The 69151-nt window shown below is 55.3% G+C and overlaps 1 protein-coding gene across 1 annotated transcript; it reads right to left on the bottom strand.

The window, feature by feature from the left end:
* Positions 1-28824: 28824 nt before the first annotated feature.
* Positions 28825-59798, bottom strand: APOB (apolipoprotein B). Its single transcript, XM_051974079.1, has 29 exons — positions 59663-59798; positions 58922-58957; positions 57988-58103; positions 55959-56104; positions 55579-55732; positions 54849-55004; positions 53014-53138; positions 52494-52579; positions 52022-52247; positions 51071-51298; positions 50760-50877; positions 50517-50663; positions 49606-49817; positions 48872-49109; positions 48481-48657; positions 47612-47803; positions 47169-47336; positions 46737-46948; positions 46374-46559; positions 45894-46012; positions 45298-45508; positions 44864-45039; positions 44111-44286; positions 43644-43774; positions 42719-43101; positions 32860-40359; positions 31920-32034; positions 31341-31524; positions 28825-30755 (listed from the first exon to the last, which is right to left on the bottom strand). The coding sequence occupies exons 1-29, from the start codon at positions 59718-59720 to the stop codon at positions 29196-29198; spliced, it is 13536 nt and encodes a 4511-aa protein (XP_051830039.1). The 5' UTR covers positions 59721-59798; the 3' UTR covers positions 28825-29195.
* Between the last annotated feature and the right edge of the window lie 9353 nt (positions 59799-69151).

The following is a 69151-nucleotide window of genomic DNA, read 5'->3' as shown; positions in this document are numbered from 1 at the left end:
AAAAAGAAGTGTTAAGTAACACATTGGAACATGTTTTTAGTGCTTATAAGAGGACAGAAATTCAGAAGGAGACATAAATGAACAGAATAGCTTTCAAAGTAACATGTTGAATTAATTATACACCTTTTTTTGGAAAAAGTAAACTGTAATAGAATTTTGTGGTTTTGCATACAATCCCCCTTTCTGTGCTATTTTGTATGTGCAAATATTCTTTTTCACATTTGTTAAATTCTGAATTAAAAAAAAATTAAACAAAAATATAAAACCAAGCCTTGTGAAATCCAAATTCCAAATTTTGCTTAGTGAATCAGTCAGTCAGCCAATAAACATTTAGTAAGTACTTACTTTGTGCTAGGCAATGTATTAAGTGTTAGAAATACAAAGAAAGATTCTCAAGGAGTTCATATTCCAATGGGAAGGATTATAGTAGAAGGATACAGAGGCAGGAAAAAGAGAATATATTCTGTGGCAGTGAAGACCATCTATGTTCAAAGGAAAAGCAAGTGTTGGAGATGGAGGGAGGAGAAGAGTAGAAAAGTTGAAAGAAATGATTTCAGTGAAACTTATAAGAACCGATACAGAATGAAGTAAGTAGAATCAGAAGAATAATTTATATAATAACAAGTAGAACCACATGGGACCAGCTTGGTAAGGATCTTGATTTGGTTTTGCATCAAAAGCCAATTCTAAGTGTAGTGAAATTTCATAGCACTCAAGGTTTAGCTTCTAAAAGAAGGAAAAAAGGGAACCTAAATCCCTGCTGTGTGCCAGGCACAGTGCTAAGCACTTTACATATAGTATCCCATTGAATCCGTGAAACAACCCTGGAAGGAAGGTGATGTTATTATCCCCATTTTAGAGTTGAGGAAACTGAGCTAAATAAGTTAAGTGGGTTGCTCAGGAGCATTCAGCTAAGTGTCTGAAGCTATATTTGAACTTAGATCATCCTAATGGCAGGCTCAACACTATATATCGCATCCCCTCATTATTAAAAGCAGGCTTGCAAACCATTGGGTTAAGGGTTGGGTGATCCAGCAGATCTAGAAGCTTCTTTCAAACTCACCTTTTTTTTCTCTTTTCTTTCTGACTGCCTGAAAGGTAGCTCACCCTGGGGTGTATGGGATGTTTAGGGAGCACTAGCACTTCTGGTGGGAGGGCCGTCCATCTGCCTTCCACGTTCACCCGTGCCCAACTCCCGGCTGTGGCTCCAAGAAGCTGCGGCACCCACAGCAGCCATGGCACCCACAGCAGCCACATGCCGGCAAACTGTCTTGGCAGATGGGCTAACTGAGGCTGAGGGTAACTGAAGGACCTCAGACCCTTCGGTGAGTTAGGGGGATGGCAGCCCTAAGCAAGTGAAGACTTCCTCCACTCAAGAGAATGGGCAGGAGCTAGGGAGTGCTCGGACATCAAAGATATTGAGGTCATCCAGCGCCTCCTGGGCTATCGCCAGTCATCCTAACCTGTCCTGCCACTGCACTTCGATGCCTCTGGAAGAGAGAGGGAGGCTGACGACTTTGAACCGGTGAAGGAATCGTTGGGTCCAGCTGGTTTGACAGAGTTCTGCTTCACTTAAATCCAATTCACCAGCAAATCAAGACCACCTCATAATGTCTTTGAGTCTAATAAAAAGGACAAACAACAGCCTGTCCTGCCTTTTAGACACTACATAAAGCCATGTGTACATGAGCTTGTTACATAGGAGGTGCTGAAAAGTGTTTTGTTGATTGGTAGTTGATAGCTTCTTATTGTGTGGGGATAATGTCTGAGCCCTCCCCCACAACTGTGGCTGGGGTCATGGAGGTGATGCTGGATCCCCGGTCTAGCCACCCACAATCGTCCTCTTATCGGGCAAGGGAGAGCACTCTTGAGAAGGGGCTCTTTGTGGTCCACACACACCACTGTGTGCACGTACCACTCGGCGTGTCACTCAGGGTACCACTGAGCAAGGGAGAGCACCAGGGACCTCCCTGCCGTTCAGTGGCATCCTAGCCCTAACTTTGTCTGCATCTCTGGCTGCCAAGTTATGGAGATACGGCGGGAGCCCCTAAGTCCCAGCTTCTGCCCAAGATGCCGCTGACCCCTTGGCAGCAGGAGGCTCTGAACTGGCAAAGGAATCCCTTGGACTCAGCTGGTTGGGCAACAGCCTGTCGCCATTTTGTCTCTTCGGTCTCATGTCCAGCTGAATCATGGGATGTCTCGGATGGGATATATGTGGACACCTCAAACTCAACCCGTACAAATCAGAGCTTACAAAATCTATTCCCCCCCACACACACACACCTTGCACAACCTGGCCTTGCCTAGGAGAGAATGCTTCATTTACTTTTGTCTTTGCATCTGTGACGTCCGGCACAGGGCCGGGCATAAAGGGAGAGGAATCAAAGCTGTGATTTCATCGATACGGGGCTCTCCCAGATGAGGAGATTCCCTTCGGTGGATTGGCACGCTCTCTGAGGTTCATCTTCTTAGAGCACTGCCTGGGGTGCTGAAAAACTGAGCTACCAGAGCCACAGAGTCAGTGTTTATTAGAGCCCTGAGCTCAGTGCCAGGAACATGGTAGGTGCTTAATAAATGCTTGTCGATTGAATGGTCTTCCCTGCTTTTGCCTCAGTGTCCTCTGTAAGTGGAGGGCAGGGCTACTGGACCACTGCTACTGGCAGCCCCCTCCCAGCTGTATTCTGTGGGTCTAATCCTGACGGAACGCTGTTCGTGTAGACAGTGTGAATTTTTAAAATGTGCAGCCTCAGTGTTCTTCCCAGTGGCTGTTTGCAGATTTATGGTCCCACTTCAAAAGCTCACGCTTTCCTAATTGGGCCCATGTGAGATGGGACGGAGCCATCTCCACGCTCGCGGAGATGCGTCTGCTAGCCCAGCTCCAATCCGGGTTAGCCAGAGGACAGAGCAGGGAAATCCGGTTCTTTAATGCTCCTCTTCAGAGCAGGACATTCGAAGGAAAGCTTGGGCATTTCTTTGCATCTAAACTTTACCTTCAACTTTCTCTCAGGAAACACTTCTGGAAGAGGGCTTTTAAATCGACCCTGACTTCAAACCTGGAAGTGCCTAAGAAGCTGAGATAACCAGGCCGGGCCTCAGTTTCCTCTTTTGTAAAAGCAAGCGTGTTAGACTAAATGGCCTCTGAGGTCTCGGCCCATCTGATCCTATGAAGTCCCAGTGCAGTCACAAAGTGGCAAATGCTGCCAAATGTCTTGTTTATTCTGCTTAGGGCCGGGGGCACAGTCCCAGGTACTGGGGACACAAAGTCAAAAATCAATCGATCTTTGACCCCAAAGAGCTTCCATTGTATCATAGGAGATATCACAGCAGCATCGAGGTATCCACAGTCTACATGTCCATCCTTATCGATTTCTATCTATATACAGTTCACACATGATGCTCTTGGAGTGGGGGCACCAAGCCACCGTGAAGATCATGCAGAAGGTGATGTGCAGTCTGAGTTTGAAAAGAAACAAAGATTTCCAAGGGGGAAGTGAAGGGAGATGTGCATTCCAATATGGCCCATGGAAGGTCACAGAGTTGGGACGGGAAGTATCCTGTGTGAGGAACGGCACGAGCGCCATTTTGTTTGGAATATAAATAAGGGGAGTGATTTATATTAAAGCTGGAAAAGAGGGCAGGGTCTGGGTTGTGAGGGGTACTGAATGTCATATAAAGGTGTTTATATTTGGCCCTAAAAATGATGGGATTCATTCAAATTTATTGGCTAGGACTGGGACCTATCCCTTGGGTAGGTATGTGGAGAATAGATACAGAAGAGAGGGAAGAGTTTTGAGACAGGAAGATCAGCTCGTGGACCATTGCAATAGACCAAGAAAGAGATGAGAAGGCTCCACACTAGGGGTGATGGTAGTCATGTGAGTGGAGGAAATGGGTCTGGGATTGTCAGTGTTAGAAACAAGCTGACTCCCAAAGTCAGGTAACAAAGTAATGTTATTGAGAAAGAAAGTTTAGAGAACTAAGACATTTCTAGCCAGAAGCAGGCTCCGCCTTCTAATGGGAAAAAGAAGCCCTTGGTACAGAAGCTTTATGCTGTTAGTCTATAGAAGTTCCTGACCCTCAAAGAATGGATTGGTTTGTTCCCCTTAGGGTTAATGATGCTCCTAAACATCTTCCTTTTCCCTCATCATTCCATGTTCTCTTAATGAGGTTCTAATTCTATGCAGAGTGTGTCAGCTTATATACATGAGGCTTATAAAGGAGATGCAACAAAAAGAAGCCTTTTCCTGGTCTTTGAACCTGATCAGTTTAAACCAGTTTCTAGCCTAAATATCTTTATCAAAAGTTTGGAACCCAGTGAATCTCCTCGTCTGAAAGCTCATTGGTCAGAGAGATTTACATCTTACATTACCTTGAGGCTTACAACATTCTGTGGAAACCTATCTGCTCAAGGTTTTAGAGGAATCACAAATCACAGAATAAACTGTGGAAACTTAACTTTGGATTCTCTCACATCAAGAAGCCAGGGTTTGACAACAGATTGAGAAAGTGGGTTGAGAGAGACTGAGGAGCTGAGAATGATAGTAAGACTTTGAACTAGGGAGACTGGGAGGATGGGGTCACCCTCAACAAGAATAAGGAAGGTCAGACATCAAGAAGATTTGGGGGAAGATTGTGACATTTTTGAGCGTGACTCTGGGACATCCAGTTTGCAATGTACACTGAGCAGTTAGGGATAAAGGCTGAAGTTTAGGGAAAAGAGAAAGCCCGGTAGCGAGAGGCTGAGAAGCAACTGAGAGGAGAGGAAGTTGACCCAGTGATGATGGGCGGGCCTGGTGTGCTATCCATGGTGCCACTTAGCTACCCAAAGATATGAATGGGCAGCTTTAAAAAACAAATTCACATCAATATTGGCATAAAAATATTCCAAATAACTAACAGCTATTATAAATCAATAATCATCAAGACAATCTGGCAAGAAATAAAAAGGTTGAGCAATAAAACAGATTATCTATACAACTTTTACAAACAAATGAACACAATAGTCTCAGGTTTGACAAACCCAAAGACATTCCCTTTCCTTAGCTATTGGGACAAGAATTAAATTAAACTTCTGGGAAAACTAGAAATTAGTTTAGAATAAAATAGGTAAACCAACAGTTCACATACAAAGTACGTTCCTGAGCACCCGATTTAGACCTAAAAGTTGACATCATGAAACAAATCACCCATTATATCCACAAAGAGGGCACAAGTCCATGATCAAGCAAAGTGTGGGGAAATCACAAGAGACAAAATGGTATGTTCATTTGTTTGTATAGGTTGTGTACCAGTCCGTTCCATTGATCAATCTCTCTTGCTTACCAGATTGTTGATAGTTAATTGATTTATAATAGTTTGAGATCGTTTACTTCTTGTTTTCCTTCTCTTTAAAAACTTTTCCTCATTTAAGGAGATTCTTGGTCTTTAATTCTTCCATGTAAATTTTATTTCTTTTTTCTAGCTCTAGGAATCCTTTGCAAGTTTGAATGGTATGACACTCAATAAGTAAATTAGTTTAGGGAGTATTGTCATTTGTATTATATTGGCTTAGCCTACTCATGAACAATGAATATTTCTTCAATTATTTAAATCTATCTTTATTTTCATAAAGTGTTTTGTAGTTGTATATGTACAGTTCTTATGATTCTGGCTAGATAGATTTTATATATTCTGTAATTAATTTGAAAAGAATTTCTTTTTCTGACTCTTCCTGCCGGGTTATGGTGGTAATAAACAGATATTCTGATGATTTATGTGTATTTCATTTTAAAAATGCTGTAACTTTGACAGAGTTGTTATTCATTTCAGTTAATTTTTAATGAACTCTAGAGGATTCTCTAAGTGAGCCACCATGTCATTTGCAGTTGTTTTCCCTTTATTGATGTTTATTCCTGAATTTCTTTGTTGTCTTATTGCTCTAGCTAGCTTTTCTAGTTCTGTATTAAATGATACTGGTAATAATAGCTATTTTTGCTTTGCCTCTGATTTCATTGGAACGGACTCTAGTTTATAGCTATCCTGTGCAATTCTGCTCCTTGGTCCTTGGATAAGCAGACACTACTTATTATATTAAAGTCCTTGTCCCCTCTGTGTTTTCCAGTTTTTGTTACTGTTTTTTTAAGCAACAGTAAGTGGCTCCTTGTGGCCTCTAGGATCAAATAGAAAATACTCTGTTGGGAATTCCAAGTCCTTCCTAACCCAGCCGCACACCTCCCTCCCCCCAACCTTTTCAGTTTTCTTATACCTCACTGTCCAACAGGGTCTCTTTAATAGACTGACACCAACTTTCCAGTTGTTTCACAAATAAAACCCTCCATTTCCCAGCTTCAAGCTTTTCCTGTAGATATTATCCCTGCCTGAATGCCCTCCCTCCACAATTCGATTTACTTATGTCCCTGCTATTCTTTAAGTCTCACCTAAAATGCCATCCTTTACTGGAATCTCGCTTTCTTGATTCTAGTACCTTCCCTTGGTTAATTCTTTCCTATTAGTGTTATACATAGTTTGCTTTGTATATACTTATGTGTTGTTTACCCAACTGTATTATAAGCTTCTTGAGGGTAGGGACTGTATTTTGACTCTTTTTGTATTTCTAATATTTATCAGTGTCTGTCACATAGAAATTATTTAATATTTTTTGACATTAAACTGAAATAACTATTGTATTTTGATAAAAGTTTTTCTCCATTTAATCCTATAATTATACAATTTTATTGTTCTTGTTATAAATATGGTCTATCATACTGAGAGTTTTCCGATCATTGAACTTGACCTAGTAGGATTCCATCCAGCCTGATCATTATTATCTTACTGTAGAATCTTTGTCATAGGTGGCTGTAGTTCCTTTCCTAATATTTTATTAGCAATATTTGCATCAAATTAAGACAATTTGCAGATATCACTACACTCCTCTCAGATTGACTAAAATGATGGGAAAAGATAATGATGAATGGTGGAGGGGATGTGGGAAAACTGAGACACTAATACATGTTAGTGGAATTGTGAACTGATTCAACCATTCTGGAGAGCACTATGGAGCTATGCCCAAAGGGCTATCAAACTGTGTAGACAAGCGTTGTATCAATTAGTTCTACTTAGTTCTTTGTTTCAGGTTCTGGCCCAAAACATCTCAACTCTAATGACTTAACAGTTTGTAAAGATTTCAACAACTATGTACAATGTTCTCCTGGTTCTGTTCCTTAAACTCTGCATCAGTTCGTGTAAGTCTTTCCAGGTTGTTCTTCAATCATGTTGCTTCTCATTTCTTATAATCATATACCACATAACACACTTACAATGATATACCGCAGCTTGTTTAGCCATTCCCCAGCTGAAGGACATCCCTTCAGTTTCCAATTATTACCATCACAGAAAGAGTTGCTATAAATATTTTTGTACACTATGTCCTTTTCTCTTTTTTGAATGTCTTGGGATATAGACCTAGCAGTGGTGTTGCTGAATCAAAAGGTACGTAGTTTTATAGCTTTGGACATAGTTCCAAATTGCTCTCTAGAACGATTGGCTCAGTTCATGATTCACTACCAATGCGTCAGGGTTCCAATTATCCCACATTCCCTCCAACAGCCAGCATTTTCCTTTTTTTTTTTTTTTTTTTTTTTTTTTTTTTTTTTTTTTTTTTTGCCACATTAGCCAATACAATAGGTCTGATATGGTAGAGCAAAATATTTTCTAAAGATATTCTTTATTTCTTCTTTACTTGTCAGAAATTTCCCTTTTTAATTTTTGATTCTGATAAATTGGCTTTCTTCTTTCTTTTAAACATTTAATTAGCTCGTGGTTTATCCATTTTATTGTGTGTTTTAAAAGTAAATGCCTAGATTTTATTTATTTGTGCTTTTAATTTTGCTAATCTCTTATTTTTGAATTTTTATAATTTGTTGATTTATTAGTTTTTTAAAATTTGCATTCTCAAATAATTGATACTTCTTTCTTTTGTTGATGAAAGTATTGGAACATAATGTCTCCCAAAGATGGTTTTGGCTGTATCCCACACTGACTTTTTCTATTTCCATCATTGGGAGTCACTTCTATTTTCTTGTCCTTGTTCATATAAACCTCTCCGTGTCCTTCATGGTCTTCATCTGTTATGGTTCAGTAATATAATAATAATAATAAAAGTTGGCATTTGCAAAGGGATTTTAGGTATACAAAGACCTTTACATGTTAACTCGTGATTTCCATAAGAATACTGGGAACTAGATGCTATTATTACCCTCATTTTGCAGATGAGGAAATTGAGGCAAACAGCGGTTGCCCAGGATCAGATAGCTAATAATGAGCTGAGGAGGACTTGAACTCAGCTCTGAATGCAGTGCTGTATTCAAAGAAGATTTCACTCTTCATCGAGTCAGTGAATGTCGCCTTGTCAAGCCGGCCTTCGATCAATGAAAATGTGCCGTGAAAAATGCTGCGAATCTGCTGCAGGTAGTTTAGACGCCTCTCTTTGCTTTGTGCATTTTTTCTCTTGGAGACTGGATTTTCCTTTTTGATCAGGTTAGCTCAAGTTGTGAGACTTTTCAAGCAACCAGTGAATTTGTTATTTCTCCGGCCCTTTTGTTTCCTGTTTTATTTCAGCTCTGTTTTAAAGTTTTGTCTCTCACTTGGGTGCAGACGGGACCAAGGGACCTTGAGGTCTGGGCCCCTCTGAGCTCTGGGGGGCCCCAGGAGCAGATTTAGCCCAGGGGCTGTTGGGAGACGTGCTGGCAGATGGTGGAAGGAAGGGATGGTGGACCTGTGATGTGTGTGTGTGTATGTGTGTGAGTGTGTGAGTGGGTGTATGTGTATGTGTGTCTGTGAGTGTGTGTGAGTGAATGTGAGTGTGTGTGTGAGAGTGTCTATGTGAGTGTGTGTGAGAGTGTCTACGTGAGTGTGTGTGAGAGTGTCTGTGTGAGTGTGTGTGAGCGAGTGTGAGTGTGTGTGTGTGAGTGTGTGAGTGTGTGTGTGTGAGTGTGTGTGAGTGAGTGTGAGTGTGTGAGTGTGTGTGTGTGAGAGTGTCTGTGTGAGTGTGTGTGAGCGAGTGTGAGTGTGTGTGTGTGAGTGTGTGTGTAGTCCCAGGAATAGATGAGACACCCCAGGGAGGAGGTCACACTTTTCCCTAGGAGTGCAAACCTTGGGGATTTCCTGCAATAATGATCAGAGAGCACTCTGCCGCCCCTGACTTTGCCCAGGACAACTCGCAGCCACTATGCTAGGACTGACCCAGAAGGGAGTGGAGTGGGTTGGTGCAAGAAGCTTTTATTAAGCACCTACTATGTACTTCACACTGTGCGAAGTCATTTTATTATTAAGCGGTAATTATCGTCATTTTACAGTTGAGGAAGCTGAGACTGACAGGTTCAGTGACTCCAGGGTCATCCGGATCGTGAGTGTTTGGGGCTGGCTGGGGAGATGATGGTGCCCCCAAGGGCAGTGCTCCAGGGAGGTTCCCAGGAGCCCCAGGGAGCCCACTCTGTCCCCTCCAATATGGCGCGACTTGACCGAAGTTCCCTTGGCAGGAAGGGTCACAGAGCCAGGACAGGAAGGCAGGGGCCCTGACCCCTGACGCTCTAGGGAGGACAGCAGGCCTTGCTCCCCTCGGCTCCCTCTGGGCCCTTGAGCTGCCCTGACCTTCCTGGTGTGGAGACCAGACAGGGGTCTCTGCCCCAGTTCAGGAAGCGGGCTCAGCCCTGGAGGCCGGTCTGCTCCCTCCCTCCCCACCGGGTCATGGCCTCCTGCCCTCCTGCTCCCCCTGCCATCCGAGGGCAGCCCGGGCACCTGTCCCTGGCTCTTGGCTGCCCTCAAGCGGTCACTGGCCACATTGGCCCAAGCCCGATGCCAGCCCCGCCCTCTCTGGCACAGACAGACCCGGTTTGCCCCGAGTCCTTCCCATTGCTCCAGAGCCTCTGTCTGAAGGTTCTCCTGGAGCTGAAGTCCAGACTGAGGCCGGCCTGAGCTGGTGCTGTCCTTCCTCTCCCACCCTTCAGAGCCGAACTTGCAGGGCCTCCTCCAGGAAGCCTGCCCTGATCCACTCTTCAGGACACTTTCCCCTAAGACTCCTGTCCCCTGACTGACCCTCTGGGCTGTTCTGGCTCCAAGAGAAGATGGCGGAATGGGAAACAAGGCTGAGGGGTGAGGGGGCTGATGGGAGTTTGGGCCATCTTGGGGCTCCCTGTGACAGTGGCGTCAGGGCTCCAGGCCGGGCTCCCCTCGGCCTCAGTATTCTGGGACTTACGGCCCTGCCAGACGGGACCGGGGAGCGCAGGACGGGCAGGGGCTTCGGGGACTGTCGGGGCCCAGTTGGCCACTGCAAGGGGGGGCTGGGACTTGGGAAGCAGCTAGTAAGTAGTAAATCTGGGACTGGCCTTGGGCCACCAGCCCTCCTCTCCTCCCCCCCTCCCCAGCTTAAACCTTCCCCTATAGGGGAGGGAGGGAGGGCAGGCAGGGAAGCTGCAAGGATGGGGCAGAGTGTGTGTGTGGGGTGTGACTGGTCTGGAACACCAGAGAAATGTCCGAAGTCCGGGGGAAAAGGCTCAGAAAGGGAGGGAACCTCAGAGCACATCCTGCTCCAGATACTCGGGCTTCCAGGAGCCTGCCTTGTACCACCGTGCTGGCCACCACCACTGTGCTGGGCATCCCCACCATGCTGGCCATCCCCACTGCTTCCTGGACACCCCCACCATCCCAGGCACCCCCATTACACTGGGCAGCGCCAGTGCTTCCCAGACACCCCCACCATGCTGGCCATGCCCACTGCTTCCTGGACACCCCCACCATCCCAGGCACCCCCATTACACTGGGTAGCGCCACTGTGCTGGCCATCCCCACCGCTTCCCGGGCACCCCCACTGTGCCAGTCACCCTCATTACACTGGGCAGCGCCACTGCTTCCAGGGCTTGGGAGCCCCTCTAGCCCCTCCTCTTCACTGGTGGAGGGGTCCTGGGCCTGGCTAGGGGTGGGGCTTGGCTGGCCCCTCCTTTGGGAGAACGGGGTCCAGCCTCTCTTTGGATCAAGGCTCGAAGTTCTGGTCTTTGCTCTGGCTTCACGAGCTTGGTGAACTTGGTCTATCAGTCAGTCAGTCAGTCAGCAGTAACTGGGCCTCGGTCCTTCCTCCTTGCAGTGGGTCTGCCTGGGTGATCAGCTGAGAGAGCACCCTGTGATGGGACGACCATGGCGGGGAGCCCGAGGCAGAACTCTGTGCCAGCCCATGCCAGGCCGTGCCCACAGCTGGGCCCTCTTCTGCTGCTCACCCCCCGCCCAAGAAGGGAAAGGGCGTGGGGGGGGCCCAGGGGCTCTGGCTTGGCCCACCCTGGCCACATTCCAGTCGGGGAGACAGCAGTTGCTTGGAGGCACGCTGGTGAGTCCTGGGAAGGGGGTCATTAATCACGGGCTCCTTGGTCCCCCCTGGCCCTGGCCCTCCCTCCCGGGTCCCATGCTTGCCGGCCGTGGTGGCCGGGTGGGTGTGCTGCTGGGGGAGGTGTCTATTGCTATGGGCAGTGTACGAGGAAAACAAGAGGGAATTCTAGGAGGGAAGGCTCCCTCCTGTCTTGCCTCATCCCCTCCCCAGGGCTGGGGCCAGCCCCCTCCCTCTCACAGGCTAGGAGACACTTGTGTCTCATGAGCAAGCATCGGCCATAGCAGGTGACGCCGCTGTCCCAGATGTGGTCCTTCGAGGGCCCCATCTAGAGGCCCTTGGGACCCTGCAAACCTGCTATAGCTCTGGTCTCTGGAGGCCCAGACACAAGCTGGGGGGGTTATTATCGGGGCAGGTGTGCAGCCGCGGCACTGGAAGCCGGGAAGCAGGTGGGGACAGTACCAAGGTCCCAGCCCAGCAAGTCCAAGGCCCCGGGGAAGGCCAGCCTTTTGGGCCCCCAGAGCATCCCTAGAAGGTCTGTCAGACACAGAGCCCGGGGACTGTCAGCAGGCCGCGCCTCCGCTCGGCTCCTCAGTCTCCCCGTCTATAAAACAAGAGTTCAGTGGAATGAAGGGGACAGTGTTCGACCTTGGCCCAGATACAAAAGGGGGCACTGGGGACATGCCTGCTGTGCGGAGGATTGATCCTACAGGTGGAGGAGGGGAGTCTAGAGAAGGAGGGAGACAGCGCTCCTGATTGGGGGCTCCGGGAGGACCTCTTTCCTAGGAAAGAAAGTCTCCTGCCCCTGCTGCTCCAGGGATGACCCCCAGGACCAGGCACCAAGAGCCAAAAGGATTCTCCAGCCCTCCCCCCACTTTATAGAAGAAAAAATTAGGAAGGAAGGGAGGGAGAGAAGGAAGAAAGGAGAGAAAGAAGAATGAGGGTGGGAAGAGAGGAAGGAATAAGGAAAGGAAGGAAGGAGAAAGGGAAGGAAGGGAGGAAAGAAAGAAGAATCATTTGGGAAGAAAAGAAGGAAGGAAAGGAAGAATAATGAGGGTGGGAAGAGAGGAAGGAATAAGGGAAGGAAAGAGGGAAGGAAGGAAGGGAGGAAAGAAAGAAGAATAAGGGTGGGAAAAGAAGAAGGAGGGAAAGAAAAAAGAATGAGAGTGGAAAGAGAGGAAGGAAGAAGTCCTGGATTAAGCAAAGAGAGGAAGGGAAGGAAGGGAGGAAAGAAAGAAGAATGAGGTGGGAAGAAAGGAAGGAAGGAAAGAAAGAAGAATGAGAGTGGGAAGAAAGAAGGAAGGAAGAAAGGAGGGAAAAAAAGGAGAGAAGAATGAAGGAAGGAGGAAGGAGAGAGTGAAGAGAGGAGGGAAGGAGAAAAGAGGGAATGAAGGAGGATGTCTAAGAAGCAGGAGAAACAAGGTGGGAGGGCAGGTCTTAGGGAGGAACATGTCAGGTTGAGTGGCCCAGGTAGAATGTCCCAGATACCAAGGAAGGTTCTAGGATGGGCTGCAGGCCCAAGGTCACACTGGCAGTTGGTGGCAGAAGAGCTCCAGTCTCCATGTTCTTTCTTATGTGTTGCCTTGAGCCTCTTTCCTCATCTATAAAATGGGGGGATAAGATGTGGGCCACCCACCCGAGTCCAGACACTTGGCACCTACACCTGGGAACTTCTTTCCTTGGATTTGTGACCTCGCTGACATTGGCGCTGCCCACCCCCATGACCGTCTCATGGATGGGCTCATCCTGGCCTTCTCACCCATTTCCTCAACCCCAGCATCCCCATACTTGGGCTCCTGGAGGAATAGGGAATCTGGGGCCCACCCCGCCCCCGAGGCTTTGGCCCCCTCTCTGTGCAGTGGGAAGGCCACAGACTGGGCAAGAACTACGCTTCTCATGACCTTCCCTGGGTCCTCCCTCCAGCTGCAAAGTTTGCCGACATCCTTGGGGAGGTCAGATTTCTTTCCCTTCTAGTTCTGAGCTGGGGATGGTGCCCCTGGAGGTGACCAGCTGGGCATTGAAGGGCTGGTTTGTGGCCTCTCCCAGCCGGTTGGTCCCCCTCACCTCCCCCCTTGCCCTCAGTATTTAGACAGTAATGTTGTTTCTCCCACGTTTATTGTGTGAGTTTTCTTAATTTAGTGCCCGCTGGGTGGCAGCAGGGGGCCACTCAAACATGTTGTCCGTGAGGTGCAGAGGGAGGCCCGGAGCAGCTGTGTGTGCCCCACTTTATTAACTCAAGGCCTCACCGGCTGAAAATTTCATTAGCTTGAGTCAAAGGCCCCGGCTCCATCAGCAGCCCCGGAGCGGGTGAGTCCTTTGTGTCGGTCTGACCCATGGCCAAATGGATTACTGTTGTAAGTGAGACCAGGGGCCTAATGTTCAGCCTGTCAGGCACACACGGTCTGTCTGTGACCTCTGCGAAGACGAGTGTGGGAAAGCCCTCCCTCTGCTGCACATTCTCGGGAGCTGGCAGTCCCTCTCCTAGCAACGCGGAGTGGGGCCGACCCAGGAAATGCCCATGCCCTCCCAGGTGCCAGGAAATCCAGGCTGAATGGAGGCAGCCAAGATGGCCTCGGAGCTCCAGCTCCAAAAGGATGGACTTCTCAGGCGGTTTGGGCCTCCCTGGAGGCCAGGACCAAAAATCAGGGTGTCAACCCCACCATACTTTGTGTGCCCCCGGGGTAGAGGCCTGGCCAGGGAACTTTCCTGGATTAAGCAAAGTGGTGAGCACAGAAGCCCAAGGCAGCTGGACCATAGCCTGCTATGGTCTGTTCCTCTTCACCTCCGATCTATGAACCCTCATCTTCCTTTAAGTCTCAGCCTAAGCTTCCTCTCCTCTGGAAAGTCTTCCCTGACCATCCCATTTCTTTCCCTAAACTCAGAACCAAAGGCCTGGGACCTGGAGGGGAGCTCAGAGACCTGGAGGAGAGCTCAGAGACCTGGAGGCTAACCCATACCGGGACAAGAATCCATTCCCACAGAACATGGGGTGGGTTCAGTTCTGTTCAGCAAGCACTGATTGATGTAGCAAGCAGGCAATAGCATAGGCCTTGAGACATGGATAAACAGGAAGCAGTCCCTGTCCTCAAGAAGCTTACATTTTATGGGAGCAAAGTAGCCTATTACAGACAAGTAAACAGAAAGTACACACAAGGTAACTTAGCACACTGGAGACAAGTAAATACAAAGTAACCTAGGATATTATAGACAAGTAAACACAGAGTATACACAAAGTAATTTAGCACATTGTGGACTATAAAGTATATACAAAGTAACCTAGCACACTGAGCTGAGTAAATACAAAGTAACCTAGGACATTATAGGAAAGTAAACACAAAGTATACACAAAGCAATTTAACACATTATAGACAAATATAAAGTATATACAAGGTAACCTAGCACACTGAGCTGAGTAAATACAAAGTAACCTAGGACATTATAGGAAAGTAAACACAAAGTATACACAAAGTAATTTAGCACATTATAGACAAATATAAAGTATATACAAAGTAACCTAGCACACTGAGCTGAGTAAATATAAAGTAACCTAGGACATTATAGGAAAGTAAACACAAAGTATACACAAAGTAATTTAGCACATTATAGACAAATATAAAGTATATACAAGGTAACCTAGCACACTGAGCTGAGTAAATACAAAGTAACCTAGGACATTATAGGAAAGTAAACACAAAGTATACACAAAGTAATTTAGCACATTATAGACAAATATAAAGTATATACAAGGTAACCTAGCACACTGAGCTGAGTAAATACAAAGTAACCTAGGACATTATAGGAAAGTAAACACAAAGTATACACAAAGTAATTTAGCACATTATATTCAAATATAAAGTATATACAAAGTAACCTAGCACACTGAGACAAATAAATACAAAGTAACCTAGGACATTATAGACAAGTAAACACAAAGTATACACAAAGTAATCTAGGGTAGGGGAAGGGGGAAGGGAAGCTCATTGACTACTGAGGGTCTAGACCAAGGAAGATCTGCTCTAAGATATAGAACCTGAGCTGAGTGTTGATGGGAACTGAGATGAGGCAGAACAGTGCACAGGGATAAGGACCAGCCTGGACAAAACCATGGAGGGAGGAAACGGGATGTGTGTGAGGAAGGACAAAGAAGCCATTTTGGCCAGATAGAAGACTGCATGAGAGGGATTGATGTTCAGTGACTTGGGAAAGGAGCCAGGAGCTTGGCTGTAAAGAGTCCTTTAAAGGCCAAACACAGGAAATATTGGGATACCTTGGAGTTTCTTGATTAAGGTAGTGACATGGTAAGATCTCTTTGTGCCTGAAGAAATTCAATTTAGTAGCCGAATAGAGCTCAGCTCCCCATGGAAAAGGGGAGAGATTAGGAGGCTATTACAACAGGCAGGAATGAAGTAAGGCGACCTTGTACCTCTCTGGCTGGCGCTATGTGGATGAAAAATTTTCTTTTCTTTTTATTTTCCTTAATTAAAGTTTTTTTTATTTTCAAAATACATACACAGATAATTTTCGACATTCACCCTCCCAGCTCTATCCTTGTTCTGTGTTCTAAGGCTCCTCCCAGTTCTGACTGTTCATGTTCTAAATTCTAAGGTTCTTCCCACAAGGCTAAGCTCCTTTGGACTTTTCCTTTAAGCCCTAGCAGCCTCTTCATGCTGGTAGATCACTTTTGGCCCTGGGACAAAGTCCCCTCTGCCCTGGGACTCCTTCCTCTGAAGGCAACAACCCATCATTGGGCCCCGGCCTATTTGAGCACAGTCACCTCTCCTGATCACTTAGTCGATGGGGGGTTTGCAAAGCAAGCAGCAAGCATTCATTAAGCCCTTACTGTATGCCAGGCACTGGGCTAAATGCTGGAGAAACAAAGACTGGGAAAAAGCACTGGTCCCTGCTCTCCAGAGAGGGCGTCAAACAGTCATAGGAGCTACAGATGGGGACCACTTGGCAGTTATTGCATGCAGGTGACTGGGCTTGGAGATGGGGCCTTAGGAAGCACAGGCCCGGTAATGGGAGGTAAGCTGTCCCTGAATTCTCCTTCATCCACCTCCGACCTTTCCGTTGGAATCCATAGTCCATGTGAATCCTAAACTTTTCTCTTTCTATGAAATGAATCCCCCGGGGAGGCAGGAGAGGGCAAGGTGGTGCATATAACGTTCTCCAACAATTATAGGTTGAATGGGAGGATCAGAGCAGAGACCAGCTGCTATCAGACACCTGGGGGAGGGGGTTCCATGCCCTTTACCTAGGAAAGCTCATTTCCCTTAACTGGTGAATGGGGGCCAAAGCCAAGGGCAAGATGCTCACTGAAGATAACATCCACATGTGTCACCCTGAAAGGCTCACTGTCCCCACAAGAGTCTATGGCTCCCCCTGCCTCCCTGAGCATGGAGACCTTTTGGTCTCGGTGGCTATTTTGGTGGAACTTAACTCCCACTCATCTTAACTAGATTCCCCCAAAAGTGCCCTGAAGTGGCCCGAAGATCCATTCTTCTCCCTGTGGAGAGATTTGTTGTCAAGATGGCGTAGGGGTGACGAGTAGAGCTTGCATCAGTGGGAAGGTCCCTCAGGTTAGCTCACTGACAATAAGGAAACCGAGGCTAAGGCACCAAGCTGTCCAGGAAATAGTGGGTGAGGTTATCCCACTTTCCTTTGGAAACAGTCATTGGTTGTCTGCTGTCTGGAAAGGCCAGAACTCTCGTGCCCCCATAGTGGGGCAAGGAAGGAGACGGTAGGAAAGTCCCGAGCAAACCCAAATGAAGCAAGCCCTTCCTTGGGTCCTTAAAGAATGGGCAGGTGAGATTGCTGAGCCACTGCTAGGGGTCTTTGAAGGCTGGTGGAGAATGGAGAGGGACCAGAGCCTCAGAGGAAGCCAAAGATCACTGAGAAAGGCTAATTCGAACTTCACACCAAAGGCCAGGGAACTTGACTCAATTCCTGGCAGAAATTCTAGAGTGGGTCATTAAAAAGCTGCTCGGCCGATTTTGAGAAGAGGAAGCAGCGATTACTAAGAGCCAGCCTTGATGATGGCCAAGGGTAATTCAGGCAGACTACAGTTTTTAATGGGACTACTATACTGGCAGCTCCAGAAAATGTGGTGGGGGATAACTGGAGAAAGTGTGTGTGTGTATGTGTGTGTGTGTGTGTGTGTGTGTGTGTGTGTGTGTGTGTGTGTCTGAGGGTGGGGCACGGGAGTTCTGGCCTTTCCAGACAGATATGGATGGATGTAAGTGGGGGGGCATGTATATATATATAAATGGGTATGTGTATGTGGAGTGTGGCTATATGTGAATATATGTGGGCATTGAATGCATATTTTCTCCCAAACACTGGAAAACATAAAGCAAGGTGGACTAGGTTCTAGTAATGGTGAATTCAGGATGAACAAATTGATTATTGATTCACTCAGCAATTATTAGGTACTTATTGCATACCAGGTATTGTCCTGGGTATTGGAGCCACAAAGACAAACCAAAAAAACAGTTCTTTTTCTCAAGGCGCTTTCGTTCCATTTCCAAGAAATAACTTGTGAACAGGAAAGTGGAGCCATTAAGAATGTGGCGTCCCCCTGGAGAGAGGGCAGCAAGTCTCGATGAGCCTGGACAGAAATGACTCAGAGGAACCTCCCAAAGGGCACGATATGGGGGGAATGATTATCTGTAAGCTGTGATATATGACGAGGAATGGGGGAGAAGTGACCTAAGAAAAATGTATTACCCAACAAAAAGGTGTAGGAAAGGAGAGCGTGGAAGGCCCGCATGTTCCACTGGGATCCATAAGGAGGGAGCCCAGCTCCTAGCACAGGCCCTGCTAGGACACGGAGCAGGGGCTCGAGGGGAAGACTGGCATGTTTGTTTGGGGATGGCATTAGCAGGGGGGAGGGAGCAGAGAGGGCAGGAGCCTTCAGCCTTTGTGGGATGTTTTACGGGACTACTTTTTTAGGAAGCTGGGGACTCCTTGGGACTTTCTGGGGCCGCCAGGGGCCCAGGCAGGAACAAGACCCCGAGCTGCATCCCCACAGCTTGTGCTGCGCCCTCTCTACGGAGAGGGAAGACTTGTTTTTCTCCAGGCTGGGTTCACAATTCCAAGCATTCCTGGGGCCGAGGAGAGGAGCGAGGGTGGGGGCACAAGCGGGTGGGCGTGTGGGAGCGGCCGCTCCCCTCTCACCCCGGGCTTGGGGCCCCAGGAAGCCTCCGCTCTCCCCCCAGTGCGGATGGGCCAGCGGGCTCCTCTCTCACAAAAGCGTTCTGGGAGCAGAACACACGCTTCCCGTCAGTTTTTATGTCGATGATGGCTCGCTGGTGAGCGGGGCATTCTGTTCTCTGCAACTCTTGTTAAAATATTTCATCTAATTAAGTTTTTACAACCAGCTCTGCTTCATGTCAGATCCTCAGAGTTTGTGCAGCCCAGCCTCGCCGCTTTGTGGGAGGCCTCCAGCACAAAGACTCAGAAATGGGGGAGAGCTCATGGTGCCCCCCACAGCGGATCTGCCAAGTGGTCAGCGGCTCCCCTTGAATATCTTTAGTGGTGGACGGCTCTCTGCCTCTCCGGGCAGTTCGTTCCACTTTGGGAGAGTCCTAAGAGCTAGCAAGGATTTCCTTACATCCTGCCTGAATCCTTCTCTGGGGAGATCTCCTCCATTGCTCCAAATTCTGCCCTCTGGAGCTGAGCCGAATGAGTCAGATTTCTCCTCAGGGGAGAGCCCTCAAATAGGAAAGACAGATCCCGTGTCCCCGAGTCGTCTCTAGATAAAGCTGATCTCCTCTGGCTATTCACCATTATGGCTGCCTTGATCTGGACATGTATCATTTCCCCTTTCTTCATGCACCCTTCCTGCTTCCAGGAATCAGAGGAGGCAATTCTGCTGGGGTGTGGGGGGCCGCAGGCAATCCTGCTAGGATTTTAGGGGGTCAGCAGGCAATCCTTCTAGGTTGTAGGGGGCCTGCAGCAATCCTGCTAGGATTTAGAGGGCCAGCAGGCAATCCTTCTGGGTTGAAGGGGGCCAGCAGCAATCCTGCTAGGATTTAGAGGGCCAGCAGGCAATCCTTCTAGGGTGTAGGGGGCCAGAGGCCCTCATGCTGGATCTTCTCCAGCATTATCAAGAGCCCGGCTGGTGGGACAGCACAGGGTGGGATGGGCCCTGATGGAGGAAAGAGCACCGTTCACCCCAACTGAGACTAAAGCCTGACTCAATGGCTCTGTCAAGGGCTCCAAGGTCTTTAAAAAGAACTTTCCTCACAACTAATTGAAGAGGGAGAAAAAACAAGGAAAGAAAGAAGGAAGAAAGCAAAGAAAGGAGGAAAAGAAGGAAGAAAGGTAGATAGAAAGGAAATAAAGGAGGAAAAGAAGGAAGAAAGGAAGATAGGAAGGAAATAAAGGAGGAAAAGAAGGAAGGAAGAGGATAGGAAGGAAGGAAAGAGAGGAGGAGGGAAAGAAGAAAGAAAGGAAGGAAGGAGTTATGGATGGAAAGAAGGGTGACAGGGAAAGAGGAAAGAAGGAAGAAAACAATCATCAAGTACCTATAATGTGCCAAGTGTTTTATAACTATGATTTCATTTGATCGGTCCAGCAATCCTGGGAGGTAGGTGCTCTGATTATCCCCTTTTACAGTTGAGGAAACTGAAGCCAACTGAGATTAAGTGAGTTGTTCAGGGTCATTCAAGCTACTAAGTTTAAGAGAGATTTGAACTCTGGCCTTCCTGACTTGAGCCTCAGAACTCTATCTGCTGATATCGGGGCCTCGAGGAATAAAATTGCTCCTGTTGTCACCCTATAGATCAGCAAATTGAGGATGGGGGGTGAGGGTGGGATAAATGGGTTAGCCCAAGGCTGGGCTGTCAGAGGTAAAGGGTGCATGTGAGCTTTCTCCCCAATCCTCCCTTCCTCCCTTTTACTGCAGAGGGCAGCCTCCTCCTCCTCCTGAGTCCTCCAGGCTCCCACCCTGGGAGCCATCCTGGACTCCATCCAGTACCTCACCAAGGCCATCGATTCCACCTTTACACCAAGCCCTCCCCCTTCTAATGTTGCTTCTCCCCCCCCCCCCCTCGGGCAGAACCCTATTAGTTCACACTTGGACTATTGCAAGAGACAGCAAAGTGGTTCAGGAGATAGACGACTTTGGAGACCTTGGGAGAATAGAATAGAAATGGAGGGAGGGCCCCAGAGGAGCCCCTAGAGCTGCAGCAGAGCAACTGCCCCCCAAAGCAGGGACCAAATGCTGCCAGAGGTGCCACAGTGGCTAGAGGCCGGTAAAAAGGAAGCAGTCCCTGCCTGCAAGGGGCGAGGCAGCTTGGGGGCTGAGATGAGTGACCAGAAGGTCGCTTGAAGAAAGAGAGAGGGGGAAGAGAGGAGGAGGAAGGAGAGGGAGAGGAGGAGGGGGAAGAGGGGAGTGGAGACAGAGACAGAGAGAGACACAGTGAAAGAGAGACACAGAGAGAGAAAGAGGGAGACATGGAAGAGAGAGACACAGAGAGACAGGAGGAGAGAAAGACAATGAGAGACAGGGAGAGAGTGAGACAGAGGAAGAGAAAGAGAGAGACAGAGAGAGAGAAAAGGAGAGGGAGAGAAACAGAGACAGAGACATACACACAGATACAGACACAGAGGCAGAGATAAAGACAGAGAGGAAAAGAGAGACAGAGACAGACAAAAAGAGAAAGACAGAGATAGACATACACATAGTGAGAGAGACAGATAGGCAGACAGGAAGAGAGAGAGGGAGACAGAGAGAGAGAAAGAAAAGGAGAAAGGGAGAGACAGAGCTACAGAGAGATTCAGAGAAATAGAGAGACAGAGAGAGAGAGAGAGAGAGAGAGAGAGAGAGAGAGAGAGAGAGAGAGAGAGAACGAACAGAGACAGAGAAAAAGAGAGATGGAGAGAGACAGGGAGACAAGGTGGTGATTCTACCAAGGCTGGGGATGGCATTCTACGAGAGAGGTTCAGTGAGTGCTGAGGATGGAGACCTTGGAGACCTCTACAGGAAAGACAAAGAAAAGGTGTCTCAGAAGCTTTAGCAAACAAATGGACATTTGTGCTTTCCTGAGAGTTGTCAGGGGACCCTGCTGGGCATTCAGCCAAGGAAGCACCTACTGTGTGCAAGGCTCCTGTAGCCCTGCCCTTAAAGCATTTACCATCCAATGAGTAAAGACCTTGTGAAGAGTGAGCAGAGGCCAGGCCCAGGAGGCATCTCCAACTCAGCAAGATGGATGTGGGCTAGAGATGGGCATGGGGGGGGTGAGGGAGCAAAGGAAGGAGCAGGCCTGACTCGGAGTCCACCCAAAGCAGAGGCTCAGGCTGGCAGGACGCGCCTTCTCTCCTGGCCTGGGCGGTTCTGTGGCCTCTGGCCAACAGCAGGAGGCTGAGAGAATAATTAGGGCCGGTCACCCAGGCCGGGGCTGATGTGCAGGGCCTTGGGGGCGGCTTGGAAGAAGGCCTTGCTCCTAATAGGGTCTCAGGGGGCTTCCTCTGGGAGCTGACTGTGGGGATGATGGAAGAGAGAGGACAGACTGAGGGGCTGCGGCTGCTGCAATCATCCAGCTGAGAGAGGAGGGTCCAGGCCTGTGGGCTATGAGCAGGCGCTGCCTGTGAGGAAGGGGAAGGCAGCAGGAGCTGGCAGGTGAATGGGATTGGGGTGGGGAGACACCTGCCCTCAAGCTTAGCCCCCAAGGACCTGCAGTGAGGGAAGAGAATGGATGGGGCCTCCATCTGGCCTCCTGGGCTACAGAGGATGTGACTAAGGCCTTGCCTGGTGACTCTAATGGGACGGCCACCAGGAAGGGCGGCCCCCCCCCAACACTCTCTCCCCTTCTCCTGTTGGATGTAATGAATGTGTCCAGACATTTCTGGACCTCTCCCCTTTGCTCCATCCTCTACAGGAGTATGGCTGCTCTCAGGAAAGTTCTCCATCCTGGCAGCGCACAGCAGTGACTTCTCGCACCCGTAGCCAGGGCAGCCCAGAGCTGCAATCAGCTTTTTCAGCCACCTTTGGCAAGAGCCCATCTAGATTCCTCCCCTCCCCCCTTGTCTTGCTAAGATAGAGCAGGTAATGAAGCAGCCGCAAGTTAGCAGCACTCTCTGGCTAGGTTACCATGTTCACTACCCAGTGACTGGGCGGATGGCAAGACCGCAGAGGGAGTCATGATTAGGGCAGGTGAGCAGCCAGTCTGGGAGGGGCTGAGGAGGAGGATGATCAGCCCATAAGTGCCTACTATTTTCCAGGTAGTATGCTAAGCCCTGGGGATACAAAGAGTACAAGAGACAGTCCCCACCTTCAAGGAACTCTCAATCTAATGTCAGAGAGAAATATATCCATACATATATATATGCAAATATATCTATTGAAAAAAAAACACCTACAGGATAAATTGGAAAAGCAGCAGTAGAGGGAAAGCACCCGAAGAAGGACTGGGAAAGGTCCACTAGACCAGTAGAAAGTGAGATTTTAGCTGGGCCTTGAAGGAAGCTGGCGAGGTCAGTAGCCAGGCCTATGGGATGACTGGAGAGGACACGTGGAGCTGAGAGACCGAGGGTCTCATGGAAGATCAGTGTCGGTTCATGGTCAAAGAGACCAAAGAAGAGTGGAAAGGTAGGAGGGGACCAGGTTCTGAATGACTTTGAATGTCAAGCATTTCACCCTTGGAGACAATAGGAAGCTACTGAAGTTGATTGGGCAAGAGGTGACCTGAGCTTTGGGAAAACGGCTGAATGGAGGATGCTTATCCAATGGCTTTCTCTGGCTTCCCTATTAGTAATTTCTTGAGGAAGCAGGGATTGTCTTTTGCCTCTTTTTGTATCTCCAGCATTTAGCACAGAGTGGGTGCTTAATCAATGTTTATTGGAGAAGGGATGGATTGGATTGGATGGGAGTGGGGAGAGGCTATCTCCCTACAGGCAACCTGGACCCCCACCATCCCCCAGGTGCCAGGAGGTTTGCACACAAGTGAGGGCGGGGTCAGAGGAGAGAAGGGGATCTGTTGGGGAGGGAGTGCAGAGGGGAAATTGACCAGAGATAGGGAAATCAACCAGAGACAGGAAATCAACCAGAGACAGGAAATCAACCAGACACGGGGAATCGACCAGAGATGAGGAAATCGACCAGAGATGAGGAAATCGACCAGAGGCAGGAAATCGACCAGAGATGAGGAAATCGACCAGAGATGGGCAAATTGACCAGAGTCAGGGAAATTGACCAGAGATGGGGAAGTGACAAGCCTTGGTGCCATACTGTGGGGGAGAAATGGAGACCGGGCTGCTCCGAGGGCTGGCATCTTGTGGGACTGGGAGGATGGTGGTGAGAGGGAGGTAAGATACTGAGCTCAGAGCAGCTTCCTACTCTACCCAAGCTCGCCCCTGTTCTGTGGCTCCTGATGGCTGAGAAGCGACTTTCTGGCTGCCCTTGACGCCGAGGTTTTACCCAGAATGGGCATCTGTGGCCGGGGTATCAGATTCCTGCCTGCACTGCCCACTGCTCAGTTGCCCAGGGGTTTGCTCCCCAGCTTGTGATGTACAGAGAATAGTGGCCAGCCCCTTAATTAGTCCCTGCCCAGCTCGGCCTGCCACCTCACCCATAGGCTGAAGCTTCCTCTCCCCCATGCAGGCGTCATCAGGCTTCTCCTGAAGGGCTGCCCAGGAGCTTGTGAGAAGTCTGAGCTTCTGGGGTCTGTGCCGGAGGCAGAGCAGTGTTGGGCGTGGGCGAGCTGAGCCCTGCCCGGACAGTGACCCTCTAGGTGAGGGAGAAGTCCAGTAGAATCCCGCCCAGTGTACCTATTCTCTCTGCTTTTATGAGCAGGGCGGTTTTATTTGTTTGTGAGTGTGCCCTCCCACCAGGGGCTCCAGTGCGCCGAGGGGAGGGCTGACCTCTTAATGGGAAACAGCAGGGAAGGAGATGAGCTAAGAGGTAGGCTCCGGCTCTGCCCATTCGTCTTTGGTTATTGGACACTTTTAGAGGGAACATCTGTCTGTCCGCTCACTCCCCTCAGCACAGGCACCGTTGGGGGGCTGGCTCAGCCCGCGCCCCGACAGAACCATCAATCAGGGACTGCCGAATGAACCGAGCACGGGTGTCGGGGTGGCTGCAGGGGCCTGATGGAGGGGGTGCAGCTTCCCCCAAGGGATGCCAGTGGCTCTTTCAGGCTCAGAGCCCCCAACAGGAAATGGCTTAGAAATGGAAGCGCCCCCTCTCAAGAAATGGCGCGAGATTACATCTGAGTGTTGCTGCCCCGGCCGTTGGTCCTTGCTTGATGAGCACATCCTCGGCCTTGCCCAGGCCGTGGGAGGTGAGAACTGAGAGCTGGACCCCCCCGTGACAGGTCAGAGAAAAGCAGAGATCACAGCCCAGAGAAGGTCCCAAAGGGGCCACGGCCTGGGTCTCCTCCCTCGGCCGCTCTTTCCTTCTCTGGTTTAAACTCCAGCCTCTCATTTCATAGAAGGAACAATTGTGTTTATGGGAGGACCTCATGGGTCCTTGGGGAGAGATGTGTAGACAGATACTGACTCACTTTGGGACTAATGGCTGAGGACCATACAAGGGGAAAAGCTGGCTTCCTGGTGAAGTTGTTAATGGTACTTATATGGCAATGGATGCCGTCAGATAATCAGCAGGCGTTCTGGACCTCCCTTGGATCGCACATCCATGCCTTAGCCACCAGCAGTTCCCACTCAGCCTGGGACCTCCGGGCTCCCTCCCAGCTCTCCAGTCCCAGGAGTCCCTGTCTCGGTCCATCAGACGTCCTCCTCCCTCTCCCCCTCCAACCAGCTCCTCCTCCGGGTTTCTTCATTCTCCTCAATGAACTTCAGGTCCATCACCCTGCCCCACAGCCGGCCAGCCGGTCAGCCCTCCTTCCCCTGCTGAACCGCCTCCAGACATTGCCTTCCTTGCCTTCCTATACATTCCCCATGCTGCTGCCACCCTCCGCTTTCACCCCATATCCTGGGGAGCATCCTGAAATAGCCCCTTCATCACTTAGCCCGCCTTTTTAAAGATATTGTTAAAATCCGTCGGCTGAGTTAAAAAGTCCAAAGTCCTTATTCTGGCATGGCTTTGCCCTTCTGAAAATTCCCCCCCCATAAAGATGAGCCCTCTCTTCCAGCCAAACTGATGGTCTTCCTGCTCTGCAGATTCCTGTGGCTGCCCCTTTGCCCAGGGCGATTCCCTCCCCCTCCCCCACCCTGGAGCACCCATCCCTCTCTGAAGCCTTCCTTAATCACCCCGCCATAGATGAAGCTCCCCTTCCTCTGAGATTCCCCACTCTGTCCTTTGGGTCCTGAGCCTCCCCAGTCTCCTTTGGATTGTTCCTCTTTTCTCCTTAGGGAGACTCCATATCCTTTATGGCCAGGGAGCAGGTCTCCCTCCCTCCCTCCTGAAGCTGGAACAAGGGATATCATGTGACCTATGCTGACCACGTTGGAAACTTTCCAAAACAAGATTAAGGAGACAGTGTGGATCCATGGAGAGAACCCTGAAGCTGGAGCCTGGAAGAGCTGGGTCCTGAGCCTGCCACACTGTGATCCTGAGCAGCCACCAGAGGTCTCTGCTGACTGGCCAAATGAGGAGCTGACCTCTGGGGCTCCTGAGCCTCCCTCCACCTCCTGATCTAAGCATGAATAAGGCCAGCTCTTATTGGGATCCCCACTGTTTTCTGGCCTGACTAGAAGCAAGGTGGAGGGCAGTGGAAATCTACTGAAAAGTAGATTTAGGCTTTTTATCAGAGAGTTTCTTACTACTTGGAAAAAGAAAAGACATCCCTTGCCCCCAAGGATATTCTAAAGCTGAAAACCACCCATCACAATATTGTTGTTCATCCTCGCAAAGAGAGCCAGTGACACAGGGATTGGCTGGCTTGTGAGCTGGGCTTAAGTGAGGCGAACCGCACAGGCAGCAGCCTCCCTCTCTCTTACAGTCACCGGAGGCCAGCAGCAAGGCAAAAGTCCAATGACCGGCTTGGCCCAGGATGCAGCGGAGGACCTTGGGGTCTCTGACATTTGCCCAAGCCCTAAGCACCGCACAGCACCTGTTTCGGTCGCCTTCGTGACTGTTGGAACAAAAAAAACAACCACCACAAATGTTGTTCTCATTCCACCAGGGCAAGTCTCCCATGCTTCCTCACTCCTCCAAAGGGTTTGAGGCTTGTCAGTTACCTTACATCCGGTTTAGCCCATCTGCTGAAATGATTTTATGGGGCTGTGGCTGCTTCTTGGGGCCACAGACCCCAAGCTCCCTTCCTATGCCAGATGGACACTATCATATGAGTAATAGTCCTTCTGGACCTTTTAACCAACACTGGGGAGCCGATCGTTGATGTGGAGATGACAGGAGGCTAGGAGGATGGGGATGGGGGACCACTCCTCTGCTTGGGATAAAGGAAAGGGAATTGGGTCATAGTTTAACCAAGTTTAGACTTGGGGAGAGGAGATTTTATCAGTGTTACAGACAAAGGTCTAATGTCCTTATAGCCTGTGAGGGAGGTTAGCCCAAGAGAATGGGGAAAATCTCAGGAAGGAAATTCTGGAGATGCAAATGGAAATGTCGCTGCACGTGGGACTCCTCCATCACCTCATGTTTTTAAAAGGCATTTATTATTGGTGTTTGTCTTTCACTGTCAAAGAGGACTGATGAAATCGCAGAGTGATGACTTGTGGGTAAATTAGATTGAAGTGAGGCAGAAAGTTGTCAACCTCACTCTCTCCTACAGAGCCAATGAAGTTCAGGAGCAGGATGAAAAGTTGGGACTGGCTTGGGATGCGATGGATGACTCATTGTAGTAAATTAAAGGGTAATGATAACAGAATCCAATGAGAGATATAAATTACTTCTCATAGTGCCTAAAACACCAGTAATACACAGTAGGTACTACACAAATGCTTATTCCCTTCTCAACTTTAATTTTTCTGTTTCTTTTAATTAAAAAAAATGAATGGAAAGATAGTATAAAAATGGTTAGCAGAGGTTTGAAAGTGTATGTAGGTGAGGAGATGAGAGCATCTGGTTCTCTTGGATAAGTTCAGCCATGTTATTTCACCCAGAGAAGCTGTCCCATGGCCATGTCCTGAAAGAATCGGCCAATGTAACTTCTGAGTGGGTGACGGTGACCTGTGAAAGGTCACGAGATGCTATAGACCAAGAAAGCAGCTAGCAAAGAGAAGCGTCTAAAAGCTTCAAGCCAGTGAACTTGACCCAAATCCCTGGCAAAATTCTGGCCGGTGTCATGAAAGGGACGGGTTGTGAGCCTTTAGAAAGGGAAGCCGCCATCACGGCTTCAGCACGAATAGGTTGTGCCCGATTAACCTCTTCTTGTCAAAATAACAGGACTGGCAGCTGGTGGGAAGGATGAAGGCATATTCCACAGAGGTTCAAGCTAAGCTTTTCACAAAACCTCTGGTGCTTGTGGATACAGTAGGGCTGTTGCTCTGCGTTACCTGAGAGTATAGTCGGAATCAGCTGAGTGACCAGGCCCAACAACCTGTGCTTGGCTTTCTGCTATATTATTGTTGTTGTTGTTGTTGTTGTTATCCAACTTCTTGGATGAGGCTATAAAGGAGGGATTGTAAACTATGTGCCAAACCAAATGGGAGCTGGTGAAGATTCAGAAAAAGCCTCTGGAGCTAGAACAACAGACTGAAACCAAGGAGACGGGACTGAATAAGCACTAATATATAACTCTACACCTCAGTTCAAGCAATTACTTTCATAAGTAGAGGTCATAACGAGACAGTGGTTTGTGTGAGGGGCGGCCACGTGGAAGAGGGCCATAGAGGGAAGAACTAGGGGCAAGAGCAGGGGGAACACTTGGAGAAACTTTGATCGAGGGTTGATGTAAGGAAAGCCTTTCTAATGATGAGAACTAGCCAGAAGTGAAATGGGTGGCCCCAAGGACTGCTTTTCATGGACAATGTTCTAGCAAAGCTTGAATGCGGTATTTGGGACTGATGTGGAGGAGAGGGGAGGGCAAGCTCCACGTTGGAAGGGATCCTTTCTGAAGACCCCTTTTGTCTCTGTGGGAATAATAAGGCGAAGGGGCAGAGGGGAGCTACCAGGAGTGGTGAGATACTATCCTGATATTATTAAAGTGGGTCCTCTGGCTTCTAGCCTGGGCTCTGGCTCTGGGCAAGGGGCTTCCTGTTCTAGGGGCTTCAGCTTTTTTTCATCTGGAAAAAGGAGGATCAAGACTAGAGGGTTTCTCTTCTGATCTAGAAGTTGATGATTCTTAGAACATGGTTCCAAGTTTCCATAAATAGAGTGACTTCTGGAGTTGGGAGTCTGGGTCGGGGGAAGGGGATTTAGAGGGAGCCCTCCTTGTGCTGCTGTGAGAGTAGGTCACATGGAGCAGGGGCCACAGGCAGGACTCGCTGGCAAATTAATCTTTCTAGGGCCTCGGCCAGAGCGTCTTGCTCTCTTGTTCAAAATGTGTCAGTGCCCCCTACTTATCCCTCAGGAGAGGGTGCTAGGTAGTTCATGAGAGACTCGTCAGTCAGCTTAAGAAGAAATTCATTTATTTATATTTTCCAAATCCATCAAAATAACTCAGATTATAATTTTCATTCCCCCTCCTCTCCTTACAAAGCCATGGTTCCACAAAGTTCGAACACCCTGATTATCAGCACCTGAATCCATTCCAATTCCATATACTTTAATTCTCTGCCCTTGAAAGGAGAGTTCTTCCTAAGAGGGAGGCCCAGGATCTCGCAGGGTGAGTGAGTGATCTCAAATCCATGCAACAGCGTGGGGGACCCGGGACTCGACAGGCCCGAGCCCAGTGAGCCGACTCCCTCCTGGTCTCACCCCTTGAAGGTTTTCCCCAAGGACATCAGCCTTTAGTTTGGGCCCTTTGGCGAATCGGTTCTAGGGAGAAGGGTAGGGGACGTTGATCGTGAGCTGCCCCGGGCTGGTCTGAACATAGGTGTTCAGGCTGCTGGCCGTTGCCCACTGCAGGCTCTGCAGAAGCTCAGCCACGTACTTGAGGAGGGCTTGGCAGCCGTGGACAAGAAGGCCGGGGAGGTTCCCGGCCCGCTCGGTGGCCCACCAGAAAGCCTCGGCGACGTGGTCGCAGGCGGCTTGCAGCCGGTACATGAGCCGATCCCGAAGCTCGGCGGCCGTCCTCACGGCCTCCGCGGCCCACGTGCCGATCTTTTCCTGGGCGGCCGCGGAGACCCCGAGGATCCTCTCTTTTCCTTTTCCGTCGACATCGAGGAGTAAGTCAAGGTACTTCTGGACATTCGCGTTGGTGAAACTTTCCACTTCATTGATCAGTTGGGAAATCAAAGTGAGAAGGCCCTCCAAGGCTTGGGATTGGAAATCCGTCAGGGCGGCAAGGATCCTTCTGGCCAAACTGATTAACTCGTCTTTGATTTCATAGTATTTCTCTGTCCACTCCATGATGTTCGGGTCCAGATATTCTTCCCAGAGAGTCTTGATGTGGTTGTGGAAATTTCCGGAAATTTCCTGGAATTGGGTCAGAACAAGTGAATGCAGGTACTTGAGATTTTCTGTCAGCTCCATAAGAAGCGGGGGGATGAGATCAAAAATGGCCTGAACCGCGATCCGGAAATCCTCTTTGAGAGAAGAAAATGTTTGCTCCTTTAATATTTTAATATCTCTTTCGACCTCTTGGAAAACATAGTCTGTGAATGACTGCAGATAGATCAGAAGGTCGGAGAACGTGACCGCCTGAAGCTCGTTGAGCTTGGACTGGATGCTCTCAGAAAAACTCCTCAGGATCTCCCCGAACTCCACCAGGCTCTGGTCGGCTGCGTCCTCGCCCAGATCCTTGATGTGGGAAACCAGCACTTCTAGCGTTTGGTGGACCCTGGAATAAGCCCGGGCTAAGGCCCTCCCCGCCTGGCGCAGGACCGCGGAGCACAGCTCGTCGCCAGTGTAGCTCCAGTCCTGGCCGGGGAGCTGGAACCGACTGACCTTCAGGAGTTCGATGGCCGAGTCCAGGAGGAGCCGGATCTTCTTGCGAGATTCGTGGGTGAGCCTCAGGGCGCCCTCCAAAACCTTGTCCTTGAGAAGCTGGGGGGCCCCTTCCTCTGCCTGGTAGAGGCGCTGCACGCTGTCCCCCCACTGCCGGTAGGCGTGGTTAGCCTCATCCATCGTCTGCCGCAGCCTCCCGTCCACCTTCTCCATCTGGCTCAGGAGCCTCCGCTGAGCTTCCTCCCCTCCCTTCAGCAGGAGCCTCCTCAGCCTGCCCGAGGCGCCGTTGATGTCCAGGCCCGTCTGCTCCCAGTGACACCGGTCCACGTAGCCGTAGAGGGTCTCCGCGGCCGCGGGCAGGGCGGCTCCCACGGTCTGCGCCAGCTCGGAGGCCGTCTCCTCGTTCCAGCGGACACTGAGCTGAAGGGCGTCCGGGCTCCTCCTCGGCATCAAGAACTCCGCCAGGTCCAGCTTCCTTTCCGGAGAGCCCTGGAGGGAGAAAACAGGGTCAAGGGGGGGCCTCCTGCGGACCTGATTGGCCGTCCAGCTTTCCAGGCAGGCTCTGCTCCTCTGCCAGTTTGTCCGTATTCACACGTATCTCCAGGCCCTTCCCGCTTCTGCCATAATAGAGGGAGGGATAAGGGGCAGCTGGAGAAGGAGGGGGCAGAGAGGGAAAGGCTGTGCCCCAGCAAGGCCCCATAAGCCTCTGCAAGCCACTGGTAGCTGTGAAACTCCAGCCACTTTTCTGACAGCCTCAGTTTCCTCATCAGTAAAATGGCTCAGATGACCTCCCCCTTTCCAGCCAGATTTCTGGCAGTTCCCTGAGCCCGTTGGGAGTGGGGCTTGGGGACCGGAGCCCTTTGGGGGACACAGGCTCGGCCGGGGCGCTGTCCAAGGAGCTCCCCCAGCTGCACTGGGCTTCACCAGGATGCCCAGTGACGAAACAGATTAACTGCCCCAGTCTCCAGAAGCGGTCCTTGGGCCCGGCCCGAAGACCCTGGCTCTGGGGAGCCTCCCAGGGCACCGTGCCCACTCCTGAGCCGGGCGGGCTCGCCCTCGGCCCTCGGCCCTCACCTTGGGGCGGTAGTACATCTTGCTGCGGAGAGCGTCGGGGCTTTCCTGGCTCTCCAGGCCCAAGGTGCCGATGGGCGGGGAGGAGACGGTCAGGGAGAGGCTGTTCCTGGCTTTCCGGTAGTTCATGAGGACGTCAGTAAACGTGGGGCTGGTGATTTTGAGAGTCTGCACATCCTCCAGAGGTCTGAAAGAGTAGTGGTCCCTCCTCAGCCACTGGTGGTGAGCCCCAGCCCGCCCCGCTATGCTCCACCCCAGCCGCCCCGCTGTGCTCTGCCCCAGCCACTCCGCTGCGCCCCAGCCTCCCCTCCCCGCCACTGTGCTCCGCCCCAGCCGCCCTGCTGTGCTCCGCCCCAGTCCCCCCTCCCCCCCACTGTGCTCCGCCCCAGTCCCCCCTCCCCCCCACTGTGCTCCACCCCAGCCGCCCCGCTGTGCTCCACCCAGACTCAGACCCGCAGCCCCCGCCTACAGGGGGTAATTCCCCCTCTGTCTCCCCCCAAAAAAACTGCCCGGGGCTCCCTGGGACTGTCGTTCTGCATGTTTACTGGCCTCTCCCTTACCCCCACAGGAGGCCAAACTTACTCCAAGTTCTGAACCTTGAAGGTCTCCTCGTATTCCACACTCAGGTCCCTGTGGGAGAACGAGCCCTTGTCCTTCCGCGTGATGACGTCCTCCTCCGTGACATGCTTAACCTCATCTAGGGGAAGAGAGCCCCGGGAGCCGGGTCAGCACAGGAGAGCCCTGGGAGTGCCGAGCCCTGGGTGCGAATTCAGCTAGCCCAGCCCGACTTCCTATCTATCCTCCTCTCCCCCCCCCCCCCCCCCTCGTTCTCGCCTCCCGTCTCCTCCGCTAAAAAGCGCCTCTTCCCCGGACCGAATCCGTTAGGCTCTTTGCAAGCTTAAAGCGCCCCGTAAGCCGAGGTGAGATCGTCATCGATCTGTTTTTTTCTGAATTTCTAACTGGTGGGAATTCCCCCCAGTTGTGGAAAAATGAAGGTGGCTTATTAAGAACAAAGCCAGGGCTGAGCCGGGAAGTGGTTTGGCCCCGTTCTCCCTGAGGAGACTCTCGCGGGCTCGAGGGCTGGGCCCCTCTCTGGGAGGGCGCCTCCCCGAGAGCTGTTTGCGGAGCATCTCCCCCGGCGGGAGGAGCAGCTCCTTCTCATCACGTAACAACCCTTTGCTTAAGGCCATGTGACCCTGGGCAAGTCGCTTAACCCCAATTGCCTCAGGAAAAAAAGGAAAGGAAATGAGACTGTGCTAATAAAGTTTGCTAATCCAGGATCGGGGAGATCCTCCATTGGGAGCAGTCACGGGGAGAGCATATGAGGCGCAAATCTCCATCTCCCATAAACACAGGGAGACGCGTCTTACTACAAAACCACCCCGTCCCCACAGAGCTTCCCAACTGCCTTTGCCAAGGGCTTCCTTTCGCTCTGGGAGGCTGCCGCGCGTGGGGACACACTTTCCTTGGCTCCCCCCGTGGGGGCCCCTCTGTCGGAGGAGTCGGCGCCTCCGGTACTTACAGGTGAGATCGTACTCCAGCACCTGCACCGTGCTGCTGCAGGTGGCCTCCAGGCTCAGCTCCATGCCTTCCTTCCTCGTCACGTTGACGCTCCAGGAGGTATTATAGACCGGCGACGCCGCCCGGAAGTCCCCGGTCAGTGCGCCGAAGTTGGGCACGAAGATCCCGGCCGGCAGCCAGAAGGTCAGAGCCGGGACCCGGATGCTCTGCTCGGACACGGAGACGCTCGGCAGGTCAAAGTCGGCGATTTTGTTGGCCACCTCGTTGAGATCCAGGACGGCGCCGGCCAGGGGAAACTTTTTGGGCAGAGTGAAAGGAGACAGGGTCACCTGGAACTCGGGCACAGTCACCCCAAAGAAGGGAAGGGCGGCCCCTTCGGTGCCCGAGTATTCTGTGGAGACTTCGACCATGGGGAATTTGACTTGGGGCAGTGATGGCAAACTGAGGGAGAACGGGGCCACGCTGGTCTTCTTGGGCACTCTTAGGGAGCTCCTCTCGGAGGGTGGGGGGCCCGAGGACGTCAGCCCCGGCCCGGGGATGAGGAATTCCTCAGCCGTCTCCCGCACAGGGATGGAAAGCCAGCGGCCAGTGGGGCTTTTGGTGTAAGCCAGGGCTCCGGACAGGTGCAGGTACTGCTTCTTGTCGGGCCTGGTGGTCACGTCCAGCTTCAGGATGTCCCACAGGCTGCTCTCGTAGACCGGCAGCAGGGTGTCCTTGAGGAAGGCCAGATGGCCTTCCAACGAACTGGCCGCATCGAGCCGGATTTCAGCCGGGTCATTGGCCAGCTGCACGTTGTGACTGAGGGACACCGTCTGGATGTGGCCCTCGCCTTTCCAGGTGACCCGCTGGTTCTTGAGGCTGGCAGCCAGGGTCGCCGTCTGGTCAAGGGAGGCCTTCCTGAAGAGAGAGCTGGGCTGGCTGGCCTGAAGCTGAATCACCCCGGAGGCCGTCCAGGGAGCCAGCTCCAATGTCACCTTGGCCTTCTGCTCCCCGTTTGTCGAGAATTCCCTCCTCAGCTGGAAATGGTTCTTCCCACTGTGTTCCCAGACCACGTAGACGTGCCCAAGAGACGCCTCCCCCGCAAAGTTGTCCTTTGCCTCCACGTTCCAGACGCCGTCCACTTTGGAGGCGCCTTCGAGCTTCACAGAAGAGCGCGTGCCCTTGGTGTCCAAGTAGGAGTTAGCTTCGCCGGCGATGGCCCCGGAATACTTCTGGGAAAGGAGGGAGCCGCTGACGCTGCCTTTGGCGGCCGTCTCGACCGACAGGTAGGGGGTCGGGCTTTCCGATGTGAAGCTCTCTAAGGTGAGCTTGTGCTCCACGGCCCCCTTGGTGCTGCTGTGCAGCCGGGCGGAGGTGAAGTTGTACTTGAGGTGGATGGAGGACGAGACGGTGGGCTTGGGCTTCATGTTCCCGGTGAGCTCCTGCCGGAAATTCGCTCTCAGGACGGGGCACTGGACTTTGGCCACGGTGGTCACGGAGGCCTCCATGTTCCTCTTGGTCAGGCTGAGGGTGCTGTCGTGATTACCCTCCACGAACTTGCTGTTCAGGGACAGAGCCGTGGCTAGTTTCAAGCCCCTTTTCCTGGTCAGGCTGGTCGTCCCGTCTAACTTGTACTGCAGAGCGTCGATGACGGAGAAGGAGGATGACTTGAAGTGAGCCACGAGGTCCGACTGGCTGTGCAGCCCCACGTTTGTGCTCAGCGTGATGACGCTCGACTTGAAGGAAAAGTCGTAGGTGAGGTTGCCCACGGCCGGGATGGGGATGTAGTCTGGCGGGTGTGCGATCGTGATCCCGGGGAAGGAGAGCTCTCGGAAGCTCTCGGGCACGTGAAGGACCGGGAACTCGAGGGATGGCAGGACGAAGGTGTAAGATGGCATGGAGAAGCCGATCCCGGGGACGGTGAAGCTGGGGGTGCTCACCTCCCAGGGAGTCACAAAGCCAAAGGCCGGCAGCTCGGCGGTGAACTGATCCACTTCGATGTTGAGCACCGGGATGTAGTAGGCCGGGATCTCCAAGGTCCGGGGGAGCTTGTCGAGGGAGGGTTTCACGTTGTGCTGGTCGAGCCTGACCTTGGCTGTGTTATAGGACTTGGTTAGGAAATCCAATGTGTTCCACTTGATGTTGTCAAAGTGCTGATGGAGAACGTAGATCTTTGAACTGAAGACATCATAAACGGCTCCAAGGGGGAAGGGGATGAGGTGAAAGTCCTTGCTCTTTTTGTACCGGGCGTTGACGCTCAAGTCAAAGGATTGCTTGGTGGTCTTGAGGAAGTTCTTCAAGCCGGTCCTCTCCCACAGGGAGAAGTCTCTCAGCGGAGGCGTCGTGAGCTTGGTGTAAGGCAGAGTCATTTCGGGAATTGTAAGAGGGATGTTTAAGAAGTCCAGGTTGGCTTCCCCGTTGATGCTCACATGAGCTTCCAGGCTGTTCCAGTCGTTTCCCACAGAGAAATTCTGGCTGTATCGGTACTGGTTGAACCTGGCGCCTGCCTGCCAGCTGACTTGCTGTAAGTCGCAGCTCAGAGCCAGAGCGTAGTTGTTGTGGAAGTCGATCTTTCCGGTCAGCTTCAGCGGGAAGCTCACCTTCACGTTCCCTTCGTTGCTCATCTCGGTGTTGATCTCGAATGGCTGCACCAAAAACAACAGAGTGTTCTTCAAAGTCCCAGTAGCTCTCCCATTTAAGGAAGCGTCGTGGATCCCATCGAGCCGAACCTTCAACTCCCCTATCACCCCTGAGCCTCGAACAGTTAACACGCTGTGACCCACGTGCTGGGACTCAACTTCAGACTGGATTTCAAGTTTGGCAAAATTGAGGAAACTGGCTTCAGAGGTGAGTTTTTGGTTCACTTTTACGTGTTTGCTGTTGATCTTATTGGACACGTCCAGGAAAGCTATCGGTCCTTCCACGGTGAACTTGAGGAGGGACTCGTGTATCCCCTCGTCCGAGAAGTTGGGGAACGCGCATTTCCACGTGCCCCTGCCGGCGGAAGTCACCGTTACGTGCCCCGCATCCAGCAGCGTCCCCAGGTCATGGCGCAGGTCCATCTGGCTTGAGAAGTCCACCTGAGGAAGGTTCAGCTTGTGAGAATACTTTGTGTTGCTGTCGAAGGTCATTTGCTTCTGGAGCTTGAGGGAGAGACTGTTGTCCAGCTCCACCGTGTTCTTGTTTGTGTAGATGCCGACCAGCGTGCTTGCTTTGCCGAGGATGGAGGTCTGCAAAAACAGCGTCTCGCCGTTGTGCTCCGCCTTCAGGTACTTGTTGGTTAACTTCAGCGATTCCTTCAAAATCAGCCTTTCCATTTCAGGGGCCGAGAGGAGCGCATCCGCTTGGAGAGTGAAATCCAGGAAGTCCACTGCGGACCGTCCCGCAGCAGTCAGGGAGGCCACGATCTCGGGGTTCCTTGCTGAGGTAGTTGTGTTCTCAATGTTCCCAGCGGCATCCAGGGTGAAAAAGGGAGAGGTGATTTTTAAAGCGGCAGACATCTTGCCGAAGGCCGGGACCACCAGTGTATGGGGGATACGGGGAAGTTGAAATTCTGGGATCTGAATATCAGGAAGCTGGAATTCATTTAGGCTGAGCTTTGGAATCACGATTTCTGGGATGGTCACCTCCGGGAGATGGAAATCTGGCAGGGTGAGTGCTGCCAGAAGCGTGTCCTTCACCTTCAGGTCCTGCAGAGAGACTGCTGGCAGAGGCCATCTTAATTCACTGGACATCATCTGGTCAATGGTCCTGATGAGCTTGAGCTTGATTTCCACGAGGTCGATGGTAAAGGATGGAACCACAAAGATGTTGAGAATGGAAAATTCTGGGGTGGTAAACTGGGATGGGACCTTGATTTCTTTCAATTTCTTCATGTTGATCTGAACAGAAGGGATGTGCAAGTCCGTCAGGGGAACGACGAAGTCGGGGGTCTGAAAGGTGGCTTCTTGCAGGGCGCGGAGACTGACCTCGAAGGCGGGCAGGGTGCCCAGGGCCGTCTTGATCTCGGGGACGGTGAAGCCACGCTCTACCAGGCTTTTCACGCTCTCCGCCCAGTCCTGGACGCGGTACTGCTCGGCAAAGTCGGTGAGCTCTTTGGAAATCAGGGTCCACCAGTCCACGAGATAGGTGACAAGGGTGCTGTAGACTTGGCTGAGGGTTTGTAGGCGCTGCTGGATTTCCTTCTGAAGGTCCAAGGTGTAGAGTCGGTCTCGCGTGTCCTCCAGGATCTCCTGGAACCTCCCTCTGATGTCGGCCACAGAAGCGGAGTTGGTGACTTCCCAGAACCAGTCGGCGATCACCGAGAGCTGGGTGTCTTGGAGCTTCTCCAGGTAGTCGGAGAGCGCGGCTCTGACCTCTGATGCGTACGACTTGGCGGCCTCGATTTTCTGAGGGAGCTCCAGAGCCCGGATTTCCTCGTTGATTTTCTGGATCTGCTCATGGATCGCCTTGTTGGCCTCATCCACAAACTGGTTGTAATCAAAAGCTCGCAACTTCTTTATCAGGAGGTCAAGGAATTTGTTCACTTCGTGGATCAGCTGCTCAAATCTCAGCGTCTGGGCTTTCCTGACGGCTTTGTCCACGAGGGTGCGCACTTTCTCAAAGTGGGCTTTGATTTCCATCTTTTTCAGGGAGTTGGACAGTTTCTGAGCGGTTTCTCTCAGCTTGTATTGGTTTGCCAATTGGACTAACTTATCCATTAGGACCTGCACCCGTTTGTGGACCTCATACTTATAAGTGAGCTCATGGACTTTAGCTAGAAAAGCATTGATCTTCTCAGTCACCTCATAATCTTCCAAAAGATTCACCACAACGTCTCTGAGATATTCGAGAACAGCATTTAATTCTCGGATTGGCAGCCAAGATCTCAAGAACTGTATATACACTCTGATGTCAATGGCCTCGACTTGCTTTTTCAGCCAATCGGCGCAGTGCTGGAAATCAATGTTCTGAATCTGCCGGTTCAGGTGTTGTAGTTTCTCAAGAATTTCAGCTCGAATCCGGCTCATGGCATGGACTTTATTTACACTGATTTTTTCAACAAATTCATAGATAGCTTGAATGGCGCTCATCACATAATAACGAATTTGATAATTGTCCTCAAAAACCTTTAATTCTTTAACTTTTTCATTGATTAGTTCCTTAAGAGATTCTTTTAATTTATGTAAGTCATAATTATCTTTAATATACTGATCAAATTGTATCAAATAAGTCTGTAATTGGGATGTGATTTCATTGAGTCTGATTTTGACATTATCTAATAAAATTTGCAGATCATCGACTGTTATCTTAGAATTTTCCATAAAAGTGATTAGTTTCTCTTTTGCATTTATAACTTGTCCTTCTAAATTAAAGTTATTGAGCTGGTCATTAACTAGTTGTGGGAGTTTGTCTAGGGCTGCTCGGTACCGCTTCACGTAGTGGTCAATATTGATGCTTTTCAAAGACTGCTGGAGGTTCTGGAGGGCGGCTAGAACGGCCCCTCGGATCTTCTCAAAAAGCGCCGGCAGGGTCTCCAAGAAAGGAAGGTCGATCACGTGAACGTCCAAGTTCTTGTCATACTTGATGCTACCCGTGAGACTGAATTCCTGGGGCTTGCCGACTTGAGTCCTCAAGTCCAATGCGTCGATGACGTTGATGGGCTCGTGGAACAGGTATGGCACTTCAAGGGGCGAGTCAACCACAGCGAGGTCGGTGACAGCCTTAGCCTTGAGCTCCACGCCCGCGCTGTCCTTGGAGTTGTAGGTCTGGAGGTCGTGGCTGTACTCGTTTTGGTTGGCCAGGGCCTTGAGCTTCCAGGTGTTGGACTGCTCAGCTGGAGTGAACAGGGTGCTGACTTTGTGCTCCAGGGTGGTCTCGATGCTCCTTTTTGAGCGGAGCTGGTGGCCTGAAGACGCTTTGTAATCGTGGGAGAAAACGAGGGCCAGAGGCTCCGCTTTGAGCAAGACTTTGCTGTAGATCTGGCCTGTGTGCTCCCCCGCCCAGATCAAGCGCCCGTTGCCTATGGTCTGCGCATCCATGGCCAATTTGAAGGGCTCCATCATGGAGTGGAAGACGTTGCTGAAGCGCAGGGACTCGGAGTTGAAGGCGGTGTTGACGTCGACGGCGGACGCCAGCCCGGCAAGGTTGGCGCTGACCCGATGGGTCAGCTCCGCGCCCCCCACCCTGCCCAGGGTGTCTGTTTTGTAGCTGGCGGACAAGTCGGCGTAAGTCAGGGTGTAGATGTGCTTGATCTCCTCGCCTCCGTAGGTGCCCCTAATGTTGCCCCCCAGACTCAGTTTCAGCGGCTCCAGCTTCAGCTTCCCCGTGTTGGCGAGATCCAGGGCGTTGTACTTGAGGTTGTTGTTCAAGGTGGCCGAGAGAGAGTAGGGCTGGAGCTGGACGTTGAAGTTGTGTTGGTAAGATTTGTCCGGGCTCAGCACGTTCTCCATCTTTGAGGCGAAGTCCAGGGCCCAGCCGGCAACGACCAGGCTGCTGATGTGATCCAGTTTGGACTCCTTGTAGGAGCCCATCATGTCATTGGACAGCGCCAGCCCCTCCTTGTTAATCCTGAAGTTGAAGATGTTTTTGCCGTTCACCCCCAGCACCGCGGCCTGGTACACGCTCCCCAGGGCCACCTCCGTCAGGGCCACCTTCCCGTCCAGACTGTACTTCGTACTGTGCTCCTGGTAACGGGCGTTAGTCGCCAGCTTCAGGGACGCCCCCAGGGGCCCCAGAGCAGCGTTCAGCTCGTTCTCGAGCATCAGCGGGAGGGCCTTGAGGTTGCTGGTGGCGCTGGTCGACACGCCGTCCGCCCCGATCCTCAGCGTCGCCTTGTGGGCCGCGCTGCTGCTCTGGCCGGTGCCCAGGACGTCAGCGTTCAGCTCTAGGCCGCGGGAATTGAGGGAGCCCGAGAGCAGGGTGAAGACCTTCATGGCCTGGAAGTCCACCTGCTGCTCGGAGCGGAGCAGGGCATTCTGCCGCATCAGGGTCAGGTCCAGCTTGTGGGTGGCCGCCAGGCCGGAGAGCTGCCCGCTGCTGTCCGATTTCAGGGTCAACTGGCTGTTTTCGTACGTCAAGGAAGCGGTGTTTCTTACGGCTCCGTCTTGTAGGTCGGAGGTCGAGGTGATGGAGAGACTCCCGTCCCCGTACCTGCCCGTCACCTGGTTGGAGGCCTGGAGGAGGGAGGAGTCCACCCTCAGCTGGGACTCCCCACTGATGTGACCTGTGTTGGGGTCCCTCTGGTAAGACAAGGCACCCGTGCTCTTAGCGTGGAAGGAAGCCGCCGTGAGCTGGCCGGATGCTTGGATTTCTTTGAGGTACAAATGAACCTTCTTCTTTGAATCGAGGTGGACCGAAAAGGACGCCTGGGGCCCCAAGGCGCTGGAAGCGTTGAAGGTGAGGAAACCTTTGGACACCGGATTATGCCCGATTTTTTTTACAACGTTGAACTTGATGTTTGAATCCAGAAATTTGTGGTGCAGAGATTCGTCCCAAGAATAGGTAAATGTGTTCCTGTGGTCATAAGTGCTTTCCCCGTACCCTAAGGTAAAAAAGAAATGCTCCCGGTTAAAATAAGTACCATCTGAGCTAGGACACGTAGGTAGCACAGTGAGAGCCCTGCGGCCCAGAGGAAGGAAGGCCTGAGTTCAATTACCATTGCAGACACTTGTCAGCTGGGTCACCTCGGGCCAGTCACCTAACCCTGCTTGCCCCAGGTTCCTCATCTGTAAAACGAACCATCAAAGGAAAGGGCAAAGCCCTCCAGTGCTTTTGCTGAGAAAATCCCCAGTGGAGGCACAAAGAGCTGGATGGGACCGAATGCAGACAGCCACAAATAATCCTCTCCAACCAAAATCTTTGTTAAAGCTTCCCAGTAAGTCGCTCCTGTCCTATTTATCCAAAGACTAGTCTGTTGGCTGCTCCACTCCTACCTGCACAGATAAAATGATTAAAACCTGTCCCGGCTCCACACCCCGACACGGTCAGAAAGCTTAGGCAGGGAGTGAGGCGGGGAGCCCGCCTTGCGCCGGGATGATCCTCCTCTAGACCCTGACAGCTACTGAAGAAATGAAATGAAGCAGCCGGTTTCCCCAAAGACTTTTAGTTCTGTCTGTTTCTGAGTCATGTGGCCCCCACCTGCCCACTGGGATTGTGGCTTCTGCCATTGCTCCCCAAGACCCCACCCATCCACTTCCTAGCATGGTCACTGAACTGTGGACGAACGAATGGAAAGATGGGTGGATGAAGGAAAGACTAGATGAATAAATGTATATATGTATATATATATGGGTGAATGAATGTTAGATGGATAGATGGACATATTAATGAGTAGATGGATGGATGGACATATTAATGGATGGGTGGATGGATGAGTGAATGAATGGAAGGATAGATAGAGGGACATTAATGAGTGGATGGATGGATGGATGGATGGATGAATGAATGTTAGGATGGATAGATGGACATATTAATGAGTAGATGGATGGATGGATGGATGGGTGAATGAATAGAAGGATGGATAGAGGGACATATTAATGAGTGGATGGATGGATGGGTGAATGAATGGAAGGATGGATAGAGGGACACATTAATGAGTGGATGGATGGATGGATGAGTGAATACATGGAAGGATGGATAGATGGACATATAAATGAGTGGGTGGATGGATGGACATATTAATAAATGGATGGATGGATGGTAAGATGGATGAATGAATGGAAGGATGGAAGGAAGGATGGATGAACTATAAATGAGTGGATGATGGATGGATGAGGAAAGGAATGTAAGTATGTTCGTATGTAAGAAAGGAGAGATGGATCACGTGAAGGAGGGTGTGTCTGCTTAGCACCAAGAGAAGCATAGATAATGGTGGAGGAGGAGGCAACATGGGGGGATTGCTGCTGCAGGTGAGTGGGAGATGTCCGCGGACTAAGTGCCTATGTTCATTTTCGGGGGGGGGGAGACTGAGGTCCAGGACGAAGGGACCTCCCTTGCGTGTTCCTGGGGGACGAGCTAATTTGGCCGCATTTGGCAGACCCCCCCCCCCAGGCTCTGTTTCATGCCGTGCAGGAAGACGCAGGGTCTGCCTCAACGTGCATTGTGGCCACATTTAGGTCACCCTTTCGCGGGATGTGAGGACTCATGGGAAGATGGGAGAACCTGGCAAAGGGGCTGAGGATGGTCATGGTGTGTTCAGTGAAAATCAGTGAGCCAGGGGAAGGCGCTGCCTTCCTGAAATGGCTCTACTTTTCACACCTCCAAAGGAATGGCAGCACAGAGAGCGCCGGACCTGGAGTCAGGAACACTCATCTTCCCGAGTTCAAACCCAGTCTCAGACACTTCTTGGCCGTGAGACCCCCGGCCAGTCGCGTCACCCTGACTCAGTTTCCTCATCTGTAAAACGAGCTGGAGGAGATGGCCAACCCCTCCCGTATCTCTGCTGAGAAAACCCCAAAGGGGCTCAGGGGGAGCCGGCGTGACTGGCAATGACAAAGCAGCCATTTTACAAGCAAACCCAACCCCACCAAAGGTGACTTTGTTTTGAATCCAACAAGAACCTTAGCTTTGTAGGAGCCAGGGGGCCACGGGCCCCTCAGCCTCCTGTTTTCTGGAGAGTTTGTCTCTATGCAACTATGCAGCACCACAGTGTGCCTAGGGAGGCAAAGCCAGCAGAGGCCTCGGACCCCGCCCCGCCAGCCTCCACCTCCCCTCACCCACAACAAGGCGAAGTTCTCTTCTGGGAGCGGCTCCCGTGTGGACCCCTTCTCCCCTCTGGGAGGCGCACTCCCCTCTCCGGCCCAGTGCCGCTTCTCTTCCCCCGTCCCCCTGCAGAGGCTCTGCCCAGTGTCCATTCAGCAGCTGCTTCCTGGCATCTCGGGCGGGACCCCGGGCCGGCTCACCTTGCACACTGAAGGAGAGGAGCTCGAGGGCCGAGTCGGCTTTGAGGTGGTAGCGGCCCTGGAAGCTGACGTGCTCGGCCTTGGGGGCCGTGGTGTTCCCCAGGGACCAGGAGGCCGACCAGTTGTAGAGGTTGCTGTGGACGTTGGTGGAGAAGTCGAAGACGCCCAGCAGGGGTACCCGGAGCGGGTAGGACTTGGGGATGCTCAGCGGGGGCACCCGGAACTCCCTGGAGGGCACCTGGAGCCCGATGGCCCGCAGGTCCAGGGCGGGCGTCCGGATCACCCGGCTCAGCTGGAGCTGCTCCAGGGATGTCCCGCCGAAAAGCAGAGGGATATCCACGTCCACGTGGTCCTTGTTCAGTGTGTATCTGACCCGGCCGTCGCTGTAAGCAAGCGGGGGAGAGGAAGCACGTGAAGGGACCGCAGAGGAGAAGCTCGGAATGAAGGGTGGGGGGCTCCAGGCCTGTGTCCCCAGCCAGGTCACTGCCTGGCCAGCTAGCCGGCTCCCTCGCTAACGGGATAGCTCACTGGCTCACTGGCTCACTGACTAACAGGATAGCTCACTGGCTCACTGGCTCACTGCCTCACTGGCTCACTGGATCACTGACTGACTAACAGGCTGGCTAGCCAGTTAACTGGATAGCTCACTAGATAACTAACTGGCTAACATTAGCTAGCTAACTAACTAGTTGGCTGGATAACTAACTGGCTAAGTGTTAATGTGCCTTAGCTGAGTTCTGAACTTTTTGGAGCCTTACTTTCCTTGTCTGTTGAATGGGGAGAACAGGCTGTACCCCAGCTTGTACAGGGGCCACCTTTCTGTTCCTTCTTGACCCTGCAACACCTGCCCACCAAGAGACCCAGAAGCCCCTCGTCCCGGGTGCCCCACCCCCGGCTCTGCAGACAGGCTCCCTTCCTCCTTTACCTTTTCAGGAACAGGTTGTCAGGGACCTGGAGCTTGGGCATCTCCCACTCCTGGAGGTTCTGGAGCTTTCTCCGCAGGGTCTCCCCATAAGGGAGGTTCTGGGATGCCTTCTGAAACCATGTGTTGGTAGCCTAGAGGAGGGGGAAGGGCAGCTTCAGGCCAGTGGGGCTGGATTTGCAGGGGAGTCTGGGAGGGGATCAGGGGAGGCCGAGGACCGAGGGCCCCTGGGATGGCTCGGGGAGGGGGGGACTGTTGTACCCTTGGAGGCAGCCAGGTCCCAGGCCCACGGAGGCGGGTGAATAAATGCCCCAAGTCCAGCCCCCAGAGGCAGCCCCCCGAAGGGCTCTACTGGAGGCAGCCCCAGGGAGGACGGGCCCTGAGGGGGGGTCCCTCAGCCCACCCTCCCCCAGGAACCCCCGGCCACCACAGCCGGCCCGTCCTCTCCTGGGGCAGCTCGCCTCGCTCACCGCTATTAACTTGGTGCCCATGTGCCGGACGGTCATGTCCGTGTGAGCGACCTTGTGGTCCAGCCAGTCCTGGGCGCGCCGGCGCAGGCTCCCCCCGAAAGCGGAGGCCTCCGAGAGCAGCTTCTGGGTTTTTGTGTTTGTGCCCGTCTTCCATTCAAATTCGAGCTTATTGTCATCTGAAAAAGCAAAGGCTGTGAGCTGGTGGTGCCCGAGGGAAGCCCAGTGCCCTCGCCACCACCCGGGGGGAGCCCGGCCCTGGTGGTGCCTGGGGGAAGCCCAGCACCCTCAGTGCCACCCAGGGGGAGCCCAGTACCCTCAGTGCCACCCAGGGGGAGCTCAGCCCTGGTGGTGCCCGGGGGAGCCCGGCCCTGGTGGTGCCTGGGAGAGCCTGGCCCTGGTGGTGCCCGAGGGAAGCCTGGCCCTGGTGGTGCCCGGGGGAGCCCGGCCCTGGTGGTGCCCGGGGGGAGCCCAGTGCTCTCAGTGCCACCCAGGGGGAGCCCAGTGCCCTCAGTGCCACCCAGGGGGAGCCCGGCCCTGGTGGTGCCTGGGGGAGCCCAGTGCCCTCAGTGCCACCCGGGGGGAGCCCGGCCCTGGTGGTGCCTGGGGGAGCCCAGTGCCCTCAGTGCCACCCAGGGGGAGCCCAGCCCTGGTGGTGCCCGGGGGAGCCCGGCCCTGGTGGTGCCTGGGGAAGCCCAGTGCCCTCGCCACCACCCGGGGGGAGCCCGCCGCCCTCACCACCGCCCCCGCCCCTACCGTGCTGCCAGGCCGCTTTCTGGGAGACGGTGGTGCCGTGGGCGGAGGCCGAGCTCTCCACCTGCAGCAGGAGCCTCTCGGGGGAGCGCTGCACCAGGACTTCACTCCGGGCCTCGGCCTGCAGCAGGGGCACCGAGAGCACCGCGCCGATCACGCCCTGCTCCTTCCGGTCGCACCTGTGGGGAACCGAAGCGGGCACGGTCAGCGCCGGTCACCTGCAGCCAGGGCCCGCTTGGCGGGGCTGCCCGGGCAAGGCCGGGGCCAGAGGCTGGACCCCTGAGTCCGGAAGCGCCACGGCTCAGGACAGAGGTGCAGAGAAGGGGGGGGAGTCCTGGGGGGGCCGCGCTGGGGGGGCTGTTACAGGGGGGAAACTGAGGCAGGCGGAGCTCTGGTGCCCCGAGGCGGCCGGCCCATCCCCCCGAGCCCCAGGTTACCTGAGGTGGCCGGTGAGGGTCACTTCCGACTTCTTCCTGTCCTGGAGATCCAGGGCGAGGCTGTAGAACACGCCCTCCTCGTCCGACTGGTCCTGGACCCTCAGGCTGGCCCCGAGGTCCACGCCCAAGCCCGGCACCTGCAGCTCGCCCGTCAGAGCGGCCCGGCTTCGGTGGTAGCGGAAGGTCATGGCGGCCTCGCTGGGCAGCGGCTCTGAAACAGTGTCCCTCCTGAGCGCCTGGATCGGGCCGGCCGAGCCCGAGGGAGCCGCTTGCCCCGGACCCCGGCCTCCCCCTGCCCCCCCTGCTCCCGGGACACTGGGGCCTCCTCCTCCTTTCCTCCCCCCCACCCCTGGATGCCAGGGCCTCCCCTCCCCCTTCTGCTTCTCTCTGGGCATCCATGGCTCCTCCCCCTCTAGGCTGGGCCCGGTCTCTCTGTCTGGGGGCCCTGGAGGTGGGAGCCCCTGCAGCGTCCCCCTGTGCACGAGCGCTCCTACCCTGTACCAGGCACAGGGACCCCCACCCCGGGGTGCCTCCACGCCCCCTGACGCCCCCCACAGGATGCCCTGGGCACCCACACTCTGGGGGGAGGGGCTCACCTGCCTGCACAGCAAACCTCAGCTGGTCCACCGCGTCCGGCCCCCGGCCCTGCAGCTCATAGGTGACGCCCGCCGTATATTCCTCCACCTCCCCCGTGGGCCGGAGCTCCAGCTCAAACCTGAGGGAGCAGGGACGGGGGCTCACCGCCTGCCGCTGACCCCAGCCCCCTCCCTCCCGCCCTCTCCCCGGAGGGGCCCCCAGAGTCAGCAGGGAGAAGTGGGGGGCACAGCCCCCCCGGGCCCGGACGAGAGGCTGGGACGCCCTGGGCGACTGGAGCCCTGCATGGAGGGGGCAGTGACGAAGGCCGGGCCCTCAGCCTGACCCCGAGCCCTCGGGGCTTCCCGGGGCCTCCTGGGAGGCCGGGCCGGGGCTGGGGGGGCCGAGGCCCTGCTGAGTCCTGCTCCCTCCTTTCCCGGGGAGAAGGGAAGCCCCCCCCTTTGGGCCGGGGATGGAGGCCGGGACCCCCACGAGGGCGGCACCTGGTGTCCCCGGTGAGCGGGTAGTAGGGCGCGGCCTCGATGGAGCTGGCGTTGGAGTAAGCCAGGCTGGCGCAGCAGCTGAGGCCCCTGAGGAGGGGTCTGCACTCCGACCACGACCGTCTGTTCTCGATCAGGGGCGGGATCACCTTGGAGTACGTGGTGGTGGAGACCAGGTGGAGGCTGTTACTGCAAGGGAAAGGGGGGGTCAGCACGGCCTCTCCCGCCCCCCTTCCCCCGGGGTCTGTCTGGGGGGCCCAGCCCCTCCCTCCCTCCCTGCAGAGAGGGGAGGGGGCCCCAGAAGGATCCGCCCGCCGGGACTCAGCCCCCCTCCCCCCCCAGGCCCGGGCCAGCCCGAGGGCCCACCTGGCCCGGAAGAGCTTGACGGGCCCCTTGGGAGCGGGGATGGCGAGCTTGAGCCGGCCCCTGGTCAGCGCCAGGCGAGCCTCCAGGCCGGACTCGTGGAAGAGGTTGGAGTTCATCTGGACGCCGCTCCAGGCGAAGTTCGGGATGGTCACCCCCACGTGGGTCACAAACTCCACGGCCACGGAGGGTTTGGCCACCAGCTCCGCCTGCATCTGGGGGGGAAGGGGGCTCTCAGGCCCGAGCTTCGGCGGCCTCCCCGGAGGCCAAAGGCCAGGGGGCCCCTCTGGGACCCATCCGGCCCGGCCCGCACCAGGCTGCCCTTGGGGGCTCCAAAGCTTCCCCTGCCCCCGGCCAGGAGCCTCCCGTCTCCTCCGCAGCCTCAGCATCCCCCCCCCGCCGGGGCTCCCCCATTCTCTCGCCCCCGGGACTCACGTTCGCCATCTGCAGCTTCATCCCGGCCCTGAGCCCGGGGGTGACCAGGCCGGACGTGGACAGCTGGAGGGGCAGCCCCGCTCCGGTGGGGAGCTCGATGGAGCTTTCCATGAAGATGTAGTGGACAAAGAGGTCGTTCTTGGAGCCTTCGGCCAGGGCCGCCGCCACCTGGGGGCGCCCCGAGAAGCCGCGTGAGGGGGAGCACAGCGAGCCCCCTCCTGCCCCCGGGGCCCCCTGGGTGCCCAATGCAGGGCCCTTCCCGCCCCCGGGGCCCCCTGGGTGCCCAATGCAGGGCCCTTCCCGCCCCCGGGGCCCCCTGGGTGCCCAATGCAGGGCCCTTCCAGCCCCTGGGTGACCGAGCCGGCTCCTGGTGGGCCTGGACGCCCTGAGGGTCTGGGGACCCCCCTCCCCACTGGGGACCCGGTCAGAGTCCGGACACTCACCATCTGAGGGAGGCCGCGCAAGGCCTTGGCCATGCCGAGGAGCTTCGCGCCCAGGACCTTGAGCTCCTCCAGCCTGACGTAGCCCAGCTCCTCGCCCAGGAGGCGCAGGTAGGCCTCGGCCTGAGGGGCTTCCGCGGACCCCAAGTCCTTGAGGAGCTTCTGGAAGTTGCGCATGAGCCCGTTCACCATGTCCTGCAGGTGGAGGAGAGAGAGGGCGGAGGCTGACCACGGCCGGCCGTCTACCGGGCAACAGCGGGGCCGTCCACCGGGCAATGGTGGGATCTTCCACTGGACAATGACAGGGCCGTCCACTAGGTAAAAGTGGGGCTGTCCACCGGGCAACAGCGGGACCGTCCACTGGGCAATAATGGGACCCCATTGTCTGGGCAGAACTAGACAGAGCTGGGCTGGGGCCAGGGGGCCCCTGGAGGTGGAGCCGCGGAAGGAGCTCAGGGGAAAGGGGAGCGGGGCTTCAGGACGCCCTGACTGCCCTGGGGAGCAGGAGCAGGAGCCTGCGGGAACGGGTGGGGGGCCAAGGGGGGCCGGCCGGCGCTCCGGCCTGGGAGGCTGTGGGTTGGGTGAGCCGCAGGGAGGATTCCCACCCCCCGTGGTGTAGATGGATGCCCCCCCCCCCAGCAGAGGCCCAGGCTGACCTGCGTCACAACCCCCAGCCCCCACAGGACTGCCCACACTCGAGCATCCTGGCTGACCCAGGGCCTTCCCAAAGCCAAAAGGCTGCTTTTCCCAGCAGCCTCCAGGCCGGGGGACCCTAACCCCCAGTGGAGTTTCCCAGCAGGGAGGAGGTCAGTGATGGGAAGAGCCGGGCGAGAATTTGGGGGAGCGACGTGGCAGGCGGGGGGCCCGAGTACCTGGTCCCTTTTCTCTTCCCTGGAGTAGCCGAAGTGGTCCTCTAAGACCTTGGACACCGAGGAGGGAACTCGCCCGTCCACCCAGTACAAGGCTTTGGTGGCGCTGTCCGGGAAGAAGCCCTGCTTCCCGAAGAGGGCCTCCAGGGTGGGCCCGTAGGCCTTCCCCTCCAGGCCCACCTGAGGAGAAGGAGCCATCGTCAGGGCCCCTCCCCTGGGAAAGAGCCCCCACCCGGCCGGCTGACTCCCTGGTGCAGGGAGGTGCCCCCGACCTCACCCCACCCCCAAGCTGTCTGGGGTGAGTCCTGGGGAGCGGCAGGAGGCAGAGGGGGCTTCTGGGCCGGCCCCTGCCCCTTGTCCCCAGATCCTCGGGATGGAGGGTCTCAGGACTAACCTCAAAGAGGTCGGTGGGCTGGAAGCCGAAGATGGAGAGGGTGGTCTTCAGCATGGCCTCCTTGGGGAGGTAGTTGTGGGGGTCCAGCAGCAGGTTCCCCTCCACCTTGGCAGAGAAGGGGCTGAGGGAGGGGATGGACACGGCCTTGGAGAGCTGGTAGTTCTGGGAAAACCTCCGGAAGTCCATGGCCTCGGGCAGCTGGGAGCCCTGGAGAGCTGCTTCCACTTGGCTTCGGAGGCTGGAGGAGAGCAGAGTGGGGTTTGCCGGGATGCCCCAGAGCTCCCGGCTCCCGGCCAGGTCCCCGAGCTCTGGCACCCCCTGCTCTCCAGGGCCCCGAGCCCCTGCGTCCGGCCTGGGGGCTCCACAAGAGCTGGGGGGTCTGCCTGCCTCTAGTCTCCCTCCCCACTAAGTGAGCTTCCTCAGGCTCAGGGAGGCCTGTCACCCCCTACTCAGTAACCACGGGTAGCTCCCGATGCCTCGGGGCGCCTTTCCGCACTGCCCGCCTCCCCACTTTTCCTCCCCATCCCCCGCACCTCGCTGGGTCACTGACCCCCACCCCGGGCCCCTGGGGGGATGCCTCTTTCCCACCCCCTCGGCCCTCTGGGGAAGGACCCCCGGACCCTCCCTGCCCAGTCTGGCCTGAGGCCCCGCCCCCGGGCCGTGGAGGGGATGGGGGGCGGGCGCGGCCGGAGGGAGGGGCGGGGCGGGCGCGGCCGGGGCGGGGCCTCCCTTACTCTTGCACACTCAGATCCTGGGAGACCAGGACGTTGGCCAGGTGGGAGGCCACGAAGCTCCGCACTTGCTCGCTCTTCTCGGCCTGCAGCGCGCTCACCACTCGCGCCAGCCCCTCGCGGCCCGGCCGCCGCATCAGCAGGAGGTAGGCCGCCAGCCGCTTGTCCTCCGGGGAGGCGCCGTCCAGGAAGGCCCGCAGCAGGACGCCGCGCACCTGCAGCCAGAGACGCAGACCGTCGGGCCGCCGCCGCTGCTTGGCGGCCCGGGCGCAGCCTCCCACAGCCCCGACTCCCCTCCGCCAAAGGCCCCGCTACGCTGGGCAAGGGAGCTCCCGGGGCCGGAGGCAGGTGCCCCAAGGCCGGAGAAGGGAGCGCGCTCCGCCCGCTGAGCGCTCTGGACTCCTCGGTTCTCCCAGGCCGGGAGGGGCGCAGTGACAGGGGAGGAAACCGAGGCAGTCAGAGGCCGCGGGACGTGCAGGAACCCGCGCAGCTGGGCTAGAACTCAGGTCCCGGTCCCAGGCCCCGCGCTGCCTCCTCCAAGTCCCGCCCGGCCCTCCCGGTGCCCCGTGCTGCAGCCCCTCCTGGGCCCAAGTCCCCGCGGGAAACGCCTGTGGTTGCACTGAGAGGCCGGGCCGGCCCCCATGGGCGCCTGTGCTGGGCCTGGAACGTCCCTTCTCCTCAGCTGACCATCAGAACCTTCGCCTGTGTTTAAAGTCTTCTGCCTTGCTATGAACAGGGCGATGAGAACGGAGGGGAGGGTCAGGGGCTTCGGGGGCGCGGTGAGCGCTGTGGGGAACCCGACCGCAGTCTGGCCCACTGGGGACCCGCCCTCACTGCGCAGAGAAAGCCCTTGGTGGCGCAGAAACGCCTCCTGAGCGGGAGGCTCGGGGCAGCCGCCACTGCCCGGGTCTCACCTCCTCCGTCAGCTCCATCTTGCGCAGGGCCTGGATGGCGGCTTTCTGCACGGCGAGGGACGCCGCGGGGCTCTCGATGCATTTCAGGACCGAGGCCTTCAGCCCGGGGTTCCCTTCCTCCAGGGCTCCGCCCATGTTGCCGATAACCTGCCAGGAGAAGGAGAGGCCCCCATTAGAGGAAGGCTGGGGAAACTGAGGCTGGTGGGGGAGGGGAGGAGCCCTGCTGGGGGAGCAGGTCCGTACCCTGAGGGTCAGGTAGGTGGCTTCCTCGTTGCCGGCACACTCGTCGCCCAGCCGGGAGATCAGGAAGTTGGCGACTGCCGTCAGCTCCTCTAACTCCACGACCGTCTGAGGCTGGAATCTGGGGGGCAGAGAGCAGAGGTACTGGGGACCGGGAGACCCGCGGTGCTCTGCCAGCCAGAGGCCCCTTAGGGGAGACCCTCGGGAGGAGGCTCTGTCTCCCAGGGCCCGGGGCAGGGTTGTGGGTGGGCGTTCCTCCCCCCTCCCCCATCCCTCCTCCCCCTCCCGTGGCTCCCGGCAGCGGGGGCACTCACTTGTTCACCACGTGGCTCAGGGCGTAGAGGGTGACACGGTTTGGCCGTTCCTGGGCCACTTCGAGGATTTCCCGCAGCCTCTGGGCGGAGGGCCGGGGAACCAGCGCCATGATGTAGGTGGCGGTGTCCATCAGCAGGGGGTCGGCTTTCTCGGTTTTCAGCCAGCGCAGGATGTGAGCGTAGCACTGGGGCTGCCCACACTGCACCAGGGCCTGCAGGGCGAGGGGGCTGCGGGCACAGAGGGCACGGGTTTGGGCTCGGCCGTTCCCTTTCGGTCCCTCCCACTGCTAAGTCTCCTGGGGCTCCCGGGCCTCTGCCCACGGCTAGCCCTGGGATGGTCCTCCCCCTTCTGCCCTCTACAGCCCAGCTGGGATGGCCTTCGGCCCAGGCTGCCCGCCTACTCCCCCTGCCAGGGAGGACCTGCCCTCTGTTCTGCAGGAGCCTGGTGTGCCAGGAGACCGGGAGTCCCCCAAGGGCGGGAGCTTCACCAGAACTGAGCCCGGCCTGTTCCTCAGCACCCCCCAAGCCCTGGCCCAGGTCCTGCTCTATCCCCGGCTCCTCGGCCGGCTGGCACCTCCTTCCTGCCTCTGGACCTTGTGCTCTCCACCCTCCTCCTCCTCCTCCTCCTTCCCAGGGGGTGCTCCTTATCTTCCTTCCCTTCCTGGCCCAAAATCTGCTTCTTCTGTGGAACTTTCTCTGGTCCCCAATACAGTGATCACCCCCATACCCAAGCTTTGGCCCCCAGTATGTGGTCACCGCATACCCAAGCCTTCCCTGACCTCCCAAAGCAGTGATCGGCTTGGGGACTTTCTGCCCGGCTGCCTTGTGAAGGGGCTGCCACGGGTTACCTTGAGCTGGATCTGTGCCCCCCCCGTCCCCCCAGGCCTTCCCAGGCCTTCCCAGGCCAGTCTCTGGCTACGGCTCGGGCCTCCAGGGCCCCAGCGACAGTACCTGGACACCTGGAGTAGCTCGGGCCAAAGGGAGGCGACGGCCTCGCTGCTAAGGGCCCTCAGGCCGGTGACCAGCCTGCCGAAGAGCTTGGCCCGGTGCTCGCCTCGCTCGGAGACCGCCAGCTTCTGTAGCTCCTGCAGGGTCTGCAGAACCTCCTCCTTGCCCTCCTTGGCGGGGGCCGCGGCCTCCACGTTCTCCAGGGCCAGGCCTTTCTTCGGGAAGGCGTCTGGAAGACGGGAGAGGTCTCAGCACCGGCGGGAGAGGTCTCAGTGTCGGCGGGAGCCCCGGCCTGAGCCCCCTCTCGCCACTGGGAATGGCCTCCAGTGGCCACATGGGGTCCAGCCCAGACCCCGGGAGGGGAGGACCGGCCCGTGCCTGGGAGGCTCTCCAAGAGGCCCAAGAGAGGGCCCAGAATCCGCTTGTATCCCCTGCACTCCCCCCTGCCCGGCCCGGCCTCTCCCAGGCTTCCCACCTTCGTCAAAGAAGCGGCTGTTGATCTTGGGGGTGTCTTCAAGTTTCAGAGTCTGCGTGATGTGGGCCTTCATGCCATAGTGACCCCTGAGATACAGAATGGTCTCTCTCAGCGGGCTCCACACCCGGTGGGCACCACCCCTCCTGCCCACCGTCCTGCTCAGCCAGGCTTCCCCCTAGAGACCCCCTTCTGCCCCAGCTCTTGGGCACCCCGGAGTCCCCATCACCAAGCTTAAGGGCCCGCAGCCTAACGGCGTCCTCAGTCAGACTCCGGCCTCCCCCGCTCACCCTCATCGCCACCATGCCCACAGATTGCCTGGTGACCGGCCCCACTGGCCGGCCAGATTTCCTTCTCTGGCGACCGGTCTCAGGCCAGCAGTATGAGCCCCAGGCCCCTGCCCCCACGTTCTAGGACAAACTGGCCCAGTGGGCTCAGCGAGACCCTGGCACAGCCCCAGGGCCTGGTCCACCTGCCCCACCCCCAGGCGGGGCGCCCAGTGAGAGTCGGCCAGGGCACGTACTTGTAGGAGAAGGGCAGGAAGAGGTGCTGCTCCTTGCAGACGGCTTCCACCACATGCTTCCTTCGGGGGTCCACAGTGTACACGCACTCCTGCTGGCTGCTGAGCGTCCTGGACAAGGGGCCGCCCTGGGAAGGAGAATCGGGGAGCGGCGTCCACCTTGGGCCCGGGCCGGGGATGCCCCGCTCAGCTCCCACTCCAAGCTTTCCCCGTGCCCGGGGGCTGCCTCCGGGCGGGACCGAGCCAAGCCTGGCCAGAACGAGATGCCCACCTGCTCTGGGCAAAGCCTGCTTCCCAGAAGCCCCTGCTCCCTGATCCCTTCCCTGGCTGTGGAGAAAGCTTGCCACTCTCCCGACCTGGGCAGCTTCACACCTTCTATTACTATTATTATTTCTGTTTCAAATTAGGGCACCTTGTCTCCCTAGACAGACTAGTAGGGCTCAGAGCAGCCTCTGGGGCACCCCCAGCCCAGGCCAGTCCTGCAGCCCTTGGGAGCCCCCCAGCCCAGGCCAGTCCTGCAGCCCTCGGGAGCCCCCCAGCCCAGGCCAGTCCTGCAGCCCTCGGGAGCCCCCCAGCCCAGGCCAGTCCTGCAGCCCTCGGGAGCCCCCCAGCCCAGGCCAGTCCTGCAGCCCTCGGGAGCCCCCCAGCCCAGGCCAGTCCTGCAGCCCCGGGATGCCCAGAGTTGGGCACTGTCAGGGCCTGCTCCACCAAGGCCTCTGGAATTCTCAGCCAATCCGTCTCCACATTAATCAAGGGCCTCCTTTTGTTCTTCCTCTGGGACACTGGAGGCCTGGCTGTCTTAGCCTGAGGACCCCACCTTGCCTCACACAGTGGCCTGAGCACCTTGGCCTTCCGCTGTGGATCTCCTTAATATTCCTAATTTTTATCTGCAAGCATGTACTCAGGGCTCAGTACTTGGCTCGTTTCTCCATTTTCACGCATCCGACCATTTGCGCTTTTGTTCATTCGTTTATACTTTTACATTCACTCCTTTGTTCATTCATTCACTGCCACCTTGTGCATCCGCTTGCTGATTCAGCCTGTGCTGGACAGCGCCCCAGGCCCAGGAGCACAAAGCCAGGGGTCTTTGCCTTTAGCTTCCATCCTAGCGAGGAACCCCAAGGACACGGAGCAATGGGAACGGACTGGGCAGCGGGAGAACGGGCCACGGGCAGCGGGAGGACGGGCCGCGGGCAGCGGGAGGACGGGCCGCGGGCAGCGGGAGGACGGGCCGCGGGCAGCGGAGGACGGGCCGCGGGCAGCGGGAGGACGGGCCGCGGGCAGCGGGAGGACGGGCCGCGGGCAGCGGGAGGACGGGCCGCGGGCAGCGGGAGGACGGGCCACGGGCAGCGGGAGGACGGGCCGCGGGCAGCGGAGAAGCTCCAGCCTGGCTGCCCTGCTCAGCCTGCCTCCCTCCAAGGAACGACGCCCGGGGCCCAGGCCCCGCTGCCTGTTGGCAATGGGGCCATTCTGAAGTCAATTCCAGGACCAGGTTGATGAAGTCCCGGGGACTCTGGGCTGCCACACAGAACGGGTCCAGCTTGGAGACTCAGGCCCATGGGAGACAAAGGGGAGGCGGGTGGGGGCTGAAGGAGAGGCTCAATCACAGCCTCTTTGTTAGAGGGAGCTCAGCGTCCTTCCTGAGCCCGGACAAAGCTGCCCATCCCTGGTCTGATGGCCGCCAAGTTTTCCCCTCTCCGGGCCTCTGGGGCCTGGGTGACTCCCCCCCCCTCCCCCGCCCAAGTCCGCGGCTGGGAGGCGGGGACTGGGCGAGCCCCGCCCCCTGTCGGAGATTGGGAGGGTTACTGACAGTCACTCTGAACCCCCGGGCCACTTACCAGGCCTTTGATGAGCGCAATGGGACTGGCGGCCTTGCGGACGGGCTTGAACCCGGCACAGTTTTCCAGGTTTCTGTTGATGGCGATTTCTGTGGCCACGTTTCCTTTCCGGGCCCGGACGGTGACGTCGCTGGAGCAGTTCCCGTACACGGTGTCCTGGGGGGAGAGGAGGGGGCGCATTGGGGGCCGCGAGGTTGGGGGTGGGCGGCGGGAGCAGCAAGAACTGGGAAGCCCCTCCCTGCCCGGGAAGGGGGAGGAGCCGGGTCCTCCCGGGGCCCCCTGTGCAGTCAGGCCCAACTAATCTCGGCAGGAAACCTCCCTCTGGGAAAGTTCAGGCTGCTCCCCGATTTCCCAGCCCCCCCTGGCGTTTCAGGGAGGGTGCCCCAACCCTCTGGGACGAGGGGAGCTGCCGGGCAGGCTGCCTCCCTCTGGGGGGGGGTACGAGGGCCGCCTGTGTTAACGCTGGAGGATCTGGCTGGGGGCCACCGGCCAATGGTTTTCTTGGGGGCCGGTTTGCCTGGGGCGCGGGAGATCCTGCCAGCGGGGCGCTAAGCACATGATAGGGCAGCTAGCCCTCACAGTAGGCAGACAAGACCGGGAACCAGAAGAGACGAGTTCGAGTTCTGTTTCACCAGCTGTGTGAGCCCCTGCCTCAGTTTCCTCAGGGGTGAAGTGGGAATCCCGTGAGGAACCCCCCAGGGCGTGGCCAGCCCCCAGAGCCGCTTCTCACCAGGGCCAGCACGCGCCGCTCCTCCTCCGTGTCCGTGGGCACCAGCAGCGCCGAGACCACGCCCCTCTTGATGTTGAGGATGTGCGCGGGCTCCGCGGCCTCGGGGTACAGGAGCACCTCCTTGCCGTCTGGGATGCGGAGCCGGAGCTCGTACCTGCGGGACAGACAGCCGTGGCCGCCCCCGCCTCCCGCCCGGCCCGCGGGGCTGGAAGCTGCTCCTTTCCCAGCAGGCCCCGGGCACGCCCCGTCCCTGCCCCCGAGTCTGCCCCGGTCCCTGCCCGGGGGACTGGGCCCGCTGGCCCGGCCCCGCTCTCTCCGCAGCTTCCCTGAGGCCTCCCCAGCCCCACCCGGCGGCCTCCCAGCCCGCCTCGCCTCCTCACCTGGAGAGGGCGGCGGCGAATTCGTCCGAGTTCTTGGTCTTCTTGAGCAGCGCTTTGCCGTCGGGGTCGAAGCCGTAGACTTCCTTGAGGCCGCATTGGCTCAGCCTCAGGACGAAGCTGCACGGCTGGGGAACTTCCAGCTCCACCTGAAACGGAGCCCGCGTGAGTGCTGGCCGGCCCGGGGCGCCCAGCTCAGGCCGCGGGGCCCAGCGCGGGGGGAGGCCGGGCAGCCGTGCCTCGGAGGGCCGAAGTGCAGGGCCTCCCCTCAGGGTCTGGAGGCCAGGCAGCCTTTCCTCGGAGGGCCGAAGCGTGGGGCCTGGCCTCAGGGTCCTGGGGGGCTCCATGGGCAGCCCTGCCTCAGAGGGCCAAAGCGTGGGGCCGATCTGGAGGCCGGGCAGCCCTTCCTCAGAGGGCCGAAGTGCGGGGCCTCCCCTCAGGGTCTGGAGGCCGGGCAGCCCTGCCTCGGAGGGCCGAAGCGTGGGGCCTCCCCTCAGGGTCCTGGGGGGCTCCATGGGCAGCCCGTCACAAGGTGCTGGGCCGAGCCTCCACGAGTAGGTGGGAGGAGCCTCAAACTTGGCTGATTGACTAAGCGACAATTACTCCCCAAAATGAGCTCGAGGCGATTGCCGCTTGGTCCAGCAGGGGCAGATGGCAGGGGCATCTATGGGAAAGGGGCAGCACCCTAAGCTCCTGAGGATGCCCCTGCCCTCTCCACAGCACCGGACCCCCCAGTTTTGTCCTTGCCGAGCATCGTCTAAACCTATGTTGGGGTCAGGCCAGGACGGGAGGAGAGGGGGCCGGTTCCTCCTCCGGAAGACCAGCCGCTCCTGAGCCAGTGTGGTGGCCCGGCCTTCCTCTCCCTCCTAAGCTGGAGAGCTCATTCCTGGCAGCTCCCACCTCCACTCAGGTGCCCCCACGGGGTCTCCCAGCCCCCCTTCCCCAACTCCCTGGGCATTTCAGGGCTGCTCATCACCATCAGGGCCGCTCTCTGAGCCCCCTCCCTGGCCTCCGCCCCGCCCCCCTCCCCACCAGTGCTAAGGAAGATGGACCCATCAGCCGGCCCCCTCGGCAGAAGCTGGTTCTCCAAGGGCGACGCTCCCTGCAGAACCAGTGCAGAGACCCCCCCTCTGTGGGAACCCCGAGTCCTGTCCACCTGCTGCTGCCCCCCAGACCTGGAAACCTTCCCCCAAACCTGGCCTTAAGGGGGGCCACCCTCCAAGACTGGGCCCCTGAGCAGGTGCTTCATGGAGGGTTCCCAAAGCACAGGCCGGTTGGTGTCCGTCCAGCCCCCCCGGAGTGTCCCAAGATGCCTCCTGGGAGCCGCCTGCAGGCCACCTGAGCCTCAGCGCCAGACCTCCCAGCGGCTCTGGGGTCCCTGCCCGCGGCCCACCCCTCTGGGCCCCAGCAGGGGGCTCCTGAGGGAGCATCAGGCAGAGCAGACAAAACGCTTGCTCTGCCGCCCCCAAACATCCGGACCCAGCCTGGCTGCCTTGGAGCTTCTACCCTGAGCGCCCCCCCCCCACTATGAGACAAAAGGATCAGCATTTCTCCTGGACAGGAACATCTCTGAGCAATAAGCACTAATTATGCACCGTCTGTGTGCCTGACTCTGCTGAGAACTAGATAGGAAGACTGGCTAATGCAGGGGTCCTCACACTACGGCCCGCGGGCCAGATGCAGCAGCTGAGGACGATTATCCCCCTCACAGGGCTAGGAAGTTTCTTTATTTAAAGGACCACAAAAAAGTTGTTTTTACTATAGTCCGGCCCTCCAACAGTGTGAGGGACAGTGAACTGGCCCCCTATTTAAAAAGTTTGAGGACCCCTGGACTCACTGGAGATACAAAGGCCCAGCCCTCCAGGGGGGGAGGTAGCCGGGCAGATTGGCCTGGAAGTGATGACCCCTGACTCTCCCCCAGGAAGCATCTTCCTGTGGGCAAGGGCTCTGGATTGGGCTCTGGGGGGAGAGGCCCCTCCCCTGCCACCCAAGGAAGCCCCTCCTCCTCCCCAGCCACCCTTGGGACACAGACCTTGCAGCTGATCTTGGTGCCGCTGTAGGAGTCCGCGGTGCCAGCCACGCTGCTGGCGCTCTCGGCTTCATAGCTGTACACGTATTTCCGGAGGTGTTTGAAGCGCGTGGCGTCCTCTGGAAAAAGGCAGGTTTTCTCAGGACCCCGGCAGGACTCCTGGGAGCCCGGAGGAGCTGGGGGCCCTGGGAGCCCCCGGGCTGGGCTTTGGTCTGCACTCACTCATGGTGACCCAAACCAAGCCTGCCTTCTTGTGCCAGAGGCGGGGGGCGGATCTCGGGGCCGGAGCCCTATCGAGGCTCCTGAGGCTCCTGCTGCGGCAGGGGCTGGGCCCACGGGGTGAATCCCCACCCTACTGTGGGGGTACAGAGCCCCTGTACCCCCAAATCTGCAGACCCCACTTATAGGACATTTGAGGATCTGGGCCAGGAACCAGGAGAGGCCGCGGGGCCGGGGGGAAGCCGGCTGCTAACCCAGGCGGGTCCCTCGCAGACAGCCCGCCAGCACCGGGAGCTGTCCTGCCTGCGGCCGGAGGGCGGGTCCGGCCAGCAGGTGGCGCCAGGCCCTTGCCAAAGAAAGGTGACCCTCCTTATTTGACTAAGGTTATTGGCTCAAAGCTGGACTCCAAAGGTCCCCGGGAGCCCCAGGGGTGGAGGTGGGGGAGGGGACAGGAAGGGTCAAGCAAACAGCATGGGGACAGCCTGGGGGGCGGTCAGCTGCCCATCAGGTGGCGCAAACCTGTCTGATCAATGATTAATCACCCCACCCACGACAGCAAGACCGTGTTGATTTTGGGGGAGGGGGCCCCTGAGCCTTAACTCGGGGGCTCCAAAGATCCCTTAGCCCAGGGGAGAGACTGGGGGCTCTTAGCCAGGGCAGCCAAACCACCCCCACCCAACCCCACGCCTCCCAGTACCCGAGCTTTCCAGGGACTTACTGGGACAGCTCGGGCTGTTTTCTGCCCCCTCCTCTTCTGGAAAGAAAGAAGAGAAATAATCCGGTGTGAATCTGTGGCAGCCACGACCAGGACCCTCACCCCCCACTTCGCGGGCTGCCCCCCTTCCCCCAAAGGGGCTCAGGCTTCCCTGGCGTTATCAATTCTCTAAGCAAGGATGCCCTCTGGAAATAAGGTTTCCTGTCTGACTACTTCGGCTGCCCTCCGGGGGTCCTGGCCTCCCTCACAGGGGTCTCGGCCATCCTCCTGTGGGTCCCGGCATCCTCCAGGGGTCCTGGCTACCCTCCCAGGGGTTCTGGCCACCCTCTTGGAGGTCCTGGCCACCCTCACAGGGGTCTCGGCCATCCTCCTGTGGGTCCTGGCATCCTCCAGGGGTCCTGGCTGCCCTCCCGGGAGTCCTGGCCTCCTCTGTGGGTCCTGGCCCACTGAGGCAGGCTCCTGCCTGTGTACCCCTCCTCTAGCAACTGGAGCTAAGCTGCTGCTGGCTCTCGGGGGGCATTCCTGGGCCTCCCCCTTTACCTCTGCCTCTGGCATCATCCTTGTGCCACATGCCAGGAGGCCTCGGACAAGGGACAAGGCGCCCCACCCCCAAACACCCCAGTGAGGCTTCCGCCCGGGCCGGGGGGCCAGCACACCCACGCCCCGTTCCTTTCTCCGGAGCAGATCCCAGAGCGCTCCTGCCCGGCCTTTGCCTGTGCCCCTGTCCATGAGCGAGACACTTACGGGAAGAGCTGCTGCCCAGGAGCAGCAGCAGGAGCAGGAGGGTGCCCCAGGGAGCCATGGCGGCCCGCCGGGGAGGGGGCTTCCTGCGAGCTCCCGAATGCGTCTCTGGCGTCCTCTGGCTGCTGTGAGGCTGCTCCCTGCTCTCCTCCTGCTGGCTGCCTCCGGAGAAATGAGGCCCCTCATTTGGAGCCTCCCTTATATAGTTCTCAGCCGCTGAGCTGGATGGGATAGGAAGTTCACAGAAGATTGCAAAAGGTCCAAAGGGCAGAGTCCTGGGTCCTCCTGCGTTTCCACCTTAGGTTTTCCTCGACTGAGGGCCCCAGCAGGAAAGGCAGGGAAGGCAGAGGAGAAAGGAGAGCCCCACAGTGGCCGGCTAGCCAGGGGAGCCCCACAATGGCCAGCCGGGAGAGCCCCACAATGGCCGGCCGGGAGAGCCCCACAGTGGCCGGCTAGCCAGGGGAGCCCCACAATGGCCGGCCGGGAGAGCCCCACAGTGGCCGGCTAGCCAGGGGAGCCCCACAATGGCCGGCCGGGAGAGCCCCACAGTGGCCGGCTAGCCAGGGGAGCCCCACAATGGCCGGCCGGAGAGCCCCACAGTGGCCGGCTAGCCAGGGGAGCCCCACAATGGCCAGCTGGGAGCCCCACAATGGCCAGCCCAGAGAGCTCCACAATGGCTGGCCAGCCTGGAGAGCCCCACAGTGGCCAGCTAGCCAGGAGGCATTTCTCCCAAGGAGCTGTCCTGCTCCAAGGGTTTTCTGAAAGTTCTTGGCCATGGAGGATGAGCCCCTGCCCTGAACCTTAGTTTTGGAGACTTCAGAGCTGTGGAAGGGACTTGGCAGAGATGGTCAGTCTCTTTCCCATGAGCAGAGAAGGAAACTGAGACCCAGACAAGAAAATGGGCTGCCTACCTTTTTATAGAGAAAAGCAACAGCTCATTGGAATAAAAGAATAAACCTTTAGTCCCTATTCAAATGGCTCTGACCCTCCCTCCATTCTTCCTTCCTCTTACTCTTCCTCCTTTCCTTCCTCCCTCTTTTCCTCCCTTTTTTCTTTCCTTCTTTCTTTCGTTCCTTCCCTTTCTTTCTTCCTTCTTCCTTTCTTCCTCCCTCCCTCCTTTCTTCCTTTCTTCCTCCCTCCCTCCTTTCTTTCTTTCTTTCTTCTTTCTTTCTTTTTTTTCTTTTCTTTTCTTTCTTTCTTTCTTTCTTTTCTTTCTTTTTTTTCTTTTCTTTTCTTTCTTTCTTTCTTTCTTTCTCTTTCTTTCTCTCTTTCTTTTTTTTCTTTTCTTTCTTTTTTCCTTCTTTCCTTTTCTTTCTCTCTCGCTTTCTCTCTCTCTCACTTCTTTCCTTCATTCCTTCCTTTCTCTTTTTTTCTTTCATGGTCCTGTTCCCCTTCCCCCAGCATTTCACCAAATGCTCAGGAATGAACACAAAAGGCTCAGTGGGGGAGCAATCACAGGGAGGAGGTATCACAGCTGGCATCTGAAGCCAAGGCTTTGGGTTCAAATGCTTCCAATACCTCACACACAACCCATTTTACAGATGATGCAGCTCTGAACAGGAGCCCCTGTGGTTTGGTAGATCCGATCACCAATTGTATCCGTCCTTCCTTGACCACCTGCTGTGAGCCGGCTCAGTCATGGCAGGAACAGGTACCTGAGGTGCAACCTGAAGTCCATGGCATTACTGATTGAGTGGAAAGTCAGGGTGGGCACCCAGGAGGAGGGGGCCCCGAGAACAGATATCTGCTCACTGCTGCTTATTGAGCTGTTGTGCCCGCACTGACTCCCATGGGCCCTGGCCATGGGGAGCCTCAGGGGTGTGGCAGCATCCCCCTGAAATCCCACGGACCCAGGGCTCGGGGTGCATCAGAAGTCACCCTGGCTCCCAAGGGCAGTGAGGTGGGGGACCAGAGCCCTGGGGATCATGCTCTGGTCTTAGTCACTGCCTGCTGAGAGGGCCAGGCCGGGCTTCTAAAGGTCCCTCCCTCATGATCTCTGCCTCTCTACAGTGAGTGTGAGTGTGTATGTGATTTGTGAGTGTGTGTGAAACTGTGTGTGTGTGTGTGAATGTGTGTGTGACTGTGTATGTGTGAATGTGTGTGTGCACGTGTATGTGAATGTGTGTGTGTATGGGGGGACAGAACTGACTCTGTGCTGTCCATGGTCCTAGTCGCCATCACTCCCCTCACCTCCCCACAGCAAGCTGAAGCCCTTCTCCTTCGGGGGCCGGGCACATAAACTCCCTTGGGACGGAGGTCATTTTGGCAACCAGAGGGGCGCTGTCCCCTCCCTCCCCCATCCTCCACAGCCAGGGAGGTTAGAGGTGAGGAGAGGGGGGAGGGGAAGGCCAGTGGTCCCCCGGATCCGGGGGCAATAGAGAGCACGACAGCCCAGGCTGAGGGGTCCGGAAGAGCCTCTTTTAGGAGGCGGGACTTGGCCCGAGCCATTCTAGGAGGGAGGAACACTAAGAAGACTCAGGAAGGGGGAGGGCATCCGGGTTAGGGGTGGCCTGGGTGAGCCTGACAGGGCCACAGCCCACGAGGGGAACCCCAAATAGGCCTGAGCGGCCAAGATGCTGAGGGAAGGCATGGGGGAGGGCTACTTACAATCAATTTGGGAAAAGGCTATGAAGGGTGGGAAAGGCGGGCAGAGGGGCTTTGAGGGAGGAGCCCTCTGTGGGGGCCCCCCTCCCAGAGCAGGGCTGGGAAGCGGGGAGGGGAGAGCAGGAAGATGGGGGAGTGCCAGCCAGCTGAGCAGGGCTTTAGCCGGGCTGGAGGGACCAGGGCCCGGGCACGGTGACCAGAGATGCTGGGGCCAAGCCACAGCCTGGCATGAGAGGCTGGGGGAGAGAACTGGGGCACAGCTGGTGGCTGAGGATCCCGCTGGAGCAGGGCTCCTCAGGGCCCCCCAGTGAGCACCCAGGCAGCCCCAGCAGCACGTTCAGCCGCCAGGAGCAGATTGACAGCTGCTTGGTAACAGAGCCCTGGCCCAGCTCTTTGGCCAAAGCCCCATAATCCTGAGGGCAATTACCGTCTGCAGTAAGAACAGCCCTTCGGCAGCTTCCCCAGCTTCTCCCTGAGCCCCCTCGGCTCCTGTGGTAACCGCTGCCTCTGGGCTGGCTGCTCTGCCTGCCCCGGCCTGGGGGGCTGTGTCACCTTAGGAAAGCCCCTCTCCCTGTGGGGGCTGCTGCCTCCCAGGATGTCAGGAACCCAAAATGTCACACATGCTTCTGAAAACATCACAGAGCTGTGTTGTGGTTGGCCCAGAGCCCATGGGCCATGTGACCCGGGGGCAGCCCCGGGGCTGGCAGAGAACAGGGTCTGCAGGCCGGAAGTCCAAGTTCAGATCTGACCCCAGATACTTCCCAGTCGGGTGAGCCTGGTACGGACCCTCTGCCTGCCTCCTGCTCCAAAATGGGATTAACAGCACCTCCCTCCCAGGGTTAGGAGAATCAGAGATATTAGGGAAGTGCTTGACCCTGTCCCTGGCATGCAGTAGGAGCTTAATAAATGCCTGTTTCCCGATGTCATTGGTCCTTTTCAAAAATAAAGGAGGACCAACAACCAGCAATCATCCATCTGAACCGTTCGCACTCAAATCATTGTCGAGCAATTGTGAACCGCTTCCCAGCGGTGTGACCCTGGCCAAGACGCTGACCCGTGGCCGGCCCTGGGGACCCCCAGCGTCGCAGGAGAGTCCCTGCTCAGATAGGACAGGTCACACACACGCATGCACACTCACACTCTCAACCACACACATGCACGTCTGCCCCAGAGACACACAAACACACACGAGCACATGTCACACACCAGCACTCACACACGTGCACACACACACCACGTACACTCTGGGGGTTTTATCTCCAGTGTTTAGCATAGTATCTGGCACACAGTAGGTGCTCAATAAGTGACTTAATTGATGATGAGACAACCAAGTAGGATTTTGGTGGAAGACTAAAATCAAGATCAATACAATTTTACCAGGACGCTATTCTTCAGGAAAACAGCACGATGCCTCTGACGAGATCAGCAGGACGAAAATAGAAATCTATTCTGTTAAAAATAATTGATCCATCATGCAAGAAGTCTTTATTACACCAGGTCTTAAAGCCCATGTACTTTCCCATTAATGTCTCCCCTGCTCTACCTCTGCCTAAGCACAAATTCCCCTCAGCCTCCCTGAGAAGCCCCCACAATCTCTAGTCATCGGGGGCCATTCTGGGTGACCCAGTGTACTCGGGAAAAGGTGCACTGGTCAGCGGCTTCTCTTCTCCAAGCTTAGAAGCTGCCTCTCCCAACCTTTCTTCATTCTGAGCTCCCTGACATCCTTGGAGAGGCCAGGTGCTCTGTGGAAGCGACAGCTCCTGAGCCCAGAGATGCAGCTTGGACCCTGGCTCCGAGGCTCCCAGTCTGCATGACTTGCTGAGGCCTTTCTTTGGGCTTCTTTTCTTGACTGCAGAATGAAAGGTCTTGGAGTGGAGGGTCTAAGGTCCCTTCCAAGTCCCAATCGATGCCCCTTCTAGTCTGATTTCTCCTGGTGTGCTCCTTTTCAGGTGGGATGTGAGTATTTGCAGGTCCCTATCACTTCTACTTGGTCTAGAAAGGGCGCTGCATTTGGAGTCAAAGACCAGAGCTTGAATCCTGACTCATTTATCATCCCTGAGAACCCCCAGTGGCCCATCCGGTGGTCCTTCTCTATCCCCATGGTCGCTGGTCTCCCTGCTGCCTCTGACACTGTTAATCACTCTTTCTTCCCCCTTACTCTCTTTTCTCTAGGCCTTTGCCACCCCTCCACCCTCACCCACCCAGTTCTTCTCCTCCCTCTCTGCCCATCCCTTCTTTGATTCCTTTGCTGGGTCAGCCTCTAGACCATGCCCTTTAACCTTGGGTGTACCTCAGGGCCCTGTCCTAGGTCCTCTTCTCTTTCTTCTCCCTCTATGCCACTTCTCTGAGTGATCTCAGCAGCAACCATTAATTTAATGACTCTCCTTGCGCTATTTTTAAACATCCTGTTCCTTCTCCAGTCTCTGCTAACTTCCACTCTCTCGTCTCCAACTGCCTTTCAGACATCTCAAACTATACATTTGATACACTCCGAAACTCAACATGTACAAAACAAAACTCCTGATCTTTCCCCTCTGCCCTTTTCATTTCCTACCTTCCTTATGACTTGGGGCACCACCACCATTTCATTCCCTAGTGCCCCGGGCTCAAAACCTGAATCATCCTTTATTTTTCACTCCCTACCCTCATATCCAATATGGTGCCAAAGTCAGTCAGTTTCACCCCTTTCACCTCCATAGCATCTCTGGTTGATTTCACCTCTACCATCTCTAGTCGATTTCTCCTCTGCAGCATCTCTAGTCGATTTCTCCTCTGCAGCATCTCTGGTCCATTTCCCCTCTGCAGCATCTCTGGTCCATTTCCCCTCTGCAGCATCTCTGGTCCATTTCCCCTCTGCAGCATCTCTGGTCCATTTCCCCTCTGCAGCATCTCTGGTCCATTTCCCCTCTGCAGCATCTCTGGTCCATTTCCCCTCTGCAGCATCTCTGGTCCATTTCCCATCTTGTGGTTACACCCCCTTCTCTCCTCTGACCCACACTGGCTCAGACCCTCATCATCTCATACCTGCACCATTGCAGTAGTTGCATATCAGGGTCTCTGTTTGCATCAGATCTCTCCCCACTCCTCCATTCAGCCTCCATGTCACCCCTTACTCAATAAACTCCAGTGGCTCCCTATCACCTCCAGGATCAAACATACCCCTCCCCCCCAGTTTGGTATTGGAAGGTCTTCCTAACCTGCCCTCCTGCATCTTCTCTCCCATTACACTCCCAGCATGCAGATTGGTGTCCTTGGCATCTTGGCTGTTCCTCAAAGGAGACCCGACACCGGCTACCCCTGTGCGTCTCCTCTGGCCAGCCCCCTTGCCTCATGTCTGCTTCCTGGCTTCTCTGGCTCCCTTCAAGTCCCATCCAACATAGCCCTTGGCTAAAGCCTTCCCCAGTCTCCCTTAATGCTGCTGGAGCCTCCCTGTGGTTATTCCCCTTTTGTCTGTCCATGGTTGTGTGCTCATTGTCTCTCCCATTAGACTGTAAGCTCTTGGACAGAGACTAGCTTTTCATCTGTGCACAGTAGGTGCTTAGTAAGTATTTATGGGCTGAAGCCCCTTCCTTTCTCCTGCCTGCCTCAGTTTCCTCTTTTTGATAGCATTCTGCACAGTGAATGCATTTTCTCTCTGTCCCTGACGGGCTGTGGGAAGAAGCCCTTCAGGACTTGGTCTCCATGTGCAAGCTCCCGGACTGGGCCAGCCAGAAGCCTGGCCTTGGTTATGGCCCTTCCCTGCAGGGAGCAACAATCTCCAAGGCATTCCTCTGGCCTTTGAGTCTTTTCCGGTGACTGATCAGCAGGGCAGCTAGTAGAGAGAATAGGGGAGACCCAGGGTTCAAAGCCTGCCTCTGGGGAACTGGGTGACCTCCTTTAGGTACCTTCCCAGCCTGCAGACCATAGACAGGAGATGTCCAGGACCAGAACATCCCAGTCCCTCTCCTCAATAGCCGAGGGAGATTCACAAACAAGAGGCAGCTCAGCCAGCGTTAGCAGCTTCTCCAAAGGAAGCATTCTTGGATCTTAGAGCCACCTTGCTGCCTCAACCAGTCGGTCCTGGAGCCCGGTGAATGGAAAGCACAGAAAGGGGGTCAAAAAGACAGACGTCCCAGGCCACCTCCCCAATGGTCCAAGCAGGAAGCATCCGCCCTCCACTGAGTTTTCCAACACCTCCTACGGACCTCCCTTGGGCAGGTATCAGCTCATTTTGTTCCCATATCTTATCATTGCCATTCCCCTGTGGGCAGTGGTGGATTAATCCCAGAGCTTGAGATCGGAAGAGGGTGTGACATTCCCATCTCTTGAACTGGCTCCTTCTCCCCAAACCTGGCACTTGGCCCTTATTATTCCAAAGGCTTCATGGGACTCTAAAATCCTGGGATCTCCCGGGACTGGGGCAGGGCATGGGCAACCCCCGAGGACCCAGAACAGGGCCTTATACACAGCAGAGAATTTATTAAGCTCCATTCAGAAATTGGCTCCCCCCATGCTAAGCCCAATGCAAACAGGGGTGGATTTGCTCTAGATCTTTGCTTACTTGTCTCTCATCAGCCCCTTCTCTCCAAGGGCCTGTGACCTGTTACCTCCGAAGATGACAACAGCCGTTGCTCAATCCTTGGGGTCACTGCCTGTAAGTGCTTTGCAAATTGATAAGAGGCCCCAGATCTAAAAGGCACCAGTCCTGGCTGGCAGCCACATGCCTCTGGACACTTGCTGAAGGAAAAATGGAAGCTTCTGTGGCTCTCCAGGGGAAATTCTGGTTCTCCTTCTTCAAGGCAGACAAGCGGAATGAATGTAAATCAGAAGTCAGAAAGAACAGGTCCTCATCCCAGCTTGACCTCCAGCTAATTGCGTGCCTTGCCTCGTCTCTGTAAAGTGATCCTTTATAGATCTGATATTCTATGGGTCTGTGGATGGGGAAGGGACAGGGACAGTTCCCACACTTAGCTACCAAGGAGGCATTGAGTTTAAGAGAAGATGAATCTACATTTTCCTTCCTCAATGTGGCTACAGGTGTTTTTAGTCTTGCCAAGACCATTTCTGAGTGTTGTTACAAAAGCAAAGTTTCTGGGTAACTAATAATGAATTTATTAATTTAGGCTAGCAAATAATCAATAAATTAAAGCCAGTAGTTTTTCTCAGCAACCAAAGATGCCCCCTGGAGAACACTGAATGCTTAAAAGCCTTTGGAAAAGGGAGTGCCCCTGAAATCAGCTGTGATTAGTTAACAATCAATGGGGTAGATATATTATTGAGGAGGTGGCTCCTCTCTCTCAGAACTTGACCTAACTATGAGATTCCGTTGCCTCCAGCAATCGAGGCACAAGGATGCATTTCTCCTCAGACCTCCCCTTTCCTTAACTTGGTCACCCTAAATTTTAACGGAAGACCCCAAGGAGAAGAGCTTGTGTCCTGAGGGTAAGAACTTGACCTAGTCTGGATTCTGTTTGTAAGGTTTCCTAATGGGTGGGGTCCCATCCAAGACAGAGAAACCTGTCTCTTGTTTGGGCAGTCTCTTGTACCATCAATGCCCTTCAGAGACTAGCTGAATAACCTACAGGGGCTGGTTCTGAATGAGGAAATAGAAGGGAAAGCCTAAATTCTAATTTAATTATCGGTTATCAACCTAAGAGGGAAATAATCATTTATCTTAGTGTTGTTGTTTTATAAAAACAAGTTTTATAAACATTTCCATATTTCCAGCCCCAGCTGATAAACTGCTGATCAAATTGGGCTAAATGTCTGATTTCAGAGTGGCTTGGGGATACAGAGCCAAGCATAATCTCCAGTTGTGATTGACCCAGGCCTTGAGATCTCTTGCCACACCCAGTGAATACTTCATCAGTGAGTTGGTTCATGAATCAGTCCTCCCATCACAGGACCAAAGAGATACCCCCTCCCCCATGAAGAATCCTGACAGTGGTTCCCTGATGGGTCACTTGTCCTACATTTACCTTTGAAGCCTCCTTTTCCTCCTTAAAGCCTTCCCTATGACTGTCTAGAGCAACACCTTCCTCCTAGTCCTTCAGCCTCCCAATCTAGTCATCCTGAACTCGCCATCTCACCCTCCATATCCAATATGGTGCCAGTTTTCCCTTTGCCCCATCTCTCTTTGTGCCCTTCTGTCCTCTGACACAGGACCCACTCTGGTTCAGACCCTGTTACAGCATCCCTAGACCCCTGCCTGCCTGCCTACTTCAGTACTTCTTCCATTCATCCCAAAGGGATTTTCCTAAAGTGAAGGTATTCTCCTGCCAATCCCGCCCCCCTTCACATCCCCACCCAACTTCTATTTAGGGCTTTGTGGCTTATATTGACTTTGTGTGTACTGGTTTCTACTTCCTCTCCCCCGTTAGCTTGCAAGCTCCTTTTGCCTTTTTGTATTTCCATTAGTTAGCACGACGCTTACATGTTTAATAATTGGTTGATTGATTGTCTGAATCCCAGTCCCTTTAATTTCCTCAGAAGTCTCCTCTAAGGAGTTGCCTTGCTCCCCTGTCTGATAATCCCTTCTTGATTCAAAAGCCTCTTCTTTTAGTCAGTCACTCCATCTTGCCTTAGGTTAAGGGTCTTAACCTGGCTTCTATAATCTTATTTTTTTAATATATGTTTTGATAACTATATTTTAAAAGTTTCCTTTGCAATCCTATATTATTGTATACATTTCAAAATTTCTTCCCCCATTAGATTATAAACTCCTTTTAAAATTTTTTTCTTTAGAATTCAGCATAATGCCTAGTATGTAGTAGGTGCTTAATAAATGTTTGTTGCATTGAATCGAACTGAGAAATAGGATTCTGAGAAAGGGTTCATCATCTTCACCAGACTGATCAAGGGAGCCTGAGCACAGAGAGAAGTCAAAGAGCCCCAGCCTCAGCTGGGTCT

The sequence above is a fragment of the Antechinus flavipes genome, chromosome 2 (genome assembly GCF_016432865.1).
Source record: "Antechinus flavipes isolate AdamAnt ecotype Samford, QLD, Australia chromosome 2, AdamAnt_v2, whole genome shotgun sequence".
NCBI classification, from domain to species: Eukaryota; Metazoa; Chordata; class Mammalia; order Dasyuromorphia; family Dasyuridae; genus Antechinus; species Antechinus flavipes.
Note: the sequence above shows the minus strand (reverse complement) of the source record. Positions and strands in the feature narration are given on the sequence as shown.

Bases quoted from the DNA above. Each gene is read 5' to 3' on its own strand.
- APOB (XM_051974079.1), bottom strand. From the start codon at position 59,720: ATGGCTCCCTGGGGCACCCTCCTGCTCCTGCTGCTGCTCCTGGGCAGC. The intron at 55,733-55,958 runs GTGAGGAGGCGA...TCTGTCCCGCAG, and splicing joins TTCGCCGCCGCCCTCTCCAG to GTACGAGCTCCGGCTCCGCA. The intron at 49,110-49,605 runs GTAAGGGAGGCC...GCTCTCCTCCAG, and splicing joins CAGGATCTGAGTGTGCAAGA to CCTCCGAAGCCAAGTGGAAG.